The sequence below is a fragment of the Melospiza melodia genome, chromosome 1, assembly GCF_035770615.1.
Source record: "Melospiza melodia melodia isolate bMelMel2 chromosome 1, bMelMel2.pri, whole genome shotgun sequence".
Lineage (NCBI taxonomy): Eukaryota > Metazoa > Chordata > Aves > Passeriformes > Passerellidae > Melospiza > Melospiza melodia.
Window position 1 is genome coordinate 76,520,814 of NC_086194.1, and position 71,049 is coordinate 76,591,862.

Below are 71,049 nucleotides of genomic sequence, written 5' to 3' on the forward strand. Positions count from 1 at the left end.
CAAACCTCGGACCGTTTCCCTGGCAAACAAAATTAAGCTGCCCCGATTCTGGATGGCAGATTGCAGGAGCCACTTGGTTGTGTCAAACCAGCCCGACTTGGAACTGGTGCCACCTTGGGTCTGGGAACCATCCTGCGTAACGTGGATTCTAAGCAGCCACCCGGCCACTCTGAGCCACAGGCCCCCAAACACAAACAACGGCGCTTTTCCCTGGAAAACAAAACTCGCCTGCCAACTTTTTGATGGCAGATTGCAGGAGCCACTTGGTACTATCAAACCAGCCCAACTTGGCACTGGTGCCACCTCTGGTCTGGGAACCATCCTGCCTATCGTAGCTTTTCAGGAGCCAGCCGGTCACTCCCAGCCATAGACCCCCAGACACAAACCTCGGCCCGTTTCCCTGGAAAACAAAAGTAAGTTACCCCGATTCTGGATGGCAGATTGCAGGAGCCACTTGGTACTATCAAATCAGCCCAACTTGGCACTGGTGCCACCATGGGTCTGGTAAACATCCTGCCTATCGTAGCTTTTCAGGAGCCAGCCGGTCACTCCCTGCCATAGGCCCCCGGACACAAACCTCGGCCCGTTTCCCTGGCAAACAAAAGTAAGCTGCCCCGCTTTTGGATGGCAGATTGCAGGATGCAGTTGGTACTTACAAACCAGCCCGACTTGGCCCTGGTGCCACCTCTGGTCTGGGAACCATGCTGCGTAACGTAGATTCTACGAGGACAGGCGGCCACTCCCAGCCTCAGGCCTCTAAACAAAAACAACGGCGCTTTTCCCTGGAAAACAAAACTCGCCTGCCAACTTCTTGATGGCAGATTGCAGGAGCCACTTGGTACTATCAAACCAGCCCAACTTGGCACTGGTGCCACCATGGGTCTGGTCACCATCCTGCCTATCGTAGCTTTTCAGGAGCCAGCCGCTCACTCCCAGCCATAGGCCCCCAGACAAATACCTCGGCACGTTTCCCTGGCAAACAAAAGTAGGCTGCCCCGCTTCTGGATGGCAAATTGCAGGACGCACTTGGTACTACGAAAACAGCCCGACTTGGCACTGATGCCACCTTGGGTCAGGGAACAATCCTGTGTATAGAGCTTTTTATGGAGCCAGCCGGCCACGTCCAGTCATATACCCCCAAAAAAAAAACCACGGAACTTTCCTCCAGCAAACAAAAATCCGCTGCCCCGCGTCTGGATGGCAGATTGCAGGAGCTATTTAGTATTATCAAACCAGCCCGACTTGGCACTGGTGGCACCATGAGTCTGGTAACCATCCTGCCTATCGTAGCTTTTCAGTAGTCAGCCGGTCACTCCCAGCCATAGGCCCCCAGACAAATACCTCGGCCCGTTTCCCTGGGAAACAAAAGTAAGCTGTCCCGCTTCTGGATGGCAGATTGCAGGAGCCACTTGGTACTATCAAACCAGCCCAACTTGTTCCCAGACCCAAGGTGGCACCAGTGCCAAGTGGGGCTGGTTTGATGGTGCAACGTGGCTCCTGCAATCTGCCATCCAAAAGCGGGGCAGCTTACTTTTGTTTGCCAGGGAAACGGGCCGAGGTTTGTGTCTGGGGGTCTATGGCTGGGAGTGACCGGCTGGCTCGTGAAAAGCTACGATAGGCAGGATGGTTCCCAGACCAGTGGTGGCACCAGTGCCAATGTTGGGCTGGTTTGATAGTACCAAGTGGCTCCTGCAATCTGCCATCAAAAAGTTGGCAGGCGAGTTTTGTTTTCCAGGGAAAAGCGCCGTAGTTTTTGTTTGGGGGCCTGTGGCTCAGAGTGGCCGGGTGGCTGCTTAGAATCCACGATACGCAGGATGGTTCCCAGACCCAAGGTGGCACCAGTGCCAAGTCGGGCTGGTTTGACACAACCAAGTGGCTCCTGCAATCTGCCATCCAGAATCAGGGCAGCTTAATTTTGTTTGCCAGGGAAACGGTCCGAGGTTTGTGTCTGGGGGCCTATGGCTGGGAGTGACCGGCTGGCTCCTGAAATGCTACAATAGGCAGGATGGTTCCCAGACCCAGAGTGGCACCAGTGCCAAGTTGGGATGATTTGATAGTACCAAGTGGCTCCTGCAATCTGCCATCAAAATTTGGCAGGCGAATTTTGTTTTCCAGGGAAAAGCGCCGTTGTTTGTGTTTGGGGGCCTGTGGCTGGGAGTGGCCGGCTGGCTCCTTAGAATCCACGATATGCAGGATTGTTCCCAGACCCAAGGTGGCACCAGTGCCAAGTCGGGCTGGTTTGATGGTGCAAAGTGGCTCCTGCAATCTGCCATACAGACGCGGGGCAGCGGATTTTTGTTTCCAAGAGAAATGGTCCGTGGTTTGTTTTTGGGGGTTTATGGCTGGGTGTGGCCGGCTGGCTCCTTAAAAAGCTTGATATGCAGGATGGTTCCCTGACACAAGGTGGCACCAGTGCCACGTCGGGCGGTTTTCGTAGTACAAAGTGCGTCCTAAAATTTGCCATCCAGAAGAGGGGCAGTTGAGTTTTGTTTGCCAGAGAAAAGGGCCGTGGTTTGTTTTTGGGGGCATATGGCTGAGAGTGGCCGGCTGGCTCCTGAAAAGCTACGATAGGCAGGATGTTTACCAGACCCATGGTGGCACCAGTGCCAAGTTGGGCTGATTTGATAGTACCAAGTGGCTCCTGCAATCTGCCATCCAGAATCGGGGTAGCTTACTTTTGTTTTCCAGGGAAACGGGCCGAGGTTTGTGTCTGGGGGTCTATGGTTGGGAGTGGCCGGCTGGCTCCTTAGAAACCACGATACGCAGCATGGTTCCCAGACAAGAGGTGCCACCAGTGCCAAGTTGGGCTGGTTTGATACTACCAAGTGGTTCCTGCAATCTGCCATCCAGAAGCGGGGCAGCTTACTTTTGTTTGCCAGGGAAACGGATCGTTGTTTGTGTTTGGGGGCCTATGGCTGGGACTGACCGGCTGGCTCCATAAAATCCACGATACGCAGGATGGTTCCCAGACCAGAGGTGGCACCAGTGCCAAGTCGGGCTGGTTTGATAGTACCAAGTGGATCCTGCAATCTGCCATCCAGAAGCGGGGCAGCTTACTTTTGTTTGCCAGGGAAACGGGCCGAGGTTTTTGTCTGGGGGCCTGTGGCTGGGAGTGACCGGCTGGCTCCTGAAAAGCTACGATAGGCAGGATGGTGACCAGACCCATGGTGGCAGCAGTGCCAAGTTGGGCTGGTTTGATAGTACCAAGTGGCTCCTGCAATCTGCCATCAAAAAGTTGGCAGGCGAGTTTTGTTTTCCAGGGAAAAGCGCCGTTGTTTGTGTTTGGGTGCCTGTGGCTGGGAGTGGCCGGCTGGCTCTTTAGAATCCACGATACGCAGGATGGTTCCCAGACCAGTGGTGGCACCAGTGCCAAGTCGGGCGGGTTAGATAGTAACAAGTGCGTCCTACAATCTGCCATCCAGAAGCGGGGCAGCTTACTTTTGTTTGCCAGGGAAACGGGCCGAGGTTTTTGTCTGGGGGCCTATGGCTGGGAGTGACCGGCTGGCTCGTGAAAAGCTACGATAGGCAGGATGGTGACCAGACCCATGGCGGCACCAGTGCCAAGTTGGGCTGGTTTGATAGTAGCAAGTGGCTCCTGCAATCTGCCATCAAAAAGTTGGCAGGCGAGTTTTGTTTTCCAGGGAAAAGCGCCGTTGTTTGTGTTTGGCGGCCTGTGGCTGGGAGTGGTTGACTGGCTCCTTAGAATCCACGATACGCAGGATGGTTCCCAGACCAGAGGTGGCAGCAGTGCCAAGTCGGGCTGGTTTGATAGTACCAAGTGGCTCCTGCAATCTGCCATCCAGAATCGGGGCAGCTTACTTTTGTTTGCCAGGGAAACGGGCCGAGGTTTGTGTCTGGGGGCCTATGGCTGGGAGTGACCGGCTGGCTCCTGAAAAGCTACGATAGGCAGGATGGTGACCAGACCCATGGTGGCACCAGTGCCAAGTTGGGCTGGTTTGATAGTACCAAGTGGCTCCTGCAATCTGCCATCAAAAAGTTGGCAGGCAAGTTTTCTTTACCAGGGAAAAGCGCCGTTATTTTTGTTTGGGGGCCTATGGCTGGGAGTGGCCGGCTGGCTCCTTAGAATCCACGATACGCAGGATGGTTCCTAGACTTGACGTGGCACCAGTGCCAAGTTGGGCTGGTTTGATAGTACCAAGTGCGTCCTGCAATCTGCCATCCAGAAGTGGGGTAGCTTACTTTTGTTTGCCAGGGAAACGGGCCGAGGTTTGTGTCTCGGGGCATATGGCTGGGAGTGACCGGCTGGCTCCTGAAAAGCTACGATAGGCAGGATGGCGACCAGACCCATGGTGGCACCAGTGCCAAGTTGGGCTGGTTTGATAGTACCAAGTGGCTCCTGCAATCTGCCATCAAAAAGTTGGCAGGCGAGTTTGTTATCCAGGGAAAAGCGCCGTTGTTTGTGCCTGGGGCCCTATCGCCTGGAGTGGACGGATGGCTAATTAGAATCCACGATACACAGGATGGTTCCCAGACCCATGGTGGCACCAGTGCCAAGTTGGGCTGGTTTGATAGTACCAAGTGGTTCCTGCAATCTGCCATCCAGAAGCGGGGCAGCTTACTTTTGTTTGCCAGGGAAACGGTCCGAGGTTTGTGTCTGGGGTCCTAAGCCTGGAAGTGACCGGCTGGCTCGTGAAAAGCTACGATAGGCAGGATGGTGACCAGACCCATGACGGCACCAGTGCCAAGTTGGGCTGGTTTGATAGTACCAAGTGGCTCCTGCAATCTGCCATCAAAAACTTGGCAGGCGAGTTTTGTTTTCCAGGGAAAAGCGCCGTTGTTTGTGTTTGGGGGCCTGTGGCTGGGAGTGGCCGGCTGGCTCCTTAGAATCCACGATACTCAGCATGGTTCCCAGACCAAAGGTGGCACCAGTGCCAAGTTGGGCTGGTTTGATAGTACCAAGTGGTTCCTGCAATCTGCCATCCAGAAGCGGGGCAGCTTACATTTGTTGGCCAGGGAAACGGGCCGAGGTTTGTGTCTGGGGGCCTATGGCTGGGAGTGACCGGCTGGCTCCTGAAAAGCTACGATAGGCAGGATGGTGACCAGACCCATGGTGGCACCAGTGCCAAGTTGGGCTGATTTGATTGTACCAAGTGGCTCCTGCAATCTGCCATCAAAAAGTTGGCAGGCGAATTTTGTTTTCCAGGGAAAAGCGCCGTTGTTTGTGTTTGGGGGCCTGTGGCAGGGAGTGGCCGGCTGGCTCCTGAAAAGCTACGATAGGCAGGATGGTGACGAGACCCATGGTGGCACCAGTGCCAAGTTGGGCTGGTTTGATAGTACCAAGTGGCTCCGGCAATCTGCCATCAAAAAGTTGGCAGACGAGTTTTGTTTTCAAGGGAAAAGCGCCGTTGTTTGTGTTTGGGGGCCTGTGGCTGGGAGTGGCCGGCTGGCTGCTTAGAATCTACCATACGCAGGATGGTTCCCAGACCAGAGGTGGCACCAGTGCCAAGTCGGGCTGGTTTGATAGTACCAAGTGCGTCCTGCAATCTGCCATCCAGAAGCGGGACAGCTTACTTTTGTTTGTCAGGGAAACGGGCCGAGCTTTGTGTCTGTGGGCCTACGGCTGGGAGTGACCGGCTGGCTCCTGAAAAGCTACGATAGGCAGGATGGTGACCAGACCCATGGTGGCACCAGTGCCAAGTTGGGCTGGTTTGATAGTACCAAGTGGCTCCTGCAATCTGCCATCAAAAATTTGGCAGGCAAGTTTTGTTTTCCAGGGAAAAGTGCCGTTGTTTTTTTTTGGGGGCCTATGGCTGGGAGTGGCCGGCTGGCTCCTTAGAATCCACGATACGCAGGATGGTTCCCAGACCTGAGGTGGCACCAGTGCCAAGTTGGGCTGGTTTGATAGTACCAAGTGCGTCCTGCAATCTGCCATCCAGAAGCGGGGTAGCTTACTTTTGTTTGCCAGGGAAACGGGCCGAGGTTTGTGTCTCGGGGCCTATGGCTGGGAGTGACCGGCTGGCTCCTGAAAAGCTACGATAGGCAGGATGGTGACCAGACCCATGGTGGCACCAGTGCCAAGTTGGGCTGGTTTGATAGTACCAAGTGGCTCCTGCAATCTGCCATCAAAAACTTGGCAGGCGAGTTTGTTATCCAGGGAAAAGCGCCGTTGTTTGTGTTTGGGGGCCTGTGGCTGGGAGTGGCCGGCTGGCTCCTTAGAATCCATGATACGCAGGATGGTTCCCAGACCAGAGGTGGCACCAGTGCCAAGTTGGGCTGGTTTGATGGTGAAAAGTGGCTCCTGCAATCTGCCATCCAGAAGCGGGGCAGCTTACTTTTGTTTGCCAGGGAAACGGGCCGAGCTTTGTGTTTGAGGGCCTGTGGGTGGGAGTGGCCGGCTGGCTCCTGAAAAGCTACGATAGGCAGGATGGTGACCAGACCCAAGGTGGCACCAGTGCCAAGTTGGGCTGGTTTGATAGTACCAAGTGGCTCCTGCAATCTGCCATCAAAAACTTGGCAGGCGAGTTTTGTTTTCCAGGGAAAAGCGCCGTTGTTTGTGTTTGGGGGCCTGTGGCTGGGAGTGGCCGGATGGCTCCTTAGAATCCACGATACTCAGCATGGTTCCCAGACCAGAGGTGGCACCAGTGCCAAGTTGGGCTGGTTTGATAGTACCAAGTGGCTCCTGCAATCTGCCATCCAGAAGCGGGGCAGCTTACTTTTGTTTGCCAGGGAAACGGGCCGAGGTTTGTGTCTGGGGGCCTATGGCTGGGAGTGACCGGCTGGCTCCTGAAAAGCTACGATAGGCAGTATGGTGACCAGACCCATGGTGGCACCAGTGCCAAGTTGGGCTGATTTGATAGTACCAAGTGGCTCCTGCAATCTGCCATCAAAAAATTGGCAGGCGAATTTTGTTATCCAGGGAAAAGCGCCGTTGTTTGTGTTTGGGGGCCTGTGGGTGGGAGTGGCCGGATGGCTAATTAGAATCCACGATACGCAGCATGGTTCCCAGACCTGAGGTGGCACCAGTGCCAAGTCGGGCTAGTTTGATGGTGCGAAGTGGCTCCTGCAATCTGCCATCCAGAAGCGGGGCAGCTTGCTTTTGTTTGCCAGGGAAACGGGCCGAGGTTTGTGTCTGGGGGCCTATGGCTGGGAGTGACCGGCTGGCTCCTGAAAAGCTATGATAGGCAGGATGGTGACCAGACCCATGGTGGCACCAGTGCCAAGTTGGGCTGGTTTGATAGTACCAAGTGGCTCCTGCAATCTGCCATCAAAAAGTTGGCAGGCGAGTTTTGTTTTCCAGGGAAAAGCGCCGTTGTTTGTGTTTGGGGGCCTGTGGCTGGGAGTGGCCGGCTGGCTGCTTAGAATCCACGATACGCAGGATGGTTCCCAGACGTGAGGTGGCGCCAGTGCCAAGTCGGGCTGGTTTGATACTACCAAGTGCGTCCTGCAATCTGCCATCCAGAAGCGGGACAGCTTACTTTTTTTTGTCAGGGAAACGGGCTGAGCTTTGTGTCACGGGGCCTATGGCTGGGAGTGACCGTCTAGGTCCTGAAAAGCTACGATAGGCAGGATGGTGACCAGACCCATGGTGGCACCAGTGCCAAGTTGGGCTGGTTTGATAGTACCAAGTGGTTCATGCAATCTGCCATCCAGAAGCGGGGCAGCTTAATTTTGTTTGCCAGGGAAACGGGCCGAGCTTTGTGTCTGGGCGCCTATGGCTGGGAGTGACCTGCTAGGTACTGAAAAGCTACGATAGGCAGGATGGTGACCACATCCATGGTGGCACCAGTGCCAAGTTGGGCTGGTTTGATAGTACCAAGTGGCTCCTGCAATCCGCCATCAAAAAGTTGGCAGGCGAGTTTTGTTTTCCAGGGGAAAGCGCCGTTGTTTGTGTTTGGGTGCCTGTGGCAGGGAGTGGCCGGCTGGCTCCTTAGAATCCACGATACGCAGGATGGTTCCCAGACTTGTCGTGGCACCAGTGCCAAGTCGGGCTGGTTTGATAGTACCAAGTGCGTCCTGCAATCTGCCATCCAGAAGCGGGGCAGCTAACTTTTGTTTGCCAGGGAAACGGGCCGAGGTTTGTGTCTAAGGGCCTATGGCTGCGAGTGACCGGTTGGCTCCTGAAAAGCTACGATAGGCAGGATGGTGACCAGACCCATGGTGGCACCAGTGCCAAGTTGGGCTGGTTTGATAGTACCTAGTGGCTCCTGCAATCTGCCATCAAAAAGTTGGCAGGCGAGTTTGTTATCCAGGGAAAAGCGCCGTTGTTTGTGTTTGGGGGCCTGTGGCTGGGAGTGGCCGGCTGGCTCCTTAGAATCCACGATACGGAGGATGGTTCCCAGACCAGTGGTGGTACCAGTGCCAAGTTTTGCTGGTTTGATGGAGAAAACTGGCTCCTGCAATCTGCCATCCACATGCGGGATAACTTACTTTTGTTTGCCAGGGAAACGGGTCGAGGTTTTTGTCTGGGGGCCTATGGCTGGGAGTGACCGGCTGGCTCCTGAAAAGCTACGATAGGCAGGATGGTGACCAGACCCATGGTGGCACCACTGTCAAGTTGGGCTGGTTTGATAGTACCAAGTGGCTCCGGCAATCTGCCATCAAAATTTGGCAGGCGAGTTTTGTTTTCCAGTGAATAGCGCCCTTGTTTGTGTTTGGGGGCCTATGGCAGGGACTGACCGGCTGGCTAATTAGAATCCACGATACGCAGCATGGTTCCCAGACCTGAGGTGGCACCAGTGCCAAGTCGGGCTAGTTTGATGGTGTAAAGTGGCTCCTGCAATCTGCCATCCAGAAGCGGGGCAGCTTACTTTTGCTTGCCAGGGAAACGGGCCGAGCTTTGTGTCTGGGGGCCTATGGCTGGGAGTGACCGGCTGGCTCCTGAAAAGCTACGATAGGCAGGAAGGTGACCAGACCCATGGTGGCACCAGTGCCAAGTTGGGCTGGTTGGATAGTACCAAGTGGCTCCTGCAATCTGCCATCAAAAAGTTGGCAGGCGAGTTTTGTTTTCCAGGGGAAAGCGCCGTTGTTTGTGTTTGGGGGCCTGTGGCTGGGAGTGGCCGGCTGGCTCCTTAGAATCCACCATACCCAGGCTCATTCCCAGACCTGAGGTGGCACCAGTGCCAAGTCGGGCTAGTTTGATGGTGCAAAGTGGCTCCTGCAATCTGCCATCCAGAAGCGGGGTAGCTTACTTTTGTTTGCCAGGGAAACGGGCCGAGCTTTGTGTCTGGGGGCCTATGGCTGCGAGTGACCGGCTGGCTCCTGAAAAGCTACGATAGGCAGGATGGTGACCAGACCCATGGTGGCACCAGTGCCAAGTTGGGCTGGTTTGATAGTACCAAGTGGCTCCTGCAATCTGCCATCAAAAACTTGGCAGGCGAGTTTTGTTTTCCAGGGAAAAGCGCCGTTGTTTGTGTTTGGGGGCCTGTGGCTGGGAGTGGCCGGCTGGCTGCTTAGAATCCACGATACGCAGGATGGTTCCCAGACGTGAGGTGGCGCCAGTGCCAAGTCGGGCTGGTTTGATACTACCAAGTGCGTCCTGCAATCTGCCATCCAGAAGCGGGACAGCTTACTTTTTTTTGTCAGGGAAACGGGCTGAGCTTTGTGTCACGGGGCCTATGGCTGGGAGTGACCGTCTAGGTCCTGAAAAGCTACGATAGGCAGGATGGTGACCAGACCCATGGTGGCACCAGTGCCAAGTTGGGCTGGTTTGATAGTACCAAGTGGCTCCTGCAATCTGCCATCAAAAATTTGGCAGGCGAGTTTTGTTTTCCAGGGAAAAGCGCCGTTGTTTGTGTTTGGGGGCCTGTGGCTGGGAGTGGCCGGCTTGCTAATTGGAATCCACGATACGCAGGATGGTTCCCAGACTTGAGGTGGCAGCAGTGACAAGTCGGGCCAGTTTGATGGTGCAAAGTGGCTCCTGCAATCTGCCATCCAGAAGCGGGGTAGCTTACTTTTCTTTGCCAGGGAAACGGGCCGAGGTTTTTCTCTGGGGGCCTATGGCTGGGAGTGACCGGGTGGCGCCTGAACAGCTACGATAGGCAGGATGGTGACCAGACCCAAGGTGGCACCAGTGCCAAGTTTGGCTGATTTGATAGTACCAAGTGGCTCCTGCAATCTGCCATCAAAATGTTGGCAGGCGAGTTTTGTTTTCCAGGGAAAAGCGCTGTTGTTTGTGTTTGGGGGCCTGTGGCTGGGAGTGACCGGCTGGCTCCTTAGAATCCACGATACACAGGATGGTTCCCAGACCAGAGGTGGCACCAGTGCCAAGTCGGGCTGGTTTTATACTACCAAGTGGTTCATGCAATCTGCCATCCAGAAGCGGGGCAGCTTAATTTTGTTTGCCAGGGAAACGGGCCGAGCTTTGTGTCTGGGCGCCTATGGCTGGGAGTGACCTGCTAGGTACTGAAAAGCTACGATAGGCAGGATGGTGACCACATCCATGGTGGCACCAGTGCCAAGTTGGGCTGGTTTGATAGTACCAAGTGGCTCCTGCAATCCGCCATCAAAAAGTTGGCAGGCGAGTTTTGTTTTCCAGGGAAAAGCGCCGTTGTTTGTGTTTGGGTGCCTGTGGCAGGGAGTGGCCGGCTGGCTCCTTAGAATCCACGATACGCAGGATGGTTCCCAGACTTGTCGTGGCACCAGTGCCAAGTCGGGCTGGTTTGATAGTACCAAGTGCGTCCTGCAATCTGCCATCCAGAAGCGGGGCAGCTAACTTTTGTTTGCCAGGGAAACGGGCCGAGGTTTGTGTCTAAGGGCCTATGGCTGGGAGTGACCGGCTGGCTCCTGAAAAGCTACGATAGGCAGGATGGTGACCAGACCCATGGTGGCACCACTGTCAAGTTGGGCTGGTTTGATAGTACCAAGTGGCTCCGGCAATCTGCCATCAAAATTTGGCAGGCGAGTTTTGTTTTCCAGTGAATAGCGCCCTTGTTTGTGTTTGGGGGCCTATGGCAGGGACTGACCGGCTGGCTAATTAGAATCCACGATACGCAGCATGGTTCCCAGACCTGAGGTGGCACCAGTGCCAAGTCGGGCTAGTTTGATGGTGTAAAGTGGCTCCTGCAATCTGCCATCCAGAAGCGGGGCAGCTTACTTTTGTTTGCCAGGGAAACGGGCCGAGCTTTGTGTCTGGGGGCCTATGGCTGGGAGTGACCGGCTGGCTCCTGAAAAGCTACGATAGGCAGGATGGTGACCAGACCCATGGTGGCACCAGTGCCAAGTTGGGCTGGTTGGATAGTACCAAGTGACTCCTGCAATCTGCCATCAAAAAGTTGGCAGGCGAGTTTTGTTTTCCAGGGGAAAGCGCCGTTGTTTGTGTTTGGGGGCCTGTGGCTGGGAGTGGCCGGCTGGCTCCTTAGAATCCACCATACCCAGGCTCATTCCCAGACCTGAGGTGGCACCAGTGCCAAGTCGGGCTAGTTTGATGGTGCAAAGTGGCTCCTGCAATCTGCCATCCAGAAGCGGGGTAGCTTACTTTTGTTTGCCAGGGAAACGGGCCGATCTTTGTGTCTGGGGGCCTATGGCTGCGAGTGACCGGCTGGCTCCTGAAAAGCTACGATAGGCAGGATGGTGACCAGACCCATGGTGGCACCAGTGCCAAGTTGGGCTGGTTTGATAGTACCAAGTGGCTCCTGCAATCTGCCATCAAAAACTTGGCAGGCGAGTTTTGTTTTCCAGGGAAAAGCGCCGTTGTTTGTGTCTGGGGGCCTGTGGCTGGAGTGGCCGTCTGGTTCCTTAGTCTCCACGATACGCAGGATGGTTCCCAGACCAGAGGTGGCACCAGTACCAAGTCGGGCTAGTTTGATGGTGCAAAGTGGCTCCTGCAATCTGCCATCCAGAAGCGGGGCAAGCTTACTTTTGTTTGCCAGGGAAACGGGCCGAGGTTTTTCTCTGGGGGCCTATGGCAGGGAGGGACCGGCTGGCTCCTGAAAAGCTACGATAGGCAGGATGGTGACCAGACCCATGGTGGCACCAGTGGCATGTTGGGCTGATTTGATAGTACCAAGTGGCTCCTGCAATCTGCCATCAAAATATTGGCAGGCCAGTTTTGTTTTCCAGGGAAAAGCGCCGTTGTTTGTGTTTGGGGGCCTGTGGCTGGGAGTGACCGGCTGGCTCCTTAGAATCCACGATACGCAGGATGGTTCCCAGACCAGAGGTGGCACCAGTGCCAAGTTGGGCTGGTTTCATAGTACCAAGTTATTCCTGCAATCTGCCGTCCAGAAGCGGGGCAGCTTACTTTTGTTTGCCAGGGAAACGGGCCGAGGTTTGTGTCTGGGGGCCTATGGCTGGGAGTGACCGGCTGGCTCCTGAAAAGCTACGATAGGCAGGATGGTGACCAGACCCAAGGTGGCACCAGTGCCAAGTTGGGCTGGTTTGATAGTACCAAGTGGCTCCTGCAATCTGCCATCAAAAAGTTGGCAGGCGAGTTTTGTTTTCCAGGGAAAAGCGCCGTTGTTTGTGTTTGGGGGCCTGTGGCTGGGAGTGGCCGGCTGGCTCCTTAGAATCCACGATACGCAGCATGGTTCCCAGACCAGAGGTGGCACCAGTGCCAAGTAGGGCTGGTTTTATAGTACCAAGTGGCTCCTGCAATCTTCCATCCAGAAGCGGGGCAGCTTACTTTTGTTTGCCAGGGAAAAGGGCCGAGGTTTTTGTCTGGGGGCCTATGGCTTGGAGTGACAGGCTGGCTCCTGAAAAGCTACGATAGGCAGGATGGTGACCAGACCCATGGTGGCACCAGTGCCAAGTTGGGCTGGTTTGATAGTACCAAGTGGCTCCTGCAATCTGCCATCAAAAAGTTGGCAGGCGAGTTTTGTTTTCCAGGGGAAAGCGCCGTTGTTTGTGTTTGGGCGCCTGTGGGTGGGAGTGGCCGGCTGGCTAATTAGAATCCACGATACGCAGCATGGTTCCCAGACCAGAGGTGGCACCAGTGCCAAGTCGGGCAGGTTTGATAATACCTATTGGATCCTGCAATCTGCCATCCAGAAGCGGGACAGCTTACTTTTGTTTGCCAGGGAAACGGGCAGAGCTTTGTGTCTGGGGGCCTATGGCTGGGAGTGACCTGCTAGGTCCTGAAAAGCTACGATAGGCAGGATGGTGACCATATCCATGGTGGCACCAGTGCCAAGTTGGACTGGTTTGATAGTACCAAGTGGCTCCTGCAATCCGCCATCCAAAAGTTGGCAGGCGAGTTTTGTTTTCCAGGGAAAAGCGCCGTTGTTTGTGTTTGGGTGCCTGTGGGTGGGAGTGGCCGGATGGCTCCTTAGAATCCACGATAGGCAGGATGGTTCCCAGACCTGAGGTGGCACCAGTGCCAAGTTGGGCTGGTTTGATAGTACCAAGTGGTTCCTGCAATCTGCCATCCAGAAGCGGGGCAGCTTACTCGTTTGCCAGGGAAACGGGCCGAGCTTTGTGTCTGGGGGCCTATGGCTGCGAGTGACCGTCTAGGTCCTGAAAAGCTACGATAGGCAGGATGGTGACCAGACCCATGGTGGCACCAGTGCCAAGTTGGGCTGGTTTGATAGTACCAAGTGGCTCCTGCAATCTGCCATCAAAAATTTGGCAGGCGAGTTTTGATTTCCAGGGGAAAGCGCCGTTGTTTGTGTTTGGGGGCCTGTGGCTGGGAGTGGCCGGCTGGCTCCTTAGAATCCATGATACGCAGGATGGTTCCCAGACGTGAGGTGGCACCAGTGCCAAGTTGGGCTGGTTTGATGGTGAAAAGTGGCTCCTGCAATCTGCCATCCAGAAGCGGGGCAGCTTACTTTTGTTTGCCAGGGAAACGGGCCGAGCTTTGTGTCTGGGGGCCTATGGCTGGGAGTGACCGGCTGGCTCCTGAAAAGCTACGATAGGCAGGATGGTGACCAGACCCATGGCGGCACCAGTGTCAAGGTGGGCTGGTTTGATAGTACCAAGTGGCTCCGGCAATCTGCCATCAAAATTTGGCAGGCGAGTTTTGTTTTCCAGGGAAAAGCGCCGTTGTTTGTGTTTGGGGGCCTGTGGCTGGGAGTGGCCGGATGGCTAATTAGAATCCACGATACGCAGCATGGTTCCCAGACCTGAGGTGGCACCAGTGCCAAGTCGGGCTAGTTGGATGGTGCAAAGTGGCTCCTGCAATCTGCCATCCAGAAGCGGGGCAGCTTACTTTTGTTTTCCAGGGAAAAGCGCCGTTGTTTGTGTTTGGGGGCCTGTGCGTGGGAGTGGCCGGCTGGCTCCTGAAAAGCTACGATAGGCAGGATGGTGACCAGACCCAAGGTGGCACCAGTGCCAAGTTGGGCTGGTTTGATAGTACCAAGTGGCTCCTGCAATCTGCCATCAAAAACTTGGCAGGCGAGTTTTGTTTTCCAGGGAAAAGCGCCGTTGTTTGTGTTTGGGGGCCTGTGGCTGGGAGTGGCCGGATGGCTCCTTAGAATCCACGATACTCAGCATGGTTCCCAGACCAGAGGTGGCACCAGTGCCAAGTTGGGCTGGTTTGATAGTACCAAGTGGCTCCTGCAATCTGCCATCCAGAAGCGGGGCAGCTTACTTTTGTTTGCCAGGGAAACGGGCCGAGGTTTGTGTCTGGGGGCCTATGGCTGGGAGTGACCGGCTGGCTCCTGAAAAGCTACGATAGGCAGTATGGTGACCAGACCCATGGTGGCACCAGTGCCAAGTTGGGCTGATTTGATAGTACCAAGTGGCTCCTGCAATCTGCCATCAAAAAATTGGCAGGCGAATTTTGTTATCCAGGGAAAAGCGCCGTTGTTTGTGTTTGGGGGCCTGTGGGTGGGAGTGGCCGGATGGCTAATTAGAATTCACGATACGCAGCATGGTTCCCAGACCTGAGGTGGCACCAGTGCCAAGTCGGGCTAGTTTGATGGTGCGAAGTGGCTCCTGCAATCTGCCATCCAGAAGCGGGGCAGCTTGCTTTTGTTTGCCAGGGAAACGGGCCGAGGTTTGTGTCTGGGGGCCTATGGCTGGGAGTGACCGGCTGGCTCCTGAAAAGCTATGATAGGCAGGATGGTGACCAGACCCATGGTGGCACCAGTGCCAAGTTGGGCTGGTTTGATAGTACCAAGTGGCTCCTGCAATCTGCCATCAAAAAGTTGGCAGGCGAGTTTTGTTTTCCAGGGAAAAGCGCCGTTGTTTGTGTTTGGGGGCCTGTGGCTGGGAGTGGCCGGCTGGCTGCTTAGAATCCACGATACGCAGGATGGTTCCCAGACGTGAGGTGGCGCCAGTGCCAAGTCGGGCTGGTTTGATACTACCAAGTGCGTCCTGCAATCTGCCATCCAGAAGCGGGACAGCTTACTTTTTTTTTTCAGGGAAACGGGCTGAGCTTTGTGTCACGGGGCCTATGGCTGGGAGTGACCGTCTAGGTCCTGAAAAGCTACGATAGGCAGGATGGTGACCAGACCCATGGTGGCACCAGTGCCAAGTTGGGCTGGTTTGATAGTACCAAGTGGTTCATGCAATCTGCCATCCAGAAGCGGGGCAGCTTAATTTTGTTTGCCAGGGAAACGGGCCGAGCTTTGTGTCTGGGCGCCTATGGCTGGGAGTGACCTGCTAGGTACTGAAAAGCTACGATAGGCAGGATGGTGACCACATCCATGGTGGCACCAGTGCCAAGTTGGGCTGGTTTGATAGTACCAAGTGGCTCCTGCAATCCGCCATCAAAAAGTTGGCAGGCGAGTTTTGTTTTCCAGGGGAAAGCGCCGTTGTTTGTGTTTGGGTGCCTGTGGCAGGGAGTGGCCGGCTGGCTCCTTAGAATCCACGATACGCAGGATGGTTCCCAGACTTGTCGTGGCACCAGTGCCAAGTCGGGCTGGTTTGATAGTACCAAGTGCGTCCTGCAATCTGCCATCCAGAAGCGGGGCAGCTAACTTTTGTTTGCCAGGGAAACGGGCCGAGGTTTGTGTCTAAGGGCCTATGGCTGCGAGTGACCGGTTGGCTCCTGAAAAGCTACGATAGGCAGGATGGTGACCAGACCCATGGTGGCACCAGTGCCAAGTTGGGCTGGTTTGATAGTACCTAGTGGCTCCTGCAATCTGCCATCAAAAAGTTGGCAGGCGAGTTTGTTATCCAGGGAAAAGCGCCGTTGTTTGTGTTTGGGGGCCTGTGGCTGGGAGTGGCCGGCTGGCTCCTTAGAATCCACGATACGGAGGATGGTTCCCAGACCAGTGGTGGTACCAGTGCCAAGTTTTGCTGGTTTGATGGAGAAAACTGGCTCCTGCAATCTGCCATCCACATGCGGGATAACTTACTTTTGTTTGCCAGGGAAACGGGTCGAGGTTTTTGTCTGGGGGCCTATGGCTGGGAGTGACCGGCTGGCTCCTGAAAAGCTACGATAGGCAGGATGGTGACCAGACCCATGGTGGCACCACTGTCAAGTTGGGCTGGTTTGATAGTACCAAGTGGCTCCGGCAATCTGCCATCAAAATTTGGCAGGCGAGTTTTGTTTTCCAGTGAATAGCGCCCTTGTTTGTGTTTGGGGGCCTATGGCAGGGACTGACCGGCTGGCTAATTAGAATCCACGATACGCAGCATGGTTCCCAGACCTGAGGTGGCACCAGTGCCAAGTCGGGCTAGTTTGATGGTGTAAAGTGGCTCCTGCAATCTGCCATCCAGAAGCGGGGCAGCTTACTTTTGTTTGCCAGGGAAACGGGCCGAGCTTTGTGTCTGGGGGCCTATGGCTGGGAGTGACCGGCTGGCTCCTGAAAAGCTACGATAGGCAGGAAGGTGACCAGACCCATGGTGGCACCAGTGCCAAGTTGGGCTGGTTGGATAGTACCAAGTGGCTCCTGCAATCTGCCATCAAAAAGTTGGCAGGCGAGTTTTGTTTTCCAGGGGAAAGCGCCGTTGTTTGTGTTTGGGGGCCTGTGGCTGGGAGTGGCCGGCTGGCTCCTTAGAATCCACCATACCCAGGCTCATTCCCAGACCTGAGGTGGCACCAGTGCCAAGTCGGGCTAGTTTGATGGTGCAAAGTGGCTCCTGCAATCTGCCATCCAGAAGCGGGGTAGCTTACTTTTGTTTGCCAGGGAAACGGGCCGAGCTTTGTGTCTGGGGGCCTATGGCTGTGAGTGACCGGCTGGCTCCTGAAAAGCTACGATAGGCAGGATGGTGACCAGACCCATGGTGGCACCAGTGCCAAGTTGGGCTGGTTTGATAGTACCAAGTGGCTCCTGCAATCTGCCATCAAAAACTTGGCAGGCGAGTTTTGTTTTCCAGGGAAAAGCGCCGTTGTTTGTGTTTGGGGGCCTGTGGCTGGGAGTGGCCGGCTGGCTGCTTAGAATCCACGATACGCAGGATGGTTCCCAGACGTGAGGTGGCGCCAGTGCCAAGTCGGGCTGGTTTGATACTACCAAGTGCGTCCTGCAATCTGCCATCCAGAAGCGGGACAGCTTACTTTTTTTTGTCAGGGAAACGGGCTGAGCTTTGTGTCACGGGGCCTATGGCTGGGAGTGACCGTCTAGGTCCTGAAAAGCTACGATAGGCAGGATGGTGACCAGACCCATGGTGGCACCAGTGCCAAGTTGGGCTGGTTTGATAGTACCAAGTGGCTCCTGCAATCTGCCATCAAAAATTTGGCAGGCGAGTTTTGTTTTCCAGGGAAAAGCGCCGTTGTTTGTGTTTGGGGGCCTGTGGCTGGGAGTGGCCGGCTTGCTAATTGGAATCCACGATACGCAGGATGGTTCCCAGACTTGAGGTGGCAGCAGTGACAAGTCGGGCCAGTTTGATGGTGCAAAGTGGCTCCTGCAATCTGCCATCCAGAAGCGGGGTAGCTTACTTTTCTTTGCCAGGGAAACGGGCCGAGGTTTTTCTCTGGGGGCCTATGGCTGGGAGTGACCGGGTGGCGCCTGAACAGCTACGATAGGCAGGATGGTGACCAGACCCAAGGTGGCACCAGTGCCAAGTTGGGCTGATTTGATAGTACCAAGTGGCTCCTGCAATCTGCCATCAAAATGTTGGCAGGCGAGTTTTGTTTTCCAGGGAAAAGCGCTGTTGTTTGTGTTTGGGGGCCTGTGGCTGGGAGTGACCGGCTGGCTCCTTAGAATCCACGATACACAGGATGGTTCCCAGACCAGAGGTGGCACCAGTGCCAAGTCGGGCTGGTTTTATACTACCAAGTGGTTCATGCAATCTGCCATCCAGAAGCGGGGCAGCTTAATTTTGTTTGCCAGGGAAACGGGCCGAGCTTTGTGTCTGGGCGCCTATGGCTGGGAGTGACCTGCTAGGTACTGAAAAGCTACGATAGGCAGGATGGTGACCACATCCATGGTGGCACCAGTGCCAAGTTGGGCTGGTTTGATAGTACCAAGTGGCTCCTGCAATCCGCCATCAAAAAGTTGGCAGGCGAGTTTTGTTTTCCAGGGAAAAGCGCCGTTGTTTGTGTTTGGGTGCCTGTGGCAGGGAGTGGCCGGCTGGCTCCTTAGAATCCACGATACGCAGGATGGTTCCCAGACTTGTCGTGGCACCAGTGCCAAGTCGGGCTGGTTTGATACTACCAAGTGCGTCCTGCAATCTGCCATCCAGAAGCGGGGCAGCTAACTTTTGTTTGCCAGGGAAACGGGCCGAGGTTTGTGTCTAAGGGCCTATGGCTGGGAGTGACCGGCTGGCTCCTGAAAAGCTACGATAGGCAGGATGGTGACCAGACCCATGGTGGCACCACTGTCAAGTTGGGCTGGTTTGATAGTACCAAGTGGCTCCGGCAATCTGCCATCAAAATTTGGCAGGCGAGTTTTGTTTTCCAGTGAATAGCGCCCTTGTTTGTGTTTGGGGGCCTATGGCAGGGACTGACCGGCTGGCTAATTAGAATCCACGATACGCAGCATGGTTCCCAGACCTGAGGTGGCACCAGTGCCAAGTCGGGCTAGTTTGATGGTGTAAAGTGGCTCCTGCAATCTGCCATCCAGAAGCGGGGCAGCTTACTTTTGTTTGCCAGGGAAACGGGCCGAGCTTTGTGTCTGGGGGCCTATGGCTGGGAGTGACCGGCTGGCTCCTGAAAAGCTACGATAGGCAGGAAGGTGACCAGACCCATGGTGGCACCAGTGCCAAGTTGGGCTGGTTGGATAGTACCAAGTGACTCCTGCAATCTGCCATCAAAAAGTTGGCAGGCGAGTTTTGTTTTCCAGGGGAAAGCGCCGTTGTTTGTGTTTGGGGGCCTGTGGCTGGGAGTGGCCGGCTGGCTCCTTAGAATCCACCATACCCAGGCTCATTCCCAGACCTGAGGTGGCACCAGTGCCAAGTCGGGCTAGTTTGATGGTGCAAAGTGGCTCCTGCAATCTGCCATCCAGAAGCGGGGTAGCTTACTTTTGTTTGCCAGGGAAACGGGCCGAGCTTTGTGTCTGGGGGCCTATGGCTGCGAGTGACCGGCTGGCTCCTGAAAAGCTACGATAGGCAGGATGGTGACCAGACCCATGGTGGCACCAGTGCCAAGTTGGGCTGGTTTGATAGTACCAAGTGGCTCCTGCAATCTGCCATCAAAAAGTTGGCAGGCGAGTTTTGTTTTCCAGGGAAAAGCGCCGTTGTTTGTGTCTGGGGGCCTGTGGCTGGAGTGGCCGTCTGGTTCCTTAGTCTCCACGATACGCAGGATGGTTCCCAGACCAGAGGTGGCACCAGTACCAAGTCGGGCTAGTTTGATGGTGCAAAGTGGCTCCTGCAATCTGCCATCCAGAAGCGGGGCAAGCTTACTTTTGTTTGCCAGGGAAACGGGCCGAGGTTTTTCTCTGGGGGCCTATGGCAGGGAGGGACCGGCTGGCTCCTGAAAAGCTACGATAGGCAGGATGGTGACCAGACCCATGGTGGCACCAGTGGCATGTTGGGCTGATTTGATAGTACCAAGTGGCTCCTGCAATCTGCCATCAAAATATTGGCAGGCCAGTTTTGTTTTCCAGGGAAAAGCGCCGTTGTTTGTGTTTGGGGGCCTGTGGCTGGGAGTGACCGGCTGGCTCCTTAGAATCCACGATACGCAGGATGGTTCCCAGACCAGAGGTGGCACCAGTGCCAAGTTGGGCTGGTTTCATAGTACCAAGTTATTCCTGCAATCTGCCGTCCAGAAGCGGGGCAGCTTACTTTTGTTTGCCAGGGAAACGGGCCGAGGTTTGTGTCTGGGGGCCTATGGCTGGGAGTGACCGGCTGGCTCCTGAAAAGCTACGATAGGCAGGATGGTGACCAGACCCAAGGTGGCACCAGTGCCAAGTTGGGCTGGTTTGATAGTACCAAGTGGCTCCTGCAATCTGCCATCAAAAAGTTGGCAGGCGAGTTTTGTTTTCCAGGGAAAAGCGCCGTTGTTTGTGTTTGGGGGCCTGTGGCTGGGAGTGGCCGGCTGGCTCCTTAGAATCCACGATACGCAGCATGGTTCCCAGACCAGAGGTGGCACCAGTGCCAAGTAGGGCTGGTTTTATAGTACCAAGTGGCTCCTGCAATCTTCCATCCAGAAGCGGGGCAGCTTACTTTTGTTTGCCAGGGAAACGGGCCGAGGTTTTTGTCTGGGGGCCTATGGCTTGGAGTGACAGGCTGGCTCCTGAAAAGCTACGATAGGCAGGATGGTGACCAGACCCATGGTGGCACCAGTGCCAAGTTGGGCTGGTTTGATAGTACCAAGTGGCTCCTGCAATCTGCCATCAAAAAGTTGGCAGGCGAGTTTTGTTTTCCAGGGGAAAGCGCCGTTGTTTGTGTTTGGGGGCCTGTGGCTGGGAGTGGCCGGATGGCTCCTTAGAATCCACGATACGCAGCATGGTTCCCAGACCAGAGGTGGCACCAGTGCCAAGTCGGGCAGGTTTGATAATACCTATTGGATCCTGCAATCTGCCATCCAGAAGCGGGACAGCTTACTTTTGTTTGCCAGGGAAACGGGCCGAGCTTTGTGTCTGGGGGCCTATGGCTGGGAGTGACCTGCTAGGTCCTGAAAAGCTACGATAGGCAGGATGGTGACCATATCCATGGTGGCACCAGTGCCAAGTTGGACTGGTTTGATAGTACCAAGTGGCTCCTGCAATCCGCCATCAAAAAGTTGGCAGGCGAGTTTTGTTTTCCAGGGAAAAGCGCCGTTGTTTGTGTTTGGGTGCCTGTGGGTGGGAGTGGCCGGATGGCTCCTTAGAATCCACGATAGGCAGGATGGTTCCCAGACCTGAGGTGGCACCAGTGCCAAGTTGGGCTGGTTTGATAGTACCAAGTGGTTCCTGCAATCTGCCATCCAGAAGCGGGGCAGCTTACTCGTTTGCCAGGGAAACGGGCCGAGCTTTGTGTCTGGGGGCCTATGGCTGCGAGTGACCGTCTAGGTCCTGAAAAGCTACGATAGGCAGGATGGTGACCAGACCCATGGTGGCACCAGTGCCAAGTTGGGCTGGTTTGATAGTACCAAGTGGCTCCTGCAATCTGCCATCAAAAATTTGGCAGGCGAGTTTTGATTTCCAGGGGAAAGCGCCGTTGTTTGTGTTTGGGGGCCTGTGGCTGGGAGTGGCCGGCTTTATAATTGGAATCCACGATACGCAGGATGGTTCCCAGACCTGACGTGGCACCAGTGCCAAGTCGGGCTAGTTGGATGCTGCAAAGTGGCTCCTGCAATCATCCATGCAGAAGCGGGGTGGCTTACTTTTGTTTGCCAGGGAAAATGGCCGAGGTTTTGTCTGGGGGCCTATGGCTTGGAGTGACCGGCTGGCTCCTGAAAAGCTACGATAGGCAGGATGGTGACCAGACCCATGGTGGCACCAGTGCCAAGTTGGGCTGGTTTGATAGTACCAAGTTGCTCCGGCAATCTGCCATCAAAATTTGGCAGGCGAGTTTTGTTTTCCAGGGAAAAGCGCCGCTGTTTGTGTTTGAGGGCCTGTGGCTGGGAGTGTCCGGCTGGCTCCTTAGAATCCACGATACGCAGGATGGTTCCCAGACCTGAGGTGGCACCAGTGCCAAGTCGGGCTAGTTTGATGGTGCAAAGTGGCTCCTGCAATCTGCCATCCAGAAGCGGGGCAGCTTACTTTTTTTTGCCAGGGAAACGGGCCGAGGTTTGTGTCTGGGGTCTATGGCTGGGAGTGACCGGCTGGCTCCTGAAAAGCTACGATAGGCAGGATGGTGACCAGACCCATGGTGGCACCAGTGCCAAGTTGGGCTGGTTTGATAGTACCAAGTGGCTCCGGCAATCTGCCATCAAAAAGTTGGCAGGCGAGTTTTGTTTTCCAGGGAAAAGCGCCGATGTTTGTGTTTGGGGGCCTGAGGCTGGGAGTGGCCGGCTGGCTCCTTAGACTCCACGATACGCAGGATGGTTCCCAGACCTGAGGTAGCACCAGTGCCAAGTCGGGCTGGTTTGATAGTACCAAGTGCGTCCTGCAATCTGCCATCCAGAAGCGGGGCAGCTTACTTTTGTTTGCCAGGGAAACGGGCCGAGGTTTGTGTTTGGGGGCCTATGGCAGGGAGTGACCGGCTGGCTCCTGAAAAGCTACGATAGGCAGGAAGGTAACCAGACCCATGGTGGCACCAGTGCCAAGTTGGGCTGGTTTGATAGTACCAAGTGGCTCCTGCAATCTGCCATCAAAAAGTTGGCAGGCGAGTTTTGTTTTCCAGGGAAAAGCGCCGTTGTTTGTGTTTGGGGGCCTGTGGCTGGGAGTGGCCGGCTGGCTCCTTAGAATCCACAATACGCAGGATGGTTCCCTGACCTGAGGTGGCACCAGTGATAAGTTGGGCTGGTTTGATAGTACCAAGTGCGTCCTGCAATCTGCCATCCAGAAGCGGGGTAGCTTACTTTTGTTTGCCAGGGAAACGGGCCGAGGTTTGTGTCTGGGGGCCTATGGCTGGGAGTGACCGGCTGGCTCCTGAAAAGCTACGATAGGCAGGATGGTGACCAGACCCATGGTGGCACCAGAGCCATGTTCGGCTGATTTCAAAGTACAAAGTGGCTCCTGCAATCTGCCATCAAAAGTCAGCAGGCAAGCTTTGTTTTCCAGGGAAAAGCGCCGTTGTTTGTGTCTGCGGGCCTGTGGCTGGAGTGGCCGGCTGGCTCCTTTAAACACACGATACGCCGGATGGTTCCAAGACCCAAGGTGGCACCAGTGCCAAGTTGGGCTGGTTTGATAGTACCAAGTGGCTCCGGCAATCTGCCATCAAAAAGTTGGCAGGCGAGTTTTGTTTTCCAGGGAAAAGCGCCGATGTTTGTGTTTGGGGGCCTGAGGCTGGGAGTGGCCGGCTGGCTCCTTAGACTCCACGATACGCAGGATGGTTCCCAGACCTGAGGTAGCACCAGTGCCAAGTCGGGCTGGTTTGATAGTACCAAGTGCGTCCTGCAATCTGCCATCCAGAAGCGGGGCAGCTTACTTTTTTTTGTCAGGGAAACGGGCTGAGCTTTGTGTCACGGGGCCTATGGCTGGGAGTGACCGTCTAGGTCCTGAAAAGCTACGATAGGCAGGATGGTGACCAGACCCATGGTGGCACCAGTGCCAAGTTGGGCTGGTTTGATAGTACCAAGTGGCTCCTGCAATCTGCCATCAAAATGCTGGCAGGCGAATTTTGTTTTCCAGGGAAAAGCGCCGTTGTTTTTGTTTGGGGGCCTGTGGCAGGGAGTGGCCGGCTGGCTCCTTAGAATCCACGATATGCAGGATTGTTCCCAGACCTGAGTTGGCACCAGTGCCAAGTCGGGCTAGTTTGATGGTGCAAAGTGGCTCCTGCAATCTGCCATCCAGACGCGGGGCAGCGGATTTTTGTTTCCAAGAGATATGGTCCGTGGTTTGTTTTTGGGGGTGTATGGCTGGGCGTGGCCGGCTGGCTCCTTAAAAAGCTCGATATGCAGGATGGTTCCCTGACACAAGGTGGCACCAGTGCCACGTCGGGCGGTTTTCGTAGTACAAAGTGCGTCCTAAAATTTGCCATCCAGAAGAGGGGCAGTTGAGTTTTGTTTGCCAGAGAAAAGGGCCGTGGTTTGTTTTTGGGGCATATGGCTGAGAGTGGCCGGCTGGCCCCTGAAAATCCACGATAGGCAGGATGGTTCCCAGACCAGAGGTGTCACCAGTGCCAAGTCGGGCTGGTTTGATAGTACTAAGTAGCTCCTGCAATCTGCCATGCAGAAGCGGGGCAGCTTACTTTTGTTTGCCAGGGAAACGGGCCGAGGTTTGTGTCTGGGGGCCTATGGCTGGGAGTGACCGGCTGGCTCCTGAAAAGCTACGATAGGCAGGATGGTGACCAGACCCATGGTGGCACCAGTGCCAAGTTGGGCTGGTTTGATAGTACCAAGTGGCTCCTGCAATCTGCCATCAAAAAGTTGGCAGGCGAGTTTTGTTTTCCAGGGAAAAGCGCCGTTGTTTGTGTTTGGGTGCCTGTGGCTGGGAGTGGCCAGCTGGCTCCTTAGAACCCACGATACGCAGCATGGTTCCCAGACCTGAGTTGGCACCAGTGCCAAGTTGGGCTGGTTTGATGGTACCAAGTGGCTCCTGCAATCTGCCATCCAGAAGCAGGGCAGCTTACTTTTGTTTGCCAGGGAAACGGGCCGAAATATTTGTCTGGGGGCCTCTGGCTGGGGGTGGCTGGCTGGCTCCTGAAAAGCTACGATAGGCAGGATGGTGACCAGACCCATGGTGGCACCAGTGCCAAGTTGGGCTGGTTTGATAATACCAAGTGGCTCCTGCAATCTGCCATCAAAAGTTTGGCAGGCGAGTTTTGTTTTCCAGGGAAAAGCACCGTTGTGTGTGTTTTGGGGCCTGTGGCTGGGAGTGGCCAGCTGGCTCCTTAGAATCCACGATACGCAGGATGGTTCCCAGACCCAAGGTGGCATCAGTGCCAAGTCGGGCTGGTTTGTTAGTACCAAGTGGTTCCTGCAATCTGCCATCCAGAAGCGGGGCAGCTGAATTTTGTTTGCCAGAGAAAAAGGCTGTTTTTTGTGTTTCGGGGCCTGTGGCTGGCAGTGGCCGGCTGGCTCCTGAAAATCCATGATACGCAGCATGGTTCCCAGACCCAAGGTGGCATCAGTGCCAAGTAGGGCTGGTTTCATAGTACCCAGTGGCTCCTGCAATCTCCCATCCAGAAGCGGGGCAGCTGAGTTTTGTTTGCCTGTGAAACGGGCCGTTGTTTTTAATTGGGGTCTGTGGCCGAGAGTGTTCGGCTGGCTCCTGATAACCCACAATACGCAGGATGGTTCCCAGACCCAAGGTGGCACCAGTGCCAAGTCGGGCTGGTTTGATAGTACCAAGTGGCTCCTGCAATCTGCCATCCAGAAGCGGTGCAGTTGAGTTTTGTTTGCCAGAGAAAAGGGCCGTGGGTTGTGTTTGGGGGCATATGGCTGGGAGTGGCCGGCTGTCTCATTAAAAAGATCGATACGCAGGATGGTTCCCAGACCCAAGGGGGCACCAGTGCCAAGTCGGGCTGTTTTTATAGTACCAAGTGCGTCCTGCAATTTGCCATCCAGAAGAGGGGCAGTTGAGTTTTGTTTGCCAGAGAATAGCGCCGTTGTTTGTGTTTGGGGGCTTGTGGCTCGTAGTGGCCGACTGGCGCCTTAGAATCTGTGTTACGCAGCATGGTTCCCAGACCCAAGGTGGCACCAGTGCCAAGTTGGGCTGGTTTGATAGTACCAAGTGGCTCCTGCAATCTGCCATCCAGAAGCGGGGTAGCTTACTTTTGTTTGCCAGGGAAACGGGCCGAGGTTTGTGACTGGGGACCTATGGCTGGGAGTGTCCGGCTGGCTCCTGGAAAGCTACAATAGGCAGGATGGTTACCAGACCCATGGTGGCACCAGTGCCAAGTTGGGCTGGTTTGATAGTACCAAGTGGCTCCTGCAATCTGCCATCAAAAAGTTGGCAGGCGAGTTTTGTTTTCCAGGGAAAAGCGACATTGTTTGTATTTGGGGGCCTGTGGCTGGGAGTGACCGGCTGGCTCCTTTGAACCCACGATACGCAGGATGGTTCCCAGACCCAAGGTGGCACCAGTGCCAAGTTTTGCTGGTTTGATACTACCAAGTGCGTCCTGCAATCTGCCATCCAGAAGCGGGGCAGCTTAATTTTGTTTGCCAGGGAAACGGGCCGTGGGTTTTGTTTGGGGGCATATAGCTGAGAGTGGCCGGCTGGCTCCTGAAAATCCACGCTAGGCAGCATGGTTCCCAGATGCAATGTGGCACCAGTGCCAAGTCGGGCTGGTTTGATGGTGCAAAGTGGCTCCTGCAATCTGCCATCCAGAAGCGAGGCAGCTGATTTTTGTTTGCCAGAGGAAAATTCCGTGGATTGTTTTTGGGGGCATATTGCTGGGAGTGGCCGGCTGGCTCCTTAAAATGCTCGATACGCATGATGGTTCCCAGGCCCAAGGTGTCACCTCTACCAAGTCGGCCTGCGGTTTTAGTATCAAGTTCATCCTGCAATTTGCCATCCAGAAGAGGGGCAGTTGAGTTTTGTTTGCCAGAGAAACGGGCCGAGGTTTCTGTTTGGGGACATATGGCTGAGAGTGGCCGGCTGGCCCCTGAATATCCACGATACAGAGCATGGTTCCCAGATCCAAGGTGGCACCAGTGCCAAGTTGGGCTGGTTTGATAGTACCAAGTGTCTCCTGCAATCTGCCATCCAGAAGCAGGGCAGCTTACTTTTGTTTGCCAGAGAAATAGGCCTAGGTTTTTGTTTGGGGGCCTGTGGCTAGGAGTGGCCGGCTGGCTCCTTAGAATCCACGATACGCAGGATGGTTCCCAGACCCAAGGTGGCACCAGTGCCAAGTCGGGCTGGTTTGATAGTACCAAGTGGCTCCTGCAAACTCCATCAAAAAGTTGGCAGGCGTGTTTTGTTTTCCAGGGAACAGCGCCGTTGATTTTGTTTGGGGGCCTGTGGCTGGGAGTGGCCGGCTGGCTCCTTAGAATCCACGATACGCAGGATGGTTCCCAGACCCAAGGTGGCACCAGTGCCAAGTCGGGCTGGTTTGATTACACCAAGTGGCTCCTGCAATCTGCCATCCAGAAGTGAGGCAGCTAAGTTTTGTTTGCGAGAAAAAAGGGCCGTGGTTTTTGTTGGGGGCCTGTGGCTGGGAGTAGCCGGCTGGCTCCTTAAAATCCACGATAGGCAGGATGGTTCCCAGACCCAAGGTGGCACCAGTGCCAAGTCGGGCTGGTTTGATAGTACCAAGTGGCTCCTGCAATCTGCCATCCAGAAGCGGGGCAGCTGAGTTTTGTTTGCCAGAGAAAAAGGCTGTGGTTTGTGTTTGGGGGCCTGTGGCTGGCAGTGGCCGGCTGGCTCCTGAAAATCCACGATACGCAGCATGGTTCCCAGACCCAAGGTGGCACCAGTGCCAAGTGGGGCTCGTTTGACAGTGTCAAGTGCCTCCTGCAATCTCCCATCCAGAAGCGGGGCAGCTGAGTTTTTTTTGCCAGGGAAACGGACCTTTGTTTTTGATTGGGCTCTGTGGCCGAGAGTGGTTGGCTGTCTCCTGACAATCCACAATACGCAGGATGGTTCCCAGACCCAAGGTGGCACCAGTGCCAAGTCGGGCTGGTTTGATAGTACCAAGTGTCTCCTGCAATCTGCCATCCAGAAGCGGGGCAGCTGAGTTTTGTTTGCCAGAGAAAAGGGCCGTGGGTTGTGTTTGGGGGCATATGGCTGGGAGTGGCCACCTGGCTCCTTAAAATGCACGATACGCCGCATGGTAACCAGACGCAAGGTGGCACCAGTGCCAAGTCAGGCTGTTTTTGTAGTACCCAGTGGCTCCTGCAATTTGCCATCCAGAAGCGGGGCAGTTGAATTTTGTTTGCTAGAGAAAAGGGCTGTGGTTTGTGTTTGGGGGCCTATGGCTGAGAGTGGCCGGCTGGCCCCTGAAAATCAACGATAGGCAGGATGGTTCCCAGATCCAAGGTGGCACCAGTGCCAAGTAAGGCTGGTTGTATGGTTCAAAGTAACTCCTGCAATCTGCCATCCAGAAGCGGGACAGCTGAGTTTTTTTTGCCAGAGAAAAGGTCCATGGTTTCTTTTTGGGGCATACGGCTGGGAATTGCCGGCTGGCTCCTTAAAATGCTCGATACGCAGGATGGTTCCCAGAGCCAAGGTGGCACCACTGCCAAGTCGGGCTCTTTTTGTAGTACCAAGTGCGTCCTGCAATTTGCCATCCAGAAGAGGGGCAGTTGAGTTTTGTTTGCCAGAGAAAAGGGCCGTTGTTTGTGTTTGGGGGCCTGTGGCTGGGAGTGTTCGGCTGGTTCCTGAATATGTACGATACGCAGGATTGTTCCCAGATCCAAGGTGGCAGCAGTGCCATGTTGTGCTGGTGTGATAGTCCCAAGTGGCTCCTGCAATCTGCCATCCAGAAGTGGGGCAGCTGATTTTTGTTTGCCAGAGAAAAGGTCCGTGGTTTGTTTTTGGGGGCATATGGCTGAGAGTGGCCGGCTGGCCCCTGAAAATCCACGATACACAGGATGGTTCCCAGATCCAAGGTGGCACCTGTGCCAAGTCGGGCTGATTTGATAGTACTAAGTAGCTCCTGCAATCTGCCATCCAGAAGCGGGGCAGCTTACTTTTGTTTGCCAGGGAAACGGGCCGAGGTTTGTGTTTGGGGGCCTATGGCTGAGAGTGACCGGCTGGCTCCTGAAAAGCTACAATAGGCAGGATGGTGACCAGACCCATGGTGGCACCAGTGCCAAGTTGGGCTGGTTTGATAGTACCAAGTGGTTCCTGCAATCTGCCATCCAGAAGCAGGGCAGCTGAGTTTTGTTTGCCAGAGAAAAGGGCCTTGGTTTGTGTTTGGGGGCATATGGCTGGGTGTGGCCAGCTGGCTCCTTAAAATGCACGATATGCAACATGGCTCCCAGACCCAAGGTGGCACAAGTGCCAAGTTGGGCTGGTTTGATAGTACCAAGTGGCTCCTGCAATCTTCCATGATCACGTGGAGAAATACTTTCTGGTTTCAGCCTCATGCTCTTTCTTCTCTCCCTCAACTTCTCTATCACCTCTCATCTGGTTCACATGCGCTGTCTTCAAGGTCCACAGGCTACTTTTCACAGAATCTTCTGGCCTGATGAAGTAAGGATGATGAATAGAACAGAGCTGGGATCTATTTTCCAGTTTGGATAAAATGCATTCTGCACACAAATCCAAGGAGAACGGGCTGCCCCGATGCCCAGAAAATCTTTCACTCCTGCTAGTGTTCTACGTCAACCGCAACTTAGTCTGAAAGAAAAGCTTTTTCTCTGAGAGCATCTGAGAGGTTTGCATGAAGCACTGATATCTGACATATGCAATTTTGAATAGGAGAGGAAAAAGAAAATGGCAAGGAGTTTTTAATTTTAGTGGTTTCAATTTTAATTTCCGTGCACTTTTTCAAAACTTGTCAGCTCAAATGCCCATCAACATCTTTTAGTCATCTGTAAGTCAGTATTCATATAAAATGTGCTTCAAATCCAAAGAATTTCAAATTTGCACTCCAAGCTTCTATGCCTAGATTTATGATTTCCTACACATATTAGATGAAAGGAAGGCCTTTTTTACTGTGGGAGTGCTGGAACACTGGAACAGGTTGCCCAGAGAAGTTGTGGGTGTCCCATCCCTGAAAGTATTCAAGGTCACCCTGGACGGGGCTTGGAGCAGCAACAAAGGAGAAGCTTGATGGTAGAGAAACAAAGTTGGACTATAGAAGAAACTCGGATTGAAGTATAGGATCAAGTTTTCTCTCAGCTCTTGGGGTAAATTCAAAGTTGTACAAAATGACATTTATCTGTGCTATTCACTACTGTAACAGAAAGTTTCATGAAAACTGTACAGAAGATAGTAAATTTTAAAAGAGATAAGAATTACAGCATAAAATCCATGGGATAGGTTACAACATGAGACACTCTCTAAGAGAAAATCTCTGTGTTTCAGCACTTCATCGGGGTAAGATTTCATGAAGTGCCAAAGAAGGCGGCAAAATATCATTCGGGACATTATTTACTGGAATTCAGCCTGGCCATTAGTAGGAACTGCCTTTGAACATATCATGTAGATATACCACACACACTTTCCCTTCACTGAAAAATTACTGTTTACAACAAATAAGCAATTGACAATCAAAATTGATTGAAAGCATCTTAAACATGTCAAGTATTTCATTGTAGATGATCTGTGATCCAAATGCTTCTTCCACCTTCGAGAGGGACAGAAGAATTCTTCCATATCATGATGGTTTAAAATTGTATCAACCAATGTTTTCTGCTGAAAAGATATCATCTATTTTTTTCTATTTTTGGAAGAAAATATTCCTAGACATACAACAGGTGAGAACTAAGTAATTTTAAAGAAACAAATGAAATGAAAATATTCTGTAAATAGAATGAAATGAAAAGCTGTGTTTTAAATAGGAGCTAAATATTAAACAGAATTTTTGTACCAGGCATTTGAATTACTGCACCAGCTCTTTTGCCCATCAAGAGAGGCATTTAGCATTTCAGTCTTTTCCAAGGTGTTCATGATCTGCTATGCTGATCTCTGTGTGTGCCTAGGTGTGTGTGGAGGGGGGGGCATATGAAGGGGAGTGTGTATGTTTGCTTTACAATTGTTGTGGCAGATTCATGCCTCAGCTCCACATTTTGTTTTAAAAAGGTCACACCGAGTGGATATGAAGTTTACTATCAACAAGAGATCGATTCCCAAATCATCCATTTGACTCTCCCTTATAAATCATGTGCTTTGTTGCATATTTTATCAAATATACTTTCAAGCCAGATGGAGGAAGGAGGATGTGGGAATCCCTCCACCATCTTGCAACTTTTATGTAAGTAGGTTTTCAAGAAAATCATCATTTCTCTTTTAAATATGTCTGGAACAGGCATGATGGTAGTGTCAACCTGTTGGAGTTTTTGTTGCTGGAAGAAGTTGTACAAAAGGATTGGTTTTTACATTGACCAGTTACTGAATCAAGCGCAGGAATACATTGGAAATTTAGCTGGGGGTTCCTTTTCCCAGCAGACTACTTCTAGAACGAGCTTGTACACTGAAGCTGACTCTTTTGCTCTCTTTTTGTTTCTTTCCTATTTTCTTGGCTTCTTTGCCACTATCTAGACAATTTTGGAACTTTGTTCCCAACTAAAATGGTTTCAATAGTCTGATTGTGATCATACATTTTTACAAGGAATTTTTAAAATCTTTCCTCGAGTCCAGAAAGTCAAGGACTTAGATCTTTTTCTTCCCTTATCAATATTGCCATGAAATTGATAAATAAAGACCAACTCTTTATTTTTGTTTTTAACCCACGTAGATAATTCCCATCCATTAATCCATTTTGTGGACCAATAGCTGCCATTCTGATGGAAGCTGTCACTTCTTAACAATAGGCATTCTGTGACTATGTTGACAGCACTTTGGGTGAAGATCCTAACTGGTCTTAGATATACATAGGGAGAAATTTGCTCAGCCAGTGTCAGTCTTAAGCATGCGTATCAGAAGATCTTTCTAGAGCTGGGAATTTTCCCATGAAAGGGATTCAGTTAGGGAAGAGACACTTGTGCCAGAGTTTTACATTCTTCTTGAACACTGCTTAAGGAACTTAGATGCCATGTCCATTTGGATCTCTGTCTGCACAGAACTTTGTCATGCCAGTGCTTTGAAATGCATCTTGAAGAGAATTCACTAGCACAGAATGAAAGAGAGTGGAAGGGGTTGGTGGGGCTAACCAGGCCCAACCCCCCTGCCTAAACCAGGATACCTAGAGCCTCTTGCCCAGGATTCTATCTGGGTGTACTTTTAATGTCTTCAAAGATCCAGGCTCCACAATCTTTCTGGGCAGTCTGTGCCGTGGTTCAGTCACCCTGACAGTAAAGAAACATTTACTGATGTTCAAAGGCAATCTCCTGTATTTCAGTGTGTGCCCACTGCCTCTTGTCTTTTCCCTCAGCATCACTGAAAAGACACTGATTCCCTCCCCTTTGCACTATTGCTTCCATATGTATGTGTGATGCCATGTAGAGGTATGTCAAAAACCTCCCTGAAGCCCAGGCAGATAATATTCCCTTCATCTACCAGTCAAGTTGATTCATCAGAGGAGTTTAAAGTGATGTTCAGCATGAAATTCCCCTGAAAAATCATGCTAACTACATTATTTGGTCATCTGTCATGTGCCTGGCAAGGATTTCCAGGAAGAGCTGCTTCATCAACTTCCTGGGGATAAAAAAGAGGCTGGCTGGTTTGTACTATGGCGAGTCCTCTTAATTGCCTTTTTTGAAGATGGGTGTCATTTGCTAACATCCACTCTTTAGCCTCTCTTGTCGTCTACATCTTAGCAAAACGCTTTTCCACTATGTCTGGCTAGGAAAAACTGTGCCAGCACAGAAAACATCTCCCATCGTGTTCTAGAAGTTGCACGGATGTCTGCCAAGTGTTTGGCAGGAAGAAAAGAAAAGTTGTCCAAAACAGCTTCCAATCGAATGTTCCTGTGATTGGAAAAGTCAGGAGAGTGCAAAGGTACTGTTTTCTATCAGTTGGCAAGGTGCGCACACAATCCCAGTGTTGTACAGCTTGCTTCTTCACCTTCCCGAAGCTGCCGCTCTCGCCGGCTGCCGGAGCCCAAGAAGCGGCTTCTTCGCGCAAAGACGATTGTGCCGCTCACAGGGCTCTCCTTAGCGCGGCTTCTGCCGAAAGACGCCCGGCAGCGGCTCTTACCTCCGGAGAGCATCCTACCTTCGTCTTTAGCTCCTCTTCTCATCTACACCTCGGCAAAAAGCTTTTCCACTATGTCTGGCTAGGAAAAACTGTGCCAGCACAGAAAACATCTCCCATCGTGTTCTAGAAGTTGCACGGATGTCTGCCAAGTGTTTGGCAGGAAGAAAAGAAAAGTTGTCCAAAACAGCTTCCAATCGAATGTTCCTGTGATTGGAAACGTCAGGAGAGTGCAAAGGTACTGTTTTCTATCAGTTGGCAAGGTGCGCACACAATCCCAGTGTTGTACAGCTTGCTTCTTCACCTTCCCGAAGCTGCCGCTCTCGCCGGCTGCCGGAGCCCAAGAAGCGGCTTCTTCGCGCAAAGACGATTGTGCCGCTCACAGTGCTCTCCTTAGCGCGGCTTCTGCCGAAAGACGCCCGGCAGCGGCTCTTACCTCCGGAGAGCATCCTACCTTCGTCTTTCGCGTCTTTTGTAGTCTACATCTTAGCAAAACGCTTTTCCACTATGTCTGGCTAGGAAAAACTGTGCCAGCACAGAAAACATCTCCCATCGTGTTCTAGAAGTTGCACGGATGTCTGCCAAGTGTTTGGCAGGAAGAAAAGAAAAGTTGTCCAAAACAGCTTCCAATCGAATGTTCCTGTGATTGGAAAAGTCAGGAGAGTGCAAAGGTACTGTTTTCTATCAGTTGGCAAGGTGCGCACACAATCCCAGTGTTGTACAGCTTGCTTCTTCACCTTCCCGAAGCTGCCGCTCTCGCCGGCTGCCGGAGCCCAAGAAGCGGCTTCTTCGCGCAAAGACGATTGTGCCGCTCACAGTGCTCTCCTTAGCGCGGCTTCTGCCGAAAGACGCCCGGCAGCGGCTCTTACCTCCGGAGAGCATCCTACCTTCGTCTTTCGCGTCTTTTGTAGTCTACATCTTAGCAAAACGCTTTTCCACTATGTCTGGCTAGGAAAAACTGTGCCAGCACAGAAAACATCTCCCATCGTGTTCTAGAAGTTGCACGGATGTCTGCCAAGTGTTTGGCAGGAAGAAAAGAAAAGTTGTCCAAAACAGCTTCCAATCGAATGTTCCTGTGATTGGAAAAGTCAGGAGAGTGCAAAGGTACTGTTTTCTATCAGTTGGCAAGGTGCGCACACAATCCCAGTGTTGTACAGCTTGCTTCTTCACCTTCCCGAAGCTGCCGCTCTCGCCGGCTGCCGGAGCCCAAGAAGCGGCTTCTTCGCGCAAAGACGATTGTGCCGCTCACAGTGCTCTCCTTAGCGCGGCTTCTGCCGAAAGACGCCCGGCAGCGGCTCTTACCTCCGGAGAGCATCCTACCTTCGTCTTTCTCGTCTTTTGTAGTCTACATCTTAGCAAAACGCTTTTCCACTATGTCTGGCTAGGAAAAACTGTGCCAGCACAGAAAACATCTCCCATCGTGTTCTAGAAGTTGCACGGATGTCTGCCAAGTGTTTGGCAGGAAGAAAAGAAAAGTTGTCCAAAACAGCTTCCAATCGAATGTTCCTGTGATTGGAAAAGTCAGGAGAGTGCAAAGGTACTGTTTTCTATCAATTGGCAAGGTGCGCACACAATCCCAGTGTTGTACAGCTTGCTTCTTCACCTTCCCGAAGCTGCCGCTCTCGCCGGCTGCCGGAGCCCAAGAAGCGGCTTCTTCGCGCAAAGACGATTGTGCCGCTCACAGTGCTCTCCTTAGCGCGGCTTCTGCCGAAAGACGCCCGGCAGCGGCTCTTACCTCCGGAGAGCATCCTACCTTCGTCTTTCGCGTCTTTTGTAGTCTACATCTTAGCAAAACGCTTCTCCACTATGTCTGGCTAGGAAAAACTGTGCCAGCACAGAAAACATCTCCCATCGTGTTCTAGAAGTTGCACGGATGTCTGCCAAGTGTTTGGCAGGAAGAAAAGAAAAGTTGTCCAAAACAGCTTCCAATCGAATGTTCCTGTGATTGGAAAAGTCAGGAGAGTGCAAAGGTACTGTTTTCTATCAGTTGGCAAGGTGCGCACACAATCCCAGTGTTGTACAGCTTGCTTCTTCACCTTCCCGAAGCTGCCGCTCTCGCCGGCTGCCGGAGCCCAAGAAGCGGCTTCTTCGCGCAAAGACGATTGTGCCGCTCACAGTGCTCTCCTTAGCGCGGCTTCTGCCGAAAGACGCCCGGCAGCGGCTCTTACCTCCGGAGAGCATCCTACCTTCGTCTTTCGCGTCTTTTGTAGTCTACATCTTAGCAAAATGCTTTTCCACTATGTCTGGCTAGGAAAAACTGTGCCAGCACAGAAAACATCTCCCATCGTGTTCTAGAAGTTGCACGGATGTCTGCCAAGTGTTTGGCAGGAAGAAAAGAAAAGTTGTCCAAAACAGCTTCCAATCGAATGTTCCTGTGATTGGAAAAGTCAGGAGAGTGCAAAGGTACTGTTTTCTATCAGTTGGCAAGGTGCGCACACAATCCCAGTGTTGTACAGCTTGCTTCTTCACCTTCCCGAAGCTGCCGCTCTCGCCGGCTGCCGGAGCCCAAGAAGCGGCTTCTTCGCGCAAAGACGATTGTGCCGCTCACAGTGCTCTCCTTAGCGCGGCTTCTGCCGAAAGACGCCCGGCAGCGGCTCTTACCTCCGGAGAGCATCCTACCTTCGTCTTTCGCGTCTTTTGTAGTCTACATCTTAGCAAAACGCTTTTCCACTATGTCTGGCTAGGAAAAACTGTGCCAGCACAGAAAACATCTCCCATCGTGTTCTAGAAGTTGCACGGATGTCTGCCAAGTGTTTGGCAGGAAGAAAAGAAAAGTTGTCCAAAACAGCTTCCAATCGAATGTTCCTGTGATTGGAAAAGTCAGGAGAGTGCAAAGGTACTGTTTTCTATCAGTTGGCAAGGTGCGCACACAATCCCAGTGTTGTACAGCTTGCTTCTTCACCTTCCCGAAGCTGCCGCTCTCGCCGGCTGCCGGAGCCCAAGAAGCGGCTTCTTCGCGCAAAGACGATTGTGCCGCTCACAGGGCTCTCCTTAGCGCGGCTTCTGCCGAAAGACGCCCGGCAGCGGCTCTTACCTCCGGAGAGCATCCTACCTTCGTCTTTCGCGTCTTTTGTAGTCTACATCTTAGCAAAACGCTTTTCCACTATGTCTGGCTAGGAAAAACTGTGCCAGCACAGAAAACATCTCCCATCGTGTTCTAGAAGTTGCACGGATGTCTGCCAAGTGTTTGGCAGGAAGAAAAGAAAAGTTGTCCAAAACAGCTTCCAATCGAATGTTCCTGTGATTGGAAAAGTCAGGAGAGTGCAAAGGTACTGTTTTCTATCAGTTGGCAAGGTGCGCACACAATCCCAGTGTTGTACAGCTTGCTTCTTCACCTTCCCGAAGCTGCCGCTCTCGCCGGCTGCCGGAGCCCAAGAAGCGGCTTCTTCGCGCAAAGACGATTGTGCCGCTCACAGGGCTCTCCTTAGCGCGGCTTCTGCCGAAAGACGCCCGGCAGCGGCTCTTACCTCCTGAGAGTGGCAGCTTCGGGAAGGTGAAGAAGCAAGCTGTACAACACTGGGATTGTGTGCGCACCTTGCCAACTGATAGAAAACAGTACCTTTGCACTCTCCTGACTTTTCCAATCACAGGAACATTCGATTGGAAGCTGTTTTGGACAACTTTTCTTTTCTTCCTGCCAAACACTTGGCAGACATCCGTGCAACTTCTAGAACACGATGGGAGATGTTTTCTGTGCTGGCACAGTTTTTACTAGCCAGACATAGTGGAAAAGCGTTTTGCTAAGATGTAGACTACAAAAGACGCGAAAGACGAAGGTAGGATGCTCTCCGGAGGTAAGAGCCGCTGCCGGGCGTCTTTCGGCAGAAGCCGCGCTAAGGAGAGCACTGTGAGCGGCACAATCGTCTTTGCGCGAAGAAGCCGCTTCTTCGGCTCCGGCAGCCGGCGAGAGCGGCAGCTTCGGGAAGGTGAAGAAGCAAGCTGTACAACACTGGGATTGTGTGCGCACCTTGCCAACTGATAGAAAACAGTACCTTTGCACTCTCCTGACTTTTCCAATCACAGGAACATTCGATTGGAAGCTGTTTTGGACAACTTTTCTTTTCTTCCTGCCAAACACTTGGCAGACATCCGTGCAACTTCTAGAACACGATGGGAGATGTTTTCTGTGCTGGCACAGTTTTTCCTAGCCAGACATAGTGGAAAAGCGTTTTGCTAAGATGTAGACTACAAAAGACGCGAAAGACGAAGGTAGGATGCTCTCCGGAGGTAAGAGCCGCTGCCGGGCGTCTTTCGGCAGAAGCCGCGCTAAGGAGAGCACTGTGAGCGGCACAATCGTCTTTGCGCGAAGAAGCCGCTTCTTGGGCTCCGGCAGCCGGCGAGAGCGGCAGCTTCGGGAAGGTGAAGAAGCAAGCTGTACAACACTGGGATTGTGTGCGCACCTTGCCAACTGATAGAAAACAGTACCTTTGCACTCTCCTGACTTTTCCAATCACAGGAACATTCGATTGGAAGCTGTTTTGGACAACTTTTCTTTTCTTCCTGCCAAACACTTGGCAGACATCCGTGCAACTTCTAGAACACGATGGGAGATGTTTTCTGTGCTGGCACAGTTTTTCCTAGCCAGACATAGTGGAAAAGCGTTTTGCTAAGATGTAGACTACAAAAGACGCGAAAGACGAAGGTAGGATGCTCTCCGGAGGTAAGAGCCGCTGCCGGGCGTCTTTCGGCAGAAGCCGCGCTAAGGAGAGCACTGTGAGCGGCACAATCGTCTTTGCGCGAAGAAGCCGCTTCTTGGGCTCCGGCAGCCGGCGAGAGCGGCAGCTTCGGGAAGGTGAAGAAGCAAGCTGTACAACACTGGGATTGTGTGCGCACCTTGCCAACTGATAGAAAACAGTACCTTTGCACTCTCCTGACTTTTCCAATCACAGGAACATTCGATTGGAAGCTGTTTTGGACAACTTTTCTTTTCTTCCTGCCAAACACTTGGCAGACATCCGTGCAACTTCTAGAACACGATGGGAGATGTTTTCTGTGCTGGCACAGTTTTTCCTAGCCAGACATAGTGGAAAAGCGTTTTGCTAAGATGTAGACTACAAAAGACGCGAAAGACGAAGGTAGGATGCTCTCCGGAGGTAAGAGCCGCTGCCGGGCGTCTTTCGGCAGAAGCCGCGCTAAGGAGAGCACTGTGAGCGGCACAATCGTCTTTGCGCGAAGAAGCCGCTTCTTGGGCTCCGGCAGCCGGCGAGAGCGGCAGCTTCGGGAAGGTGAAGAAGCAAGCTGTACAACACTGGGATTGTGTGCGCACCTTGCCAACTGATAGAAAACAGTACCTTTGCACTCTCCTGACTTTTCCAATCACAGGAACATTCGATTGGAAGCTGTTTTGGACAACTTTTCTTTTCTTCCTGCCAAACACTTGGCAGACATCCGTGCAACTTCTAGAACACGATGGGAGATGTTTTCTGTGCTGGCACAGTTTTTCCTAGCCAGACATAGTGGAAAAGCGTTTTGCTAAGATGTAGACTACAAAAGACGCGAAAGACGAAGGTAGGATGCTCTCCGGAGGTAAGAGCCGCTGCCGGGCGTCTTTCGGCAGAAGCTGCGCTAAGGAGAGCACTGTGAGCGGCACAATCGTCTTTGCGCGAAGAAGCCGCTTCTTGGGCTCCGGCAGCCGGCGAGAGCGGCAGCTTCGGGAAGGTGAAGAAGCAAGCTGTACAACACTGGGATTGTGTGCGCACCTTGCCAACTGATAGAAAACAGTACCTTTGCACTCTCCTGACTTTTCCAATCACAGGAACATTCGATTGGAAGCTGTTTTGGACAACTTTTCTTTTCTTCCTGCCAAACACTTGGCAGACATCCGTGCAACTTCTAGAACACGATGGGAGATGTTTTCTGTGCTGGCACAGTTTTTCCTAGCCAGACATAGTGGAGAAGCTTGTTGCCGAGGTGTAGATGAGAAGAGGAGCTAAAGACGAAGGTAGGATGCTCTCCGGAGGTAAGAGCCGCTGCCGGGCGTCTTTCGGCAGAAGCCGCGCTAAGGAGAGCCCTGTGAGCGGCACAATCGTCTTTGCGCGAAGAAGCCGCTTCTTGGGCTCCGGCAGCCGGCGAGAGCGGCAGCTTCGGGAAGGTGAAGAAGCAAGCTGTACAACACTGGGATTGTGTGCGCACCTTGCCAACTGATAGAAAACAGTACCTTTGCACTCTCCTGACTTTTCCAATCACAGGAACATTCGATTGGAAGCTGTTTTGGACAACTTTTCTTTTCTTCCTGCCAAACACTTGGCAGACATCCGTGCAACTTCTAGAACACGATGGGAGATGTTTTCTGTGCTGGCACAGTTTTTCCTAGCCAGACATAGTGGAAAAGCGTTTTGCTAAGATGTAGACTACAAGAGAGGCTAAAGAGTGGATGTTAGCAAATGACACCCATCTTCAAAAAAGGCAATTAAGAGGACTCGCCATAGTACAAACCAGCCAGCCTCTTTTTTATCCCCAGGAAGTTGATGAAGCAGCTCTTCCTGGAAATCCTTGCCAGGCACATGACAGATGACCAAATAATGTAGTTAGCATGATTTTTCAGGGGAATTTCATGCTGAACATCACTTTAAACTCCTCTGATGAATCAACTTGACTGGTAGATGAAGGGAATATTATCTGCCTGGGCTTCAGGGAGGTTTTTGACATACCTCTACATGGCATCACACATACATATGGAAGCAATAGTGCAAAGGGGAGGGAATCAGTGTCTTTTCAGTGATGCTGAGGGAAAAGACAAGAGGCAGTGGGCACACACTGAAATACAGGAGATTGCCTTTGAACATCAGTAAATGTTTCTTTACTGTCAGGGTGACTGAACCACGGCACAGACTGCCCAGAAAGATTGTGGAGCCTGGATCTTTGAAGACATTAAAAGTACACCCAGATAGAATCCTGGGCAAGAGGCTCTAGGTATCCTGGTTTAGGCAGGGGGGTTGGGCCTGGTTAGCCCCACCAACCCCTTCCACTCTCTTTCATTCTGTGCTAGTGAATTCTCTTCAAGATGCATTTCAAAGCACTGGCATGACAAAGTTCTGTGCAGACAGAGATCCAAATGGACATGGCATCTAAGTTCCTTAAGCAGTGTTCAAGAAGAATGTAAAACTCTGGCACAAGTGTCTATTCCCTAACTGAATCCCTTTCATGGGAAAATTCCCAGCTCTAGAAAGATCTTCTGATACGCATGCTTAAGACTGACACTGGCTGAGCAAATTTCTCCCTATGTATATCTAAGACCAGTTAGGATCTTCACCCAAAGTGCTGTCAACATAGTCACAGAATGCCTATTGTTAAGAAGTGACAGCTTCCATCAGAATGGCAGCTATTGGTCCACAAAATGGATTAATGGATGGGAATTATCTACGTGGGTTAAAAACAAAAATAAAGAGTTGGTCTTTATTTATCAATTTCATGGCAATATTGATAAGGGAAGAAAAAGATCTAAGTCCTTGACTTTCTGGACTCGAGGAAAGATTTTAAAAATTCCTTGTAAAAATGTATGATCACAATCAGACTATTGAAACCATTTTAGTTGGGAACAAAGTTCCAAAATTGTCTAGATAGTGGCAAAGAAGCCAAGAAAATAGGAAAGAAACAAAAAGAGAGCAAAAGAGTCAGCTTCAGTGTACAAGCTCGTTCTAGAAGTAGTCTGCTGGGAAAAGGAACCCCCAGCTAAATTTCCAATGTATTCCTGCGCTTGATTCAGTAACTGGTCAATGTAAAAACCAATCCTTTTGTACAACTTCTTCCAGCAACAAAAACTCCAACAGGTTGACACTACCATCATGCCTGTTCCAGACATATTTAAAAGAGAAATGATGATTTTCTTGAAAACCTACTTACATAAAAGTTGCAAGATGGTGGAGGGATTCCCACATCCTCCTTCCTCCATCTGGCTTGAAAGTATATTTGATAAAATATGCAACAAAGCACATGATTTATAAGGGAGAGTCAAATGGATGATTTGGGAATCGATCTCTTGTTGATAGTAAACTTCATATCCACTCGGTGTGACCTTTTTAAAACAAAATGTGGAGCTGAGGCATGAATCTGCCACAACAATTGTAAAGCAAACATACACACTCCCCTTCATATGCCCCCCCCTCCACACACACCTAGGCACACACAGAGATCAGCATAGCAGATCATGAACACCTTGGAAAAGACTGAAATGCTAAATGCCTCTCTTGATGGGCAAAAGAGCTGGTGCAGTAATTCAAATGCCTGGTACAAAAATTCTGTTTAATATTTAGCTCCTATTTAAAACACAGCTTTTCATTTCATTCTATTTACAGAATATTTTCATTTCATTTGTTTCTTTAAAATTACTTAGTTCTCACCTGTTGTATGTCTAGGAATATTTTCTTCCAAAAATAGAAAAAAATAGATGATATCTTTTCAGCAGAAAACATTGGTTGATACAATTTTAAACCATCATGATATGGAAGAATTCTTCTGTCCCTCTCGAAGGTGGAAGAAGCATTTGGATCACAGATCATCTACAATGAAATACTTGACATGTTTAAGATGCTTTCAATCAATTTTGATCGTCAATTGCTTATTTGTTGTAAACAGTAATTTTTCAGTGAAGGGAAAGTGTGTGTGGTATATCTACATGATATGTTCAAAGGCAGTTCCTACTAATGGCCAGGCTGAATTCCAGTAAATAATGTCCCGAATGATATTTTGCCGCCTTCTTTGGCACTTCATGAAATCTTACCCCGATGAAGTGCTGAAACACAGAGATTTTCTCTTAGAGAGTGTCTCATGTTGTAACCTATCCCATGGATTTTATGCTGTAATTCTTATCTCTTTTAAAATTTACTATCTTCTGTACAGTTTTCATGAAACTTTCTGTTACAGTAGTGAATAGCACAGATAAATGTCATTTTGTACAACTTTGAATTTACCCCAAGAGCTGAGAGAAAACTTGATCCTATACTTCAATCCGAGTTTCTTCTATAGTCCAACTTTGTTTCTCTACCATCAAGCTTCTCCTTTGTTGCTGCTCCAAGCCCCGTCCAAGGTGACCTTGAATACTTTCAGGGATGGGACACCCACAACTTCTCTGGGCAACCTGTTCCAGTGTTCCAGCACTCCCACAGTAAAAAAGGCCTTCCTTTCATCTAATATGTGTAGGAAATCATAAATCTAGGCATAGAAGCTTGGAGTGCAAATTTGAAATTCTTTGGATTTGAAGCACATTTTATATGAATACTGACTTACAGATGACTAAAAGATGTTGATGGGCATTTGAGCTGACAAGTTTTGAAAAAGTGCACGGAAATTAAAATTGAAACCACTAAAATTAAAAACTCCTTGCCATTTTCTTTTTCCTCTCCTATTCAAAATTGCATATGTCAGATATCAGTGCTTCATGCAAACCTCTCAGATGCTCTCAGAGAAAAAGCTTTTCTTTCAGACTAAGTTGCGGTTGACGTAGAACACTAGCAGGAGTGAAAGATTTTCTGGGCATCGGGGCAGCCCGTTCTCCTTGGATTTGTGTGCAGAATGCATTTTATCCAAACTGGAAAATAGATCCCAGCTCTGTTCTATTCATCATCCTTACTTCATCAGGCCAGAAGATTCTGTGAAAAGTAGCCTGTGGACCTTGAAGACAGCGCATGTGAACCAGATGAGAGGTGATAGAGAAGTTGAGGGAGAGAAGAAAGAGCATGAGGCTGAAACCAGAAAGTATTTCTCCACGTGATCATGGAAGATTGCAGGAGCCACTTGGTACTATCAAACCAGCCCAACTTGGCACTTGTGCCACCTTGGGTCTGGGAGCCATGTTGCATATCGTGCATTTTAGGGAGCCAGCTGGCCACACCCAGCCATATGCCCCCAAACACAAACCAAGGCCCTTTTCTCTGGCAAACAAAACTCAACTGCCCCTCTTCTGGATGGCAGATTGCAGGAACCACTTGGTACTATCAAACCAGCCCAACTTGGCACTGGTGCCACCATGGGTCTGGTCACCATCCTGCCTATTGTAGCTTTTCAGGAGCCAGCCGGTCACTCTCAGCCATAGGCCCCCAAACACAAACCTCGGCCCGTTTCCCTGGCAAACAAAAGTAAGCTGCCCCGCTTCTGCATGGCAGATTGCAGGAGCTACTTAGTACTATCAAATCAGCCCGACTTGGCACAGGTGCCACTTTGGATCTGGGAACCATCCTGTGTATCGTGGATTTTCAGGGGCCAGCCGGCCACTCTCAGCCATATGCCCCCAAAAACAAACCACGGACCTTTTCTCTGGCAAACAAAAATCAGCTGCCCCACTTCTGGATGGCAGATTGCAGGAGCCACTTGGGACTATCACACCAGCACAACATGGCACTGCTGCCACCTTGGATCTGGGAACAATCCTGCGTATCGTACATATTCAGGAACCAGCCGAACACTCCCAGCCACAGGCCCCCAAACACAAACAACGGCCCTTTTCTCTGGCAAACAAAACTCAACTGCCCCTCTTCTGGATGGCAAATTGCAGGACGCACTTGGTACTACAAAAAGAGCCCGACTTGGCAGTGGTGCCACCTTGGCTCTGGGAACCATCCTGCGTATCGAGCATTTTAAGGAGCCAGCCGGCAATTCCCAGCCGTATGCCCCAAAAAGAAACCATGGACCTTTTCTCTGGCAAAAAAAACTCAGCTGTCCCGCTTCTGGATGGCAGATTGCAGGAGTTACTTTGAACCATACAACCAGCCTTACTTGGCACTGGTGCCACCTTGGATCTGGGAACCATCCTGCCTATCGTTGATTTTCAGGGGCCAGCCGGCCACTCTCAGCCATAGGCCCCCAAACACAAACCACAGCCCTTTTCTCTAGCAAACAAAATTCAACTGCCCCGCTTCTGGATGGCAAATTGCAGGAGCCACTGGGTACTACAAAAACAGCCTGACTTGGCACTGGTGCCACCTTGCGTCTGGTTACCATGCGGCGTATCGTGCATTTTAAGGAGCCAGGTGGCCACTCCCAGCCATATGCCCCCAAACACAACCCACGGCCCTTTTCTCTGGCAAACAAAACTCAGCTGCCCCGCTTCTGGATGGCAGATTGCAGGAGACACTTGGTACTATCAAACCAGCCCGACTTGGCACTGGTGCCACCTTGGGTCTGGGAACCATCCTGCGTATTGTGGATTGTCAGGAGACAGCCAACCACTCTCGGCCACAGAGCCCAATCAAAAACAAAGGTCCGTTTCCCTGGCAAAAAAAACTCAGCTGCCCCGCTTCTGGATGGGAGATTGCAGGAGGCACTTGACACTGTCAAACGAGCCCCACTTGGCACTGGTGCCACCTTGGGTCTGGGAACCATGCTGCGTATCGTGGATTTTCAGGAGCCAGCCGGCCACTGCCAGCCACAGGCCCCCAAACACAAACCACAGCCTTTTTCTCTGGCAAACAAAACTCAGCTGCCCCGCTTCTGGATGGCAGATTGCAGGAGCCACTTGGTACTATCAAACCAGCCCGACTTGGCACTGGTGCCACCTTGGGTCTGGGAACCATCCTGCCTATCGTGGATTTTAAGGAGCCAGCCGGCTACTCCCAGCCACAGGCCCCCAACAAAAACCACGGCCCTTTTTTCTCGCAAACAAAACTTAGCTGCCTCACTTCTGGATGGCAGATTGCAGGAGCCACTTGGTGTAATCAAACCAGCCCGACTTGGCACTGGTGCCACCTTGGGTCTGGGAACCATCCTGCGTATCGTGGATTCTAAGGAGCCAGCCGGCCACTCCCAGCCACAGGCCCCCAAACAAAATCAACGGCGCTGTTCCCTGGAAAACAAAACACGCCTGCCAACTTTTTGATGGAGTTTGCAGGAGCCACTTGGTACTATCAAACCAGCCCGACTTGGCACTGGTGCCACCTTGGGTCTGGGAACCATCCTGCGTATCGTGGATTCTAAGGAGCCAGCCGGCCACTCCTAGCCACAGGCCCCCAAACAAAAACCTAGGCCTATTTCTCTGGCAAACAAAAGTAAGCTGCCCTGCTTCTGGATGGGAGATTGCAGGAGACACTTGGTACTATCAAACCAGCCCAACTTGGCACTGGTGCCACCTTGGATCTGGGAACCATGCTCTGTATCGTGGATATTCAGGGGCCAGCCGGCCACTCTCAGCCATATGCCCCCAAAAACAAACCACGGACCTTTTCTCTGGCAAACAAAAATCAGCTGCCCCACTTCTGGATGGCAGATTGCAGGAGCCACTTGGTACTATCACACCAGCACAACATGGCACTGCTGCCACCTTGGATCTGGGAACAATCCTGCGTATCGTACATATTCAGGAACCAGCCGAACACTCCCAGCCACAGGCCCCCAAACACAAACAACGGCCCTTTTCTCTGGCAAACAAAACTCAACTGCCCCTCTTCTGGATGGCAAATTGCAGGACGCACTTGGTACTACAAAAAGAGCCCGACTTGGCAGTGGTGCCACCTTGGCTCTGGGAACCATCCTGCGTATCGAGCATTTTAAGGAGCCAGCCGGCAATTCCCAGCCGTATGCCCCAAAAAGAAACCATGGACCTTTTCTCTGGCAAAAAAAACTCAGCTGTCCCGCTTCTGGATGGCAGATTGCAGGAGTTACTTTGAACCATACAACCAGCCTTACTTGGCACTGGTGCCACCTTGGATCTGGGCACCATCCTGCCTATCGTTGATTTTCAGGGGCCAGCCGGCCACTCTCAGCCATAGGCCCCCAAACACAAACCACAGCCCTTTTCTCTAGCAAACAAAATTCAACTGCCCCGCTTCTGGATGGCAAATTGCAGGAGCCACTGGGTACTACAAAAACAGCCTGACTTGGCACTGGTGCCACCTTGCGTCTGGTTACCATGCGGCGTATCGTGCATTTTAAGGAGCCAGGTGGCCACTCCCAGCCATATGCCCCCAAACACAACCCACGGCCCTTTTCTCTGGCAAACAAAACTCAGCTGCCCCGCTTCTGGATGGCAGATTGCAGGAGACACTTGGTACTATCAAACCAGCCCGACTTGGCACTGGTGCCACCTTGGGTCTGGGAACCATCCTGCGTATTGTGGATTGTCAGGAGACAGCCAACCACTCTCGGCCACAGAGCCCAATCAAAAACAAAGGTCCGTTTCCCTGGCAAAAAAAACTCAGCTGCCCCGCTTCTGGATGGGAGATTGCAGGAGGCACTTGACACTGTCAAACGAGCCCCACTTGGCACTGGTGCCACCTTGGGTCTGGGAACCATGCTGCGTATCGTGGATTTTCAGGAGCCAGCCGGCCACTGCCAGCCACAGGCCCCCAAACACAAACCACAGCCTTTTTCTCTGGCAAACAAAACTCAGCTGCCCCGCTTCTGGATGGCAGATTGCAGGAGCCACTTGGTACTATCAAACCAGCCCGACTTGGCACTGGTGCCACCTTGGGTCTGGGAACCATCCTGCCTATCGTGGATTTTAAGGAGCCAGCCGGCTACTCCCAGCCACAGGCCCCCAACAAAAACCACGGCCCTTTTTTCTCGCAAACAAAACTTAGCTGCCTCACTTCTGGATGGCAGATTGCAGGAGCCACTTGGTGTAATCAAACCAGCCCGACTTGGCACTGGTGCCACCTTGGGTCTGGGAACCATCCTGCGTATCGTGGATTCTAAGGAGCCAGCCGGCCACTCCCAGCCACAGGCCCCCAAACAAAATCAACGGCGCTGTTCCCTGGAAAACAAAACACGCCTGCCAACTTTTTGATGGAGTTTGCAGGAGCCACTTGGTACTATCAAACCAGCCCGACTTGGCACTGGTGCCACCTTGGGTCTGGGAACCATCCTGCGTATCGTGGATTCTAAGGAGCCAGCCGGCCACTCCTAGCCACAGGCCCCCAAACAAAAACCTAGGCCTATTTCTCTGGCAAACAAAAGTAAGCTGCCCTGCTTCTGGATGGGAGATTGCAGGAGACACTTGGTACTATCAAACCAGCCCAACTTGGCACTGGTGCCACCTTGGATCTGGGAACCATGCTCTGTATCGTGGATATTCAGGGGCCAGCCGGCCACTCTCAGCCATATGCCCCCAAAAACAAACCACGGACCTTTTCTCTGGCAAACAAAAATCAGCTGCCCCACTTCTGGATGGCAGATTGCAGGAGCCACTTGGTACTATCACACCAGCACAACATGGCACTGCTGCCACCTTGGATCTGGGAACAATCCTGCGTATCGTACATATTCAGGAACCAGCCGAACACTCCCAGCCACAGGCCCCCAAACACAAACAACGGCCCTTTTCTCTGGCAAACAAAACTCAACTGCCCCTCTTCTGGATGGCAAATTGCAGGACGCACTTGGTACTACAAAAAGAGCCCGACTTGGCAGTGGTGCCACCTTGGCTCTGGGAACCATCCTGCGTATCGAGCATTTTAAGGAGCCAGCCGGCAATTCCCAGCCGTATGCCCCAAAAAGAAACCATGGACCTTTTCTCTGGCAAAAAAAACTCAGCTGTCCCGCTTCTGGATGGCAGATTGCAGGAGTTACTTTGAACCATACAACCAGCCTTACTTGGCACTGGTGCCACCTTGGATCTGGGCACCATCCTGCCTATCGTTGATTTTCAGGGGCCAGCCGGCCACTCTCAGCCATAGGCCCCCAAACACAAACCACAGCCCTTTTCTCTAGCAAACAAAATTCAACTGCCCCGCTTCTGGATGGCAAATTGCAGGAGCCACTGGGTACTACAAAAACAGCCTGACTTGGCACTGGTGCCACCTTGCGTCTGGTTACCATGCGGCGTATCGTGCATTTTAAGGAGCCAGGTGGCCACTCCCAGCCATATGCCCCCAAACACAACCCACGGCCCTTTTCTCTGGCAAACAAAACTCAGCTGCCCCGCTTCTGGATGGCAGATTGCAGGAGACACTTGGTACTATCAAACCAGCCCGACTTGGCACTGGTGCCACCTTGGGTCTGGGAACCATCCTGCGTATTGTGGATTGTCAGGAGACAGCCAACCACTCTCGGCCACAGAGCCCAATCAAAAACAAAGGTCCGTTTCCCTGGCAAAAAAAACTCAGCTGCCCCGCTTCTGGATGGGAGATTGCAGGAGGCACTTGACACTGTCAAACGAGCCCCACTTGGCACTGGTGCCACCTTGGGTCTGGGAACCATGCTGCGTATCGTGGATTTTCAGGAGCCAGCCGGCCACTGCCAGCCACAGGCCCCCAAACACAAACCACAGCCTTTTTCTCTGGCAAACAAAACTCAGCTGCCCCGCTTCTGGATGGCAGATTGCAGGAGCCACTTGGTACTATCAAACCAGCCCGACTTGGCACTGGTGCCACCTTGGGTCTGGGAACCATCCTGCCTATCGTGGATTTTAAGGAGCCAGCCGGCTACTCCCAGCCACAGGCCCCCAACAAAAACCACGGCCCTTTTTTCTCGCAAACAAAACTTAGCTGCCTCACTTCTGGATGGCAGATTGCAGGAGCCACTTGGTGTAATCAAACCAGCCCGACTTGGCACTGGTGCCACCTTGGGTCTGGGAACCATCCTGCGTATCGTGGATTCTAAGGAGCCAGCCGGCCACTCCCAGCCACAGGCCCCCAAACAAAATCAACGGCGCTGTTCCCTGGAAAACAAAACACGCCTGCCAACTTTTTGATGGAGTTTGCAGGAGCCACTTGGTACTATCAAACCAGCCCAACTTGGCACTGGTGCCACCTTGGGTCTGGGAAACATCCTGCGTATCGTGGATTCTAAGGAGCCAGCCGGCCACTCCTAGCCACAGGCCCCCAAACAAAAACCTAGGCCTATTTCTCTGGCAAACAAAAGTAAGCTGCCCTGCTTCTGGATGGCAGATTGCAGGAGACACTTGGTACTATCAAACCAGCCCAACTTGGCACTGGTGCCACCTTGGATCTGGGAACCATGCTCTGTATCGTGGATATTCAGGGGCCAGCCGGCCACTCTCAGCCATATGTCCCCAAACAGAAACCTCGGCCCGTTTCTCTGGCAAACAAAACTCAACTGCCCCTCTTCTGGATGGCAAATTGCAGGATGAACTTGATACTAAAACCGCAGGCCGACTTGGTAGTGGTGACACCTTGGGCCTGGGAACCATCATGCGTATCGAGCATTTTAAGGAGCCAGCCGGCCACTCCCAGCAATATGCCCCCAAAAACAATCCACGGAATTTTCCTCTGGCAAACAAAAATCAGCTGCCTCGCTTCTGGATGGCAGATTGCAGGAGCCACTTTGCACCATCAAACCAGCCCGACTTGGCACTGGTGCCACATTGCATCTGGGAACCATGCTGCCTAGCGTGGATTTTCAGGAGCCAGCCGGCCACTCTCAGCTATATGCCCCCAAACAAAACCCACGGCCCGTTTCCCTGGCAAACAAAATTAAGCTGCCCCGCTTCTGGATGGCAGATTGCAGGACGCACTTGGTAGTATCAAACCAGCAAAACTTGGCACTGGTGCCACCTTGGGTCTGGGAACCATCCTGCGTATCGTGGGTTCAAAGGAGCCAGCCGGTCACTCCCAGCCACAGGCCCCCAAATACAAACAATGTCGCTTTTCCCTGGAAAACAAAACTCGCCTGCCAACTTTTTGATGACAGATTGCAGGAGCCACTTGGTACTATCAAACCAGCCCAACTTGGCACTGGTGCCACCATGGGTCTGGTAACCATCCTGCCTATCGTAGCTTTCCAGGAGCCAGCCGGTCACTCCCAGCCATAGGTCCCCAGTCACAAACCTCGGCCCGTTTCCCTGGCAAACAAAAGTAAGCTACCCCGCTTCTGGATGGCAGATTGCAGGAGCCACTTGGTACTATCAAACCAGCCCAACTTGGCACTGGTGCCACCTTGGGTCTGGGAACCATGCTGCGTAACACAGATTCTAAGGCGCCAGTCGGCCACTACGAGCCACAAGCCCCCAAACACAAACAACGGCGCTATTCTCTGGCAAACAAAACTCAACTGCCCCTCTTCTGGATGGCAAATTGCAGGACGCACTTGGTACTATAAAAACAGCCCGACTAGGCACTGCTGCCCCCTTGGGTCTGGGAACCATCCTGCGTATCGATCTTTTTAATGAGACAGCCGGCCACTCCCAGCCATATGCCCCCAAACACAACCCACGGCCCTTTTCTCTGGCAAACAAAACTCAACTGCACCGCTTCTGGATGGCAGATTGCAGGAGCCACTTGGTACTATCAAACCAGCCCGATTTGGCACTGGTGCCACCTTGGGTCTGGGAACCATCCTGCGTATTGTAGGTTGTCAGGAGCCAGCCGAACACTCTCGGCCACAGATCCCAATTAAAAACAACGGCCCGTTTCACAGGCAAACAAAACTCAGCTGCCCCGCTTCTGGATGGGAGATTGCAGGAGCCACTGGGTACTATAAAACCAGCCCTACTTGGCACTGATGCCACCTTGGGTCTGGGAACCAAGCTGCGTATCATGGATTTTCAGGAGCCAGCCGGCCACTGCCAGCCACAGGCCCCGAAACACAAACAACAGCCTTTTTGTCTGGCAAACAAAATTCAGCTGCCCCGCTTCTGGATGGCAGATTGCAGGAACCACTTGGTACTAACAAACCAGCCCGACTTGGCACTGGTGCCACCTTGGGTCTGGGAACCATCCTGCGTATCGTGGATTCTAAGGAGCCAGCTGGCCACTCCCAGCCACAGGCCCCAAAACACACACAACGGCGCTTTTCCCTGGAAAACAAAACTCGCCTGCCAACATTTTGATGGCAGATTGCAGGAGCCACTTGGTACTATCAAACCAGCCCAACTTGGCACTGGTGCCACCATGGGTCTGGTCACCATCCTGCCTATCGTAGCTTTTCAGGAGCCAGCCGGTCACTCCCAGCCATAGGCCCCCAGACACAAACCTCGGCCTGTTTCCCTGGCACACAAAAGTAAGCTACCGCACTTCTGGATGGCAGATTGCAGGAGCCACTTTGCACCATCAAACCAGCCCGACTTGGCACTGGTGCCACCTCTGGTCTGGGAACCATGCTGCGTATCGTGGATTCTAAGGAGCCAGCCGGTCACTCCCAGCCATAGGCCCCCAGAAAAAAACCTCGGTCCGTTTCCCTGGCAAACAAAAGTAAGCTTCCCCGCTTCTGGATGGCAGATTGCAGGAGCCACTTGGTGCTATCAAACCAGCCCGACTTGGCACTAGTGCCACCTTGGGTCTGGGAACCATCCTGCGTATCGTGTGTTCTAAGGAGCCAGCCGGCCACTCCCACCCACAGTCCCCCAAACACAAACAACGGCGCTTTTCCCTGGAAAACAAAACTCGCCTGCCAACTTTTTGATGGCAGATTGCAGGAGCCACTTGGTACTATCAAACCAGCCCAACTTGGCACTGGTGCCACCATGGGTCTGGTCACCATCCTGCCTATCGTAGCTTTTCAGGAGCCAGCCGGTCACTCCTAGCCCTAGGCCCCCAGTCATAAACCTCGGCCCGTTTCCCTGGCACACAAAGGTAAGCTACCCCGCTTCAGGATGGCAGATTGCAGGAACCACTTGGCACCATCAAACCAGCCCGACGTGGCACTGGTGCCACCTTGGGTCTGGGAACCATCCTGCGTATCGTGTGTTCTAAGGAGCCAGCCGGCCACTCCCACCCACAGTCCCCCAAACACAAACAACGGCGCTTTTCCCTGGAAAACAAAACTCGCCTGCCAACTTTTTGATGGCAGATTGCAGGAGCCACTTGGTACTATCAAACCAGCCCAACTTGGCACTGGTGCCACCATGGGTCTGGTCACCATCCTGCCTATCGTAGCTTTTCAGGAGCCAGGCGGTCACTCCCAGCCATAGGCCCCCAGACACAAACCTCGGCCCGTTTCCCTGGCAAACAAAAGTAAGCTGCCCCGCTTCTGCATGGCAGATTGCAGGTGCTATTTAGTACTATCAAACCAGCCCGACCTGGCACTGGTGCCACCTCAGGTCTGGGAACCATCCTGCCCATCGTGGATTTTCAGGGGCCAGACGGCCACTATCAGCCATATGCCCCCAAAAACAAACCACGGCCCTTTTCTCTGGTAAACAAAACTCAACTGCCCCTCTTCTGGATGGCAAATTTTAGGACGCACTTTGTACTACGAAAACCGCCCGACTTGGCACTGGTGCCACCTTGGGTCAGGGAACCATCCTGCCTATCGTAGCTTTTTAAGGAGCCAGCCGGTCACTCCCAGCCATAGGCCCCAGAAAAAAACCTCGGTCCGTTTCCCTGGCAAACAAAAGTAAGCTTCCCCGCTTCTGGATGGCAGATTGCAGGAGCCACTTGGTGCTATCAAACCAGCCCGACTTGGCACTAGTGCCACCTTGGGTCTGGGAACCATCCTGCGTATCGTGTGTTCTAAGGAGCCAGCCGGCCACTCCCACCCACAGTCCCCCAAACACAAACAACGGCGCTTTTCCCTGGAAAACAAAACTCGCCTGCCAACTTTTTGATGGCAGATTGCAGGAGCCACTTGGTACTATCAAACCAGCCCAACTTGGCACTGGTGCCACCATGGGTCTGGTCACCATCCTGCCTATCGTAGCTTTTCAGGAGCCAGCCGGTCACTCCTAGCCCTAGGCCCCCAGTCATAAACCTCGGCCCGTTTCCCTGGCAAACAAAATTAAGCTACCCCGCTTCAGGATGGCAGATTGCAGGAACCACTTGGCACCATCAAACCAGCCCGACGTGGCACTGGTGCCACCTTGGGTCTGGGAACCATCCTGCGTATCGTGTGTTCTAAGGAGCCAGCCGGCCACTCCCACCCACAGTCCCCCAAACACAAACAACGGCGCTTTTCCCTGGAAAACAAAACTCGCCTGCCAACTTTTTGATGGCAGATTGCAGGAGCCACTTGGTACTATCAAACCAGCCCAACTTGGCACTGGTGCCACCATGGGTCTGGTCACCATCCTGCCTATCGTAGCTTTTCAGGAGCCAGGCGGTCACTCCCAGCCATAGGCCCCCAGACACAAACCTCGGCCCGTTTCCCTGGCAAACAAAAGTAAGCTGCCCCGCTTCTGCATGGCAGATTGCAGGTGCTATTTAGTACTATCAAACCAGCCCGACCTGGCACTGGTGCCACCTCAGGTCTGGGAACCATCCTGCCCATCGTGGATTTTCAGGGGCCAGACGGCCACTATCAGCCATATGCCCCCAAAAACAAACCACGGCCCTTTTCTCTGGTAAACAAAACTCAACTGCCCCTCTTCTGGATGGCAAATTTTAGGACGCACTTTGTACTACGAAAACCGCCCGACTTGGCACTGGTGCCACCTTGGGTCAGGGAACCATCCTGCCTATCGTAGCTTTTTAAGGAGCCAGCAGGCCACGTCCAGCCATATACCCCCAAAAAGAAACCACGGACCATTTCTCTTGGAAACAAAAATCCGCTGCCCCGCGTCAGGATGGCAGATTGCAGGAGCCACTTTGCACCATCAAACCACCCCGACTTGGCACTGGTGCCATCTTGGATCTGGGAACCATCCTGCCTATCGTAGCTTTTCAGGAGCCAGCCGGTTACTCCCAACCATAGGCCCCCAGACAGAAAGCTCTGCCCGTTTCCCTGGCAAACAAAAGTAAGCTACCCCGCTTCTGGATGGCAGATTGCAGGAGCCACTTGGTACTATCAAACCAGCCCAACTTGACACTGGTGCCACTTTGGGTCTGGGAACCATGCTGCGTAACGTAGATTCTAAGGCGCCAGGCGGCCACTCCCAGCCACAGGCCCCCAAATACAAACAACGGCGCTTTTCCCTGGAAAACAAAACTCGCCTGCAAGCTTTTTGATGGCAGATTGCAGGAGCCACTTGGTACTATCAAACCAGCCCAACTTGGCACTGGTGCCACCATGGGTCTGGTCACCATCCTGCCTATCGTAGCTTTTCAGGAGCCAGCCGGTCACTCCCAGCCATAGGCCCCCAGACACAAACCTCGGCCCGTTTCCCTGGCAAACAAAACTAAGTTATCCTGCATGTGGATGGCAGATTGCAGGAGCCACTTTGCACCATCAAACCAGCAAAACTTGGCACTGGTGCCACCTCTGGTCTGGGAACCATCCTCCGTATCGTGGATTCTAAGGAGCCAGCCGGCCACTCCCAGCCACAGGCCCCCAAACAAAAACAACGGCGCTTTTCCCTGGATAACAAACTCGCCTGCCAACTTTTTGATGGCAGATTGCAGGAGTCACTTGGTACTATCAAACCAGCCCAACTTGGCACTGGTGCCACCATGGGTCTGGTCACCATAATGCCTATCGTAGCTTTTCAGGAGCCAACCGGTCACTCCCAGCCATAGGCCCTGAGACACAAACCTCGGCCCGTTTCCCTGGAAAACAAAAGTAAGCTGCCCCGCTTCTGGATGGCAGATTGCAGGACGCACTTGGTACTATCAAACCAGCCCAACTTGGCACTGGTGCCACCTCTGGTCTGGGAACCATGCTGCGTATCGTGGATTCTAAGGAGCCAGCCGGCCACTCCCAGCCACAGGCCCCAAAACACAAACAACGGCGCTTTTCCCTGGAAAACAAAACTCGCCTGCCAACTTTTTGATGGCAGATTGCAGGAGCCACTTGGTACTATCAAATCAGCCCAACTTGGCACTGGTGCCACCTTGGGTCTGGTCACCATCCTGCCTATCATAGCTTTTCAGGAGCCAGCCGGTCACTCCCAGCCATAGGCCCCCAGACACAAAGCTCGGCCCGTTTCCCTGGCAAACAAAATTAAGCTACCCCGCTTCTGGATGGCAGATTGCAGGAGTCACTTTGCACCATCAAACTAGCCCGACTTGGCACTGGTGCAACGTCTGGTCTGGGAACCATCCTGCGTATCGTGGATTCTAAGGAGCCAGCCGGCCACTCCCAGCCACAGGCCCCCAAACAAAAACAACGGCGCTTTTCCCTGGAAAACAAAACTCGCCTGCCAACTTTTTGATGGCAGATTACAGGAGCCACTTGGTACTATCAAACCAGCCCAACTTGGCACTGGTGCCACCATGGGTCTGGTCACCATCCTGCCTATCGTAGATTTTCAGGAGCCTGCCGGTCACTCCCAGCCATAGGCCCCCAGACACAAACCTCGGCCCGTTTCCCTGGCAAACAAAAGTAAGCTGCCCCGCTTCTGGATGGCAGATTGCAGGACGCACTTGGTAGTATCAAACCAGACCGACTTGTCACTGGTGCCACCTCTGGTCTGGGAACCATCCTGCGTATCGTTGATTCTAATTAGCCAGCCGGCCACTCCCATCCACAGGCCCCCAAACACAAACAAGGGCGCTTTTCCCTGGAAAACAAAACTCGCCTGCCAAATTTTTGATGGCAGATTGCAGGAGCCACTTGGTACTATCAAATCAGCCCAACTTGGCACTGGTGCCACCATGGGTCTGGTCACCATCCTGCCTATCGTAGCTTTTCAGGAGCCAGCCGGTCACCCCCAGCCACAGGCCCCGAGACAAAAACCTCGGCCCGTTTCCCTGGCAAAAAAAAGTAAGCTACCCCGCTTCTGGATGGCAGATTGCAGGACGCACTTGGTAGTATCAAACCAGCCCAACTTGGCACTGGTGCCACCTCACGTCTGGGAACCATCCTGCGTATCGTGGATTCTAAGCAGCCAGCCGGCCACTCCCAGCCACAGGCACCCAAACACAAACAACGGCGCTTTTCCCTGGAAAACAAAACTCGCCTGCCAACTTTTTGATGGCGGATTGCAGGAGCCACTTGGTACTATCAAACCAGCCCAACTTGGCACTGGTGCCACCATGGATATGGTCACCATCCTGCCTATCGTAGCTTTTCAGGACCTAGCAGGTCACTCCCAGCCATAGGCGCCCAGACACAAAGCTCGGCCCGTTTCCCTGGCAAACAAAAGTAAGCTGCCCCGCTTCTGGATGGCAGATTGCAGGAACCACTTGGTACTATAAAACCAGCCCGACTTGGCACTGGTGCCACGTCAGGTCTGGGAACCATCCTGCGTATCGTGGATTCTAAGGAGCCAGCCGGCCACTCCCTGCCACAGGCACCCAAACACAAACAACGGCGCTTTTCCCTGGAAAACAAAACTCGTCTGCCAAATTTTGAGGGCAGATTGCAGGAGCCACTTGGTACTATCAAACCAGCCCAACTTGGCACTGGTGCCACCATGGGTCTGGTCACCATCCTGCCTATCGTAGCTTTTCAGGAGCCAGCCGGTCACTCCCAGCCATAGGCCCCCAGACACAAACCTCGGCCCGTTTCCCTGGCAAACAAAAGTAAGCTACCCCGCTTCTGGATGGCAGATTGCAGGACGCACTTGGTAGTATCAAACCAGCCCGACTTGTCACTGGTGTCACCTCTGGTCAGGGAACCATCCTGCGTATCGTGGATTCTAAGCAGCCAGCCGGCCACTCCCAGCCACAGGCCCCCAAACACAAACAACGGCGCTTTTCCCTGGAAAACAAAACTCACCTGCCAAATTTTTGATGGCAGATTGCAGGAGCCACTTGGTACTATCAAACGAGCCCAACTTGGCACTGGTGCCACCATGGGTCTGGTCACCATCCTGCCTATCGTAGCTTTTCAGGAGCCAGCCGGTCACCCCCAGCCATATACCCCGAGACAAAAAGCTCGGCCCGTTTCCCTGGCAAAAAAAAGTAAGCTACCCCGCTTCTGGATGGCAGATTGCAGGACGCACTTGGGAGTATCAAACCAGCCCAACTTGGCACTGGTGCCACCTTGGGTCTGGGAACCATCCTGCGTATCGTGGATTCTAAGGAGCCAGCCGGCCACTCCCTGCCACAGGCCCTCAAACACAAACAACGGCGCTTTTCCCTGGAAAACAAAACTCGCCTGCCAACTTTTTGATGGCGGATTGCAGGAGCCACTTGGTACTATCAAACCAGCCCAACTTGGCACTGGTGCCACCATGGATGTGGTCACCATCCTGCCTATCGTAGCTTTTCAGTACCTAGCAGGTCACTCCAAGCCATAGGCCCCCAGACACAAATCTCGGCCCGTTTCCCTGGCAAACAAAATTAAGCTGCCCCGCTTCTGGATGGCATATTGCACGAACCACTTGGTACTATAAAACCAGCCCGACTTGGCACTGGTGCCACCTCTGGTCTGGGAACCATCCTGCGTATCGTGGATTCTAAGGAGCCAGCCGGTCACTCCCAGCCACAGGCCCCCAAACACAAACAACAGCGCTTTTCCCTGGAAAACAAAACTCGCCTGCCAACATTTTGATGGCAGATTGCAGGAGCCACTTGGTACTATCAAATCAGCCCAACTTGGCACTGCTGCCACCTTGGGTCTGGTCACCATCCTGCCTATCGTAGCTTTTCAGGAGCCACATGGTCACTCCCAGCCATAGGCCCCCAGAGAAAAACCTCGGCCCTTTTCCCTGGCAAAGAAAAGTAAGCTACCCCGCTTCTGGATGGCAGATTGCAGGAGCCACTTTGCACCATCAAACTGGCCCGACTTGTCACTGGTGCCACCTCAAGTCTGGGAAACATCCTGCGTATCGTGGATTCCAATTAGCAAGCTGGCCACTCCCACCCAAAGCCCACAAACACAAACAACGGCGCTTTTCCCTGGAAAACAAAACTCGCCTGCCAAATTTTTGATGGCAGATTGCAGGAGCCACTTGGTACTATCAAACCACCCAACTTGGCACTGGTGCCACCTCTGGTCTGGGAACCATCCTGCCTATCGTAGCTTTTCAGGAGCCAGCCGGTCACTCCCAGCCATAGACCCCCAGACACAAACCTCGGCCCGTTTCCCTGGAAAACAAAAGTAAGTTACCCCGATTCTGGATGGCAGATTGCAGGAGCCACTTGGTAATATCAAATCAGCCCAACTTGGCACTGGTGCCACCATGGGTCTGGTAAACATCCTGCCTATCGTAGCTTTTCAGAAGCCAGCCGGTCACTCCCTGCCATAGGCCCACGGACACAAACCTCGGCCCGTTTCCCTGGCAAACAAAAGTAAGCTGCCCCGCTTTTGGATGGCAGATTGCAGGATGCAGTTGGTACTTACAAACCAGCCCGACTTGGCCCTGGTGCCACCTCTGGTCTGGGAACCATGCTGCGTAACGTAGATTCTACGAGGACAGGCGGCCACTCCCAGCCACAGGCCTCTAAACAAAAACAACGGCGCTTTTCCCTGGAAAACAAAACTCGCCTGCCAACTTCTTGATGGCAGATTGCAGGAGCCACTTGGTACTATCAAACCAGCCCAACTTGGCACTGGTGCCACCATGGGTCTGGTCACCATCCTGCCTATCGTAGCTTTTCAGGAGCCAGCCGCTCACTCCCAGCCATAGGCCCCCAGACAAATACCTCGGCACGTTTCCCTGGCAAACAAAAGTAGGCTGCCCTGCTTCTGGATGGCAAATTGCAGGACGCACTTCGTACTACGAAAACAGCCCGACTTGGCACTGATGCCACCTTGGGTCAGGGAACAATCCTGTGTTTAGAGCTTTTTATGGAGCCAGCCGGCCACGTCCAGTCATATACCCCCAAAAAAAAAACCACGGAACTTTCCTCCAGCAAACAAAAATCCGCTGCCCCGCGTCTGGATGGCAGATTGCAGGAGCTATTTAGTATTATCAAACCAGCCCGACTTGGCACTGGTGGCACCATGAGTCTGGTAACCATCCTGCCTATCGTAGCTTTTCAGTAGTCAGCCGGTCACTCCCAGCCATAGGCCCCCAGACAAATACCTCGGCCCGTTTCCCTGGGAAACAAAAGTAAGCTGTCCCGCTTCTGGATGGCAGATTGCAGGAGCCACTTGGTACTATCAAACCAGCCCAACTTGTTCCCAGACCCAAGGTGGCACCAGTGCCAAGTGGGGCTGGTTTGATGGTGCAACGTGGCTCCTGCAATCTGCCATCCAAAAGCGGGGCAGCTTACTTTTGTTTGCCAGGGAAACGGGCCGAGGTTTGTGTCTGGGGGTCTATGGCTGGGAGTGACCGGCTGGCTCCTGAAAAGCTACGATAGGCAGGATGGTTCCCAGACCAGTGGTGGCACCAGTGCCAATGTTGGGCTGGTTTGATAGTACCAAGTGGCTCCTGCAATCTGCCATCAAAAAGTTGGCAGGCGAGTTTTGTTTTCCAGGGAAAAGCGCCGTAGTCTTTGTTTGGGGGCCTGTGGCTCAGAGTGGCCGGGTGGCTGCTTAGAATCCACGATACGCAGGATGGTTCCCAGACCCAAGGTGGCACCAGTGCCAAGTCGGGCTGGTTTGACACAACCAAGTGGCTCCTGCAATCTGCCATCCAGAATCAGGGCAGCTTAATTTTGTTTGCCAGGGAAACGGTCCGAGGTTTGTGTCTGGGGGCCTATGGCTGGGAGTGACCGGCTGGCTCCTGAAATGCTACAATAGGCAGGATGGTTCCCAGACCCAGAGTGGCACCAGTGCCAAGTTGGGATGATTTGATAGTACCAAGTGGCTCCTGCAATCTGCCATCAAAATTTGGCAGGCGAATTTTGTTTTCCAGGGAAAAGCGCCGTTGTTTGTGTTTGGGGGCCTGTGGCTGGGAGTGGCCGGCTGGCTCCTTAGAATCCACGATATGCAGGATTGTTCCCAGACCCAAGGTGGCACCAGTGCCAAGTCGGGCTGGTTTGATGGTGCAAAGTGGCTCCTGCAATCTGCCATACAGACGCGGGGCAGCGGATTTTTGTTTCCAAGAGAAATGGTCCGTGGTTTGTTTTTGGGGGTTTATGGCTGGGTGTGGCCGGCTGGCTCCTTAAAAAGCTCGATATGCAGGATGGTTCCCTGACACAAGGTGGCACCAGTGCCACGTCGGGCGGTTTTCGTAGTACAAAGTGCGTCCTAAAATTTGCCATCCAGAAGAGGGGCAGTTGAGTTTTGTTTGCCAGAGAAAAGGGCCGTGGTTTGTTTTTGGGGGCATATGGCTGAGAGTGGCCGGCTGGCTCCTGAAAAGCTACGATAGGCAGGATGTTTACCAGACCCATGGTGGCACCAGTGCCAAGTTGGGCTGATTTGATAGTACCAAGTGGCTCCTGCAATCTGCCATCCAGAATCGGGGTAGCTTACTTTTGTTTTCCAGGGAAACGGGCCGAGGTTTGTGTCTGGGGGTCTATGGTTGGGAGTGGCCGGCTGGCTCCTTAGAAACCACGATACGCAGCATGGTTCCCAGACAAGAGGTGCCACCAGTGCCAAGTTGGGCTGGTTTGATACTACCAAGTGGTTCCTGCAATCTGCCATCCAGAAGCGGGGCAGCTTACTTTTGTTTGCCAGGGAAACGGATCGTTGTTTGTGTTTGGGGGCCTATGGCTGGGACTGACCGGCTGGCTCCATAAAATCCACGATACGCAGGATGGTTCCCAGACCAGAGGTGGCACCAGTGCCAAGTCGGGCTGGTTTGATAGTACCAAGTGGATCCTGCAATCTGCCATCCAGAAGCGGGGCAGCTTACTTTTGTTTGCCAGGGAAACGGGCCGAGGTTTTGTCTGGGGGCCTATGGCTGGGAGTGACCGGCTGGCTCCTGAAAAGCTACGATAGGCAGGATGGTGACCAGACCCATGGTGGCAGCAGTGCCAAGTTGGGCTGGTTTGATAGTACCAAGTGGCTCCTGCAATCTGCCATCAAAAAGTTGGCAGGCGAGTTTTGTTTTCCAGGGAAAAGCGCCGTTGTTTGTGTTTGGGGGCCTGTGGCTGGGAGTGGCCGGCTGGCTCTTTAGAATCCACGATACGCAGGATGGTTCCCAGACCAGTGGTGGCACCAGTGCCAAGTCGGGCGGGTTAGATAGTAACAAGTGCGTCCTACAATCTGCCATCCAGAAGCGGGGCAGCTTACTTTTGTTTGCCAGGGAAACGGGCCGAGGTTTTTGTCTGGGGGCCTATGGCTGGGAGTGACCGGCTGGCTCGTGAAAAGCTACGATAGGCAGGATGGTGACCAGACCCATGGCGGCACCAGTGCCAAGTTGGGCTGGTTTGATAGTAGCAAGTGGCTCCTGCAATCTGCCATCAAAAAGTTGGCAGGCGAGTTTTGTTTTCCAGGGAAAAGCGCCGTTGTTTGTGTTTGGCGGCCTGTGGCTGGGAGTGGTCGGCTGGCTCCTTAGAATCCACGATACGCAGGATGGTTCCCAGACCAGAGGTGGCACCAGTGCCAAGTCGGGCTGGTTTGATAGTACCAAGTGGCTCCTGCAATCTGCCATCCAGAATCGGGGCAGCTTACTTTTGTTTGCCAGGGAAACGGGCCGAGGTTTGTGTCTGGGGGCCTATGGCTGGGAGTGACCGGCTGGCTCCTGAAAAGCTACGATAGGCAGGATGGTGACCAGACCCATGGTGGCACCAGTGCCAAGTTGGGCTGGTTGGATAGTACCAAGTGGCTCCTGCAATCTGCCATCAAAAAGTTGGCAGGCAAGTTTTCTTTACCAGGGAAAAGCGCCGTTGTTTTTGTTTGGGGGCCTATGGCTGGGAGTGGCCGGCTGGCTCCTTAGAATCCACGATACGCAGGATGGTTCCTAGACTTGACGTGGCACCAGTGCCAAGTTGGGCTGGTTTGATAGTACCAAGTGCGTCCTGCAATCTGCCATCCAGAAGTGGGGTAGCTTACTTTTGTTTGCCAGGGAAACGGGCCGAGGTTTGTGTCTCGGGGCATATGGCTGGGAGTGACCGGCTGGCTCCTGAAAAGCTACGATAGGCAGGATGGTGACCAGACCCATGGTGGCACCAGTGCCAAGTTGGGCTGGTTTGATAGTACCAAGTGGCTCCTGCAATCTGCCATCAAAAAGTTGGCAGGCGAGTTTGTTATCCAGGGAAAAGCGCCGTTGTTTGTGCCTGGGGCCCTCTCGCCTGGAGTGGACGGATGGCTAATTAGAATCCACGATACACAGGATGGTTCCCAGACCCATGGTGGCACCAGTGCCAAGTTGGGCTGGTTTGATAGTACCAAGTGGTTCCTGCAATCTGCCATCCAGAAGCGGGGCAGCTTACTTTTGTTTGCCAGGGAAACGGTCCGAGGATTGTGTCTGGGGGCCTAAGCCTGGAAGTGACCGGCTGGCTCGTGAAAAGCTACGATAGGCAGGATGGTGACCAGACCCATGACGGCACCAGTGCCAAGTTGGGCTGGTTTGATAGTACCAAGTGGCTCCTGCAATCTGCCATCAAAAACTTGGCAGGCGAGTTTTGTTTTCCAGGGAAAAGCGCCGTTGTTTGTGTTTGGGGGCCTGTGGCTGGGAGTGGCCTGCTGGCTCCTTAGAATCCACGATACTCAGCATGGTTCCCAGACCAAAGGTGGCACCAGTGCCAAGTTGGGCTGGTTTGATAGTACCAAGTGGTTCCTGCAATCTGCCATCCAGAAGCGGGGCAGCTTACATTTGTTGGCCAGGGAAACGGGCCGAGGTTTGTGTCTGGGGGCCTATGGCTGGGAGTGACCGGCTGGCTCCTGAAAAGCTACGATAGGCAGGATGGTGACCAGACCCATGGTGGCACCAGTGCCAAGTCGGGCTGGTTGGATAGTACCAAGTGGCTCCTGCAATCTGCCATCAAAAAGTTGGCAGGCGAGTTTTGTTTTCCAGGGGAAAGCGCCGTTGTTTGTGTTTGGGGGCCTGTGGCTGGGAGTGGCCGGCTGGCTCCTTAGAATCCACCATACCCAGGCTCATTCCCAGACCTGAGGTGGCACCAGTGCCAAGTCGGGCTAGTTGGATGGTGCAAAGTGGCTCCTGCAATCTGCCATCCAGAAGCGGGGTAGCTTACTTTTGTTTGCCAGGGAAACGGGCCGAACTTTGTGTCTGGGGGCCTATGGCTGCGAGTGACCGGCTGGCTCCTGAAAAGCTACGATAGGCAGGATGGTGACCAGACCCATGGTGGCACCAGTGCCAAGTTGGGCTGGTTTGATAGTACCAAGTGGCTCCTGCAATCTGCCATCAAAAAGTTGGCAGGCGAGTTTTGTTTTCCAGGGAAAAGCGCCGTTGTTTGTGTCTGGGGGCCTGTGGCTGGAGTGGCCGTCTGGTTCCTTAGTCTCCACGATACGCAGGATGGTTCCCAGACCAGAGGTGGCACCAGTGCCAAGTCGGGCTAGTTTGATGGTGCAAAGTGGCTCCTGCAATCTGCAATCCAGAAGCGGGGCAGCTTACTTTTGTTTGCCAGGGAAACGGGCCGAGGTTTTTCTCTGGGGGCCTATGGCAGGGAGGGACCGGCTGGCTCCTGAAAAGCTACGATAGGCAGGATGGTGACCAGACCCATGGTGGCACCAGTGGCATGTTGGGCTGATTTGATAGTACCAAGTGGCTCCTGCAATCTGCCATCAAAATATTGGCAGGCCAGTTTTGTTTTCCAGGGAAAAGCGCCGTTGTTTGTGTTTGGGGGCCTGTGGCTGGGAGTGACCGGCTGGCTCCTTAGAATCCACGATACGCAGGATGGTTCCCAGACCCAAGGTGGCACCAGTGCCAAGTTGGGCTGGTTTCATAGTACCAAGTTATTCCTGCAATCTGCCATCCAGAAGCGGGGCAGCTTACTTTTGTTTGCCAGGGAAACGGGCCGAGGTTTGTGTCTGGGGGCCTATGGCTGGGAGTGACCGGCTGGCTCCTGAAAAGCTACGATAGGCAGGATGGTGACCAGACCCAAGGTGGCACCAGTGCCAAGTTGGGCTGGTTTGATAGTACCAAGTGGCTCCTGCAATCTGCCATCAAAAAGTTGGCAGGCGAGTTTTGTTTTCCAGGGAAAAGCGCCGTTGTTTGTGTTTGGGGGCCTGTGGCTGGGAGTGGCCGGCTGGCTCCTTAGAATCCACGATACGCAGCATGGTTCCCAGACCAGAGGTGGCACCAGTGCCAAGTAGGGCTGGTTTTATAGTACCAAGTGGCTCCTGCAATCTTCCATCCAGAAGCGGGGCAGCTTACTTTTGTTTGCCAGGGAAACGGGCCGAGGTTTTTGTCTGGGGGCCTATGGCTTGGAGTGACAGGCTGGCTCCTGAAAAGCTACGATAGGCAGGATGGTGACCAGACCCATGGTGGCACCAGTGCCAAGTTGGGCTGGTTTGATAGTACCAAGTGGCTCCTGCAATCTGCCATCAAAAAGTTGGCAGGCGAGTTTTGTTTTCCAGGGGAAAGCGCCGTTGTTTGTGTTTGGGCGCCTGTGGGTGGGAGTGGCCGGCTGGCTAATTAGAATCCACGATACGCAGCATGGTTCCCAGACCAGAGGTGGCACCAGTGCCAAGTCGGGCAGGTTTGATAATACCTAGTGGATCCTGCAATCTGCCATCCAGAAGCGGGACAGCTTACTTTTGTTTGCCAGGGAAACGGGCAGATCTTTGTGTCTGGGGGCCTATTGCTGGGAGTGACCTGCTAGGTCCTGAAAAGCTACGATAGGCAGGATGGTGACCATATCCATGGTGGCACCAGTGCCAAGTTGGACTGGTTTGATAGTACCAAGTGGCTCCTGCAATCCGCCATCAAAAAGTTGGCAGGCGAGTTTTGTTTTCCAGGGAAAAGCGCCGTTGTTTGTGTTTGGGTGCCTGTGGGTGGGAGTGGCCGGATGGCTCCTTAGAATCCACGATAGGCAGGATGGTTCCCAGACCTGAGGTGGCACCAGTGCCAAGTTGGGCTGGTTTGATAGTACCAAGTGGTTCCTGCAATCTGCCATCCAGAAGCGGGGCAGCTTACTCGTTTGCCAGGGAAACGGGCCGAGCTTTGTGTCTGGGGGCCTATGGCTGCGAGTGACCGTCTAGGTCCTGAAAAGCTACGATAGGCAGGATGGTGACCAGACCCATGGTGGCACCAGTGCCAAGTTGGGCTGGTTTGATAGTACCAAGTGGCTCCTGCAATCTGCCATCAAAAATTTGGCAGGCGAGTTTTGATTTCCAGGGGAAAGCGCCGTTGTTTGTGTTTGGGGGCCTGTGGCTGGGAGTGGCCGGCTTTATAATTGGAATCCACGATACGCAGGATGGTTCCCAGACCTGACGTGGCACCAGTGCCAAGTCGGGCTAGTTGGATGCTGCAAAGTGGCTCCTGCAATCAGCCATGCAGAAGCGGGGTGGCTTACTTTTGTTTGCCAGGGAAACGGGCCGAGCTTTGTGTCTGGGGGCCTATGGCTGGGAGTGACCGGCTGGCTCCTGAAAAGCTACGATAGGCAGGATGGTGACCAGACCCATGGTGGCACCAGAGCCATGTTCGGCTGATTTCAAAGTACAAAGTGGCTCCTGCAATCTGCCATCAAAAGTCAGCAGGCAAGCTTTGTTTTCCAGGGAAAAGCGCCGTTGTTTGTGTCTGCGGGCCTGTGGCTGGAGTGGCCGGCTGGCTCCTTTAAACACACGATACGCCGGATGGTTCCCAGACCCAAGGTGGCACCAGTGCCAAGTTGGGCTGGTTTGATAGTACCAAGTGGTTCCTGCAATCTGCCATCAAAATGTTGGCAGGCGACTTTTGTTTTCCAGGGAAAAGCGCCGATGTTTTTTTTTGGGGGCCTGTGGCTGGGAGTGGCCGGCTGGCTCCTTAGAATCCACGATACGCAGGATGGTTCCCAGACCAGAGGTGGCACCAGTACCAAGTCGGGCTGGTTTGATAATAACAAGTGGATCCTGAAATCTGCCATCCAGAAGCGGGGCAGCTTACTTTTGTTTGCCAGGGAAACGGGCCGAGGTTTGTGTCTGGGGGCCTATGGCTGGGAGTGACCGGCTGGCTCCTGAAAAGCTACGATAGGCAGGAAGGTGACCAGACCCATGGTGTCAGCAGTGCCAAGTTGGGCTGGTTTGATAGTACCAAGTGGCTCCTGCAATCTGCCATCAAAAAGTTGGCAGGCGAGTTTTGTTTTCCAGGGAAAAGCGCCGTTGTTTGTGTTTGGGGGCCTGTGGCTGGGAGTGGCCGTCTTGCTAATTGGAATCCACGATACGCAGGAGGGTTCCCAGACCTGAGGTGGCACCAGTGACAAGTCGGGCCAGTTTGATGGTGCAAAGTGGCTCCTGCAATCTGCCATCCAGAAGCGGGGCAGCTTACTTTTGTTTGCCAGGGAAACGGGCCGAGGTTTGTGTCTTGGTTCCTATGGCTGGGAGTGACCGGCTGGCACCTGAACAGCTACGATAGGCAGGATGGTGACCAGATCCATGGTGGCACCAGTGCCAAGTTGGGCTGATTTGATAGTACCAAGTGGCTCCTGCAATCTGCCATCAAAAATTTGGCAGGCGAGTTTTGTTTTCCAGGGAAAAGCGCCGTTGTTTGTATTTGGGGGCCTGTGGCTGGGAGTGGCCCGCTGGCTCCTTAGAATCCACGATACGCAGGATGGTTCCCAGACCCAAGGTGGCACCATTTCCAAGTTGGGCTGGTTTGATAGTACCAAGTGCGTCCTGCAATCTGCCATCCAGAAGCGGGGCAGCTTACTTTTGTTTGCCAGGGAAACGGGCCGAGGTTTTTGTCTGGGGGCCTATGGCTGGGAGTGACCGGCTGGCTCCTGAAAAGCTACGATAGGCAGGATGGTGACCAGACCCATGGTGGCACCAGTGCCAAGTTGGGCTGATTTGATAGTACCAAGTGGCTCCTGCAATCTGCCATCAAAAAGTTGGCAGGCGAGTTTTGTTTTCCAGGGAAAAGCGCCGTTGTTTGTGTTTGGGGGCCTGTGGCTGGGAGTGGCCAGCTGGCTCCTTAGAATCCACGATACGCAGGATGGTTCCCAGACCCAAGGTGGCACCAGTGCCAAGTTAGGCTGGTTTGATAGTACCAAGTGTCTCCTGCAATCTGCCATCCAGAAGCAGGGCAGCTTACTTTTGTTTGCCAGAGAAATAGGCCTAGGTTTTTGTTTGGGGGCCTGTGGCTAGGTGGGGCCGGCTGGCTCCTAAGAATCCACGATACGCAGGATGTTTCCCAGACCCAAAGTGGCACCAGTGCCAAGTCGGGCTGGTTTGATCGTACCAAGTGGCTCCTGCAAACTCCATCAAAAAGTTGGCAGGCGTGTTTTGTTTTCCAGGGAACAGCGCCGTTGATTTTGTTTGGGGGCCTGTGGCTGGGAGTGGCCGGCTGGCTCCTTAGAATCCACGATACGCAGGATGGTTCCCAGACCCAAGGTGGCACCAGTGCCAAGTCGGGCTGGTTTGATTACACCAAGTGGCTCCTGCAATCTGCCATCCAGAAGTGAGGCAGCTAAGTTTTGTTTGCGAGAAAAAAGGGCCGTGGTTTTTGTTGGGGGCCTGTGGCTGGGAGTAGCCGGCTGGCTCCTTAAAATCCACGATAGGCAGGATGGTTCCCAGACCCAAGGTGGCACCAGTGCCAAGTCGGGCTGGTTTGATAGTACCAAGTGGCTCCTGCAATCTGCCATCCAGAAGCGGGGCAGCTGAGTTTTGTTTGCCAGAGAAAAAGGCTGTGGTTTGTGTTTGGGGGCCTGTGGCTGGCAGTGGCCGGCTGGCTCCTGAAAATCCACGATACGCAGCATGGTTCCCAGACCCAAGGTGGCACCAGTGCCAAGTGGGGCTCGTTTGACAGTGTCAAGTGCCTCCTGCAATCTCCCATCCAGAAGCGGGGCAGCTGAGTTTTTTTTGCCAGGGAAACGGACCTTTGTTTTTGATTGGGCTCTGTGGCCGAGAGTGGTCGGCTGTCTCCTGACAATCCACAATACGCAGGATGGTTCCCAGACCCAAGGTGGCACCAGTGCCAAGTCGGGCTGGTTTGATAGTACCAAGTGTCTCCTGCAATCTGCCATCCAGAAGCGGGGCAGCTGAGTTTTGTTTGCCAGAGAAAAGGGCCGTGGGTTGTGTTTGGGGGCATATGGCTGGGAGTGGCCACCTGGCTCCTTAAAATGCACGATACGCCGCATGGTAACCAGACGCAAGGTGGCACCAGTGCCAAGTCAGGCTGTTTTTGTAGTACCCAGTGGCTCCTGCAATTTGCCATCCAGAAGCGGGGCAGTTGAATTTTGTTTGCTAGAGAAAAGGGCTGTGGTTTGTGTTTGGGGGCCTATGGCTGAGAGTGGCCGGCTGGCCCCTGAAAATCAACGATAGGCAGGATGGTTCCCAGATCCAAGGTGGCACCAGTGCCAAGTAAGGCTGGTTGTATGGTTCAAAGTAACTCCTGCAATCTGCCATCCAGAAGCGGGACAGCTGAGTTTTTTTTGCCAGAGAAAAGGTCCATGGTTTCTTTTTGGGGCATACGGCTGGGAATTGCCGGCTGGCTGCTTAAAATGCTCGATACACAGGATGGTTCCCAGAGCCAAGGTGGCACCACTGCCAAGTCGGGCTCTTTTTGTAGTACCAAGTGCGTCCTGCAATTTGCCATCCAGAAGAGGGGCAGTTGAGTTTTGTTTGCCAGAGAAAAGGGCCGTTGTTTGTGTTTGGGGGCCTGTGGCTGGGAGTGTTCGGCTGGTTCCTGAATATGTACGATACGCAGGATTGTTCCCAGATCCAAGGTGGCAGCAGTGCCATGTTGTGCTGGTGTGATAGTCCCAAGTGGCTCCTGCAATCTGCCATCCAGAAGTGGGGCAGCTGATTTTTGTTTGCCAGAGAAAAGGTCCGTGGTTTGTTTTTGGGGGCATATGGCTGAGAGTGGCCGGCTGGCCCCTGAAAATCCACGATACACAGGATGGTTCCCAGATCCAAGGTGGCACCTGTGCCAAGTCGGGCTGATTTGATAGTACTAAGTAGCTCCTGCAATCTGCCATCCAGAAGCGGGGCAGCTTACTTTTGTTTGCCAGGGAAACGGGCCGAGGTTTGTGTTTGGGGGCCTATGGCTGAGAGTGACCGGCTGGCTCCTGAAAAGCTACAATAGGCAGGATGGTGACCAGACCCATGGTGGCACCAGTGCCAAGTTGGGCTGGTTTGATAGTACCAAGTGGTTCCTGCAATCTGCCATCCAGAAGCAGGGCAGCTGAGTTTTGTTTGCCAGAGAAAAGGGCCTTGGTTTGTGTTTGGGGGCATATGGCTGGGTGTGGCCAGCTGGCTCCTTAAAATGCACGATATGCAACATGGCTCCCAGACCCAAGGTGGCACAAGTGCCAAGTTGGGCTGGTTTGATAGTACCAAGTGGCTCCTGCAATCTTCCATGATCACGTGGAGAAATACTTTCTGGTTTCAGCCTCATGCTCTTTCTTCTCTCCCTCAACTTCTCTATCACCTCTCATCTGGTTCACATGCGCTGTCTTCAAGGTCCACAGGCTACTTTTCACAGAATCTTCTGGCCTGATGAAGTAAGGATGATGAATAGAACAGAGCTGGGATCTATTTTCCAGTTTGGATAAAATGCATTCTGCACACAAATCCAAGGAGAACGGGCTGCCCCGATGCCCAGAAAATCTTTCACTCCTGCTAGTGTTCTACGTCAACCGCAACTTAGTCTGAAAGAAAAGCTTTTTCTCTGAGAGCATCTGAGAGGTTTGCATGAAGCACTGATATCTGACATATGCAATTTTGAATAGGAGAGGAAAAAGAAAATGGCAAGGAGTTTTTAATTTTAGTGGTTTCAATTTTAATTTCCGTGCACTTTTTCAAAACTTGTCAGCTCAAATGCCCATCAACATCTTTTAGTCATCTGTAAGTCAGTATTCATATAAAATGTGCTTCAAATCCAAAGAATTTCAAATTTGCACTCCAAGCTTCTATGCCTAGATTTATGATTTCCTACACATATTAGATGAAAGGAAGGCCTTTTTTACTGTGGGAGTGCTGGAACACTGGAACAGGTTGCCCAGAGAAGTTGTGGGTGTCCCATCCCTGAAAGTATTCAAGGTCACCCTGGACGGGGCTTGGAGCAGCAACAAAGGAGAAGCTTGATGGTAGAGAAACAAAGTTGGACTATAGAAGAAACTCGGATTGAAGTATAGGATCAAGTTTTCTCTCAGCTCTTGGGGTAAATTCAAAGTTGTACAAAATGACATTTATCTGTGCTATTCACTACTGTAACAGAAAGTTTCATGAAAACTGTACAGAAGATAGTAAATTTTAAAAGAGATAAGAATTACAGCATAAAATCCATGGGATAGGTTACAACATGAGACACTCTCTAAGAGAAAATCTCTGTGTTTCAGCACTTCATCGGGGTAAGATTTCATGAAGTGCCAAAGAAGGCGGCAAAATATCATTCGGGACATTATTTACTGGAATTCAGCCTGGCCATTAGTAGGAACTGCCTTTGAACATATCATGTAGATATACCACACACACTTTCCCTTCACTGAAAAATTACTGTTTACAACAAATAAGCAATTGACAATCAAAATTGATTGAAAGCATCTTAAACATGTCAAGTATTTCATTGTAGATGATCTGTGATCCAAATGCTTCTTCCACCTTCGAGAGGGACAGAAGAATTCTTCCATATCATGATGGTTTAAAATTGTATCAACCAATGTTTTCTGCTGAAAAGATATCATCTATTTTTTTCTATTTTTGGAAGAAAATATTCCTAGACATACAACAGGTGAGAACTAAGTAATTTTAAAGAAACAAATGAAATGAAAATATTCTGTAAATAGAATGAAATGAAAAGCTGTGTTTTAAATAGGAGCTAAATATTAAACAGAATTTTTGTACCAGGCATTTGAATTACTGCACCAGCTCTTTTGCCCATCAAGAGAGGCATTTAGCATTTGAGTCTTTTCCAAGGTGTTCATGATCTGCTATGCTGATCTCTGTGTGTGCCTAGGTGTGTGTGGAGGGGGGGGCATATGAAGGGGAGTGTGTATGTTTGCTTTACAATTGTTGTGGCAGATTCATGCCTCAGCTCCACATTTTGTTTTAAAAAGGTCACACCGAGTGGATATGAAGTTTACTATCAACAAGAGATCGATTCCCAAATCATCCATTTGACTCTCCCTTATAAATCATGTGCTTTGTTGCATATTTTATCAAATATACTTTCAAGCCAGATGGAGGAAGGAGGATGTGGGAATCCCTCCACCATCTTGCAACTTTTATGTAAGTAGGTTTTCAAGAAAATCATCATTTCTCTTTTAAATATGTCTGGAACAGGCATGATGGTAGTGTCAACCTGTTGGAGTTTTTGTTGCTGGAAGAAGTTGTACAAAAGGACTGGTTTTTACATTGACCAGTTACTGAATCAAGCGCAGGAATACATTGGAAATTTAGCTGGGGGTTCCTTTTCCCAGCAGACTACTTCTAGAACGAGCTTGTACACTGAAGCTGACTCTTTTGCTCTCTTTTTGTTTCTTTCCTATTTTCTTGGCTTCTTTGCCACTATCTAGACAATTTTGGAACTTTGTTCCCAACTAAAATGGTTTCAATAGTCTGATTGTGATCATACATTTTTACAAGGAATTTTTAAAATCTTTCCTCGAGTCCAGAAAGTCAAGGACTTAGATCTTTTTCTTCCCTTATCAATATTGCCATGAAATTGATAAATAAAGACCAACTCTTTATTTTTGTTTTTAACCCACGTAGATAATTCCCATCCATTAATCCATTTTGTGGACCAATAGCTGCCATTCTGATGGAAGCTGTCACTTCTTAACAATAGGCATTCTGTGACTATGTTGACAGCACTTTGGGTGAAGATCCTAACTGGTCTTAGATATACATAGGGAGAAATTTGCTCAGCCAGTGTCAGTCTTAAGCATGCGTATCAGAAGATCTTTCTAGAGCTGGGAATTTTCCCATGAAAGGGATTCAGTTAGGGAAGAGACACTTGTGCCAGAGTTTTACATTCTTCTTGAAC